The sequence below is a fragment of the Rhinolophus hipposideros genome (assembly GCF_964194185.1).
Source record: "Rhinolophus hipposideros genome assembly, chromosome: 21".
Classification (NCBI taxonomy): Eukaryota; Metazoa; Chordata; class Mammalia; order Chiroptera; family Rhinolophidae; genus Rhinolophus; species Rhinolophus hipposideros.
This window is the reverse complement of record NC_138067.1, coordinates 16705-77547: the sequence shown is the minus strand read 5'-3', so window position 1 is coordinate 77547 and position 60843 is coordinate 16705. Positions and strand designations below refer to the sequence as shown.

General features: G+C 52.1%; 4 protein-coding genes across 7 annotated transcripts; 2 read left to right on the top strand and 2 right to left on the bottom strand.

Annotated features, from left to right (window-relative positions):
- Nucleotides 1-2235: 2235 nt before the first annotated feature.
- LOC308489578 (uncharacterized protein) lies at nucleotides 2236-7935 on the top strand (the record flags this gene model as incomplete). Its single annotated transcript, XM_081030911.1, has 3 exons — nucleotides 2236-2289; nucleotides 3344-3930; nucleotides 4643-7935. The coding sequence occupies 3 exons, from the start codon at nucleotides 2236-2238 to the stop codon at nucleotides 4989-4991; spliced, it is 990 nt and encodes a 329-aa protein (XP_080887037.1). The 3' UTR covers nucleotides 4992-7935.
- An 857-nt stretch (nucleotides 7936-8792) lies between these two features.
- DBNDD1 (dysbindin domain containing 1) lies at nucleotides 8793-21157 on the bottom strand. Of its 2 annotated transcripts, none has more exons than XM_081030340.1 (4): nucleotides 18386-18686; nucleotides 11203-11346; nucleotides 10757-10897; nucleotides 8793-10073 (listed from the first exon to the last, which is right to left on the bottom strand). In XM_081030340.1, exons 1-4 carry the CDS (start codon nucleotides 18576-18578, stop codon nucleotides 9916-9918), a joined length of 636 nt encoding a protein of 211 aa, XP_080886466.1. In that variant the 5' UTR covers nucleotides 18579-18686; the 3' UTR covers nucleotides 8793-9915. The 2 variants fall into 2 exon arrangements, with proteins under 2 accessions (XP_080886466.1, XP_080886467.1); XM_081030341.1 differs by lacking the exon at nucleotides 18386-18686 and adding an exon at nucleotides 20633-21157 and having other exon boundaries at nucleotides 8799-10073.
- On the top strand, nucleotides 21143-34454 carry DRC4 (dynein regulatory complex subunit 4). 2 transcript variants are annotated; one of them, XM_081030339.1, is made up of 11 exons: nucleotides 21143-21286; nucleotides 22912-22998; nucleotides 24131-24328; nucleotides 24436-24642; nucleotides 26126-26180; nucleotides 26824-27029; nucleotides 27470-27637; nucleotides 27944-28030; nucleotides 29186-29395; nucleotides 31446-31511; nucleotides 33060-34454. In XM_081030339.1, exons 1-11 carry the CDS (start codon nucleotides 21284-21286, stop codon nucleotides 33264-33266), a joined length of 1494 nt encoding a protein of 497 aa, XP_080886465.1. In that variant the 5' UTR covers nucleotides 21143-21283; the 3' UTR covers nucleotides 33267-34454. The 2 variants fall into 2 exon arrangements, with proteins under 2 accessions (XP_080886465.1, XP_080886464.1); XM_081030338.1 differs by having other exon boundaries at nucleotides 21167-21286; nucleotides 32838-34454.
- LOC308489360 (5-hydroxyisourate hydrolase-like) lies at nucleotides 33360-36315 on the bottom strand (the record flags this gene model as incomplete). Of its 2 annotated transcripts, none has more annotated exons than XM_081030342.1 (4): nucleotides 33360-33497; nucleotides 34042-34177; nucleotides 35417-35556; nucleotides 36236-36315. In XM_081030342.1, the coding sequence occupies 3 exons, from the start codon at nucleotides 35545-35547 to the stop codon at nucleotides 33408-33410; spliced, it is 357 nt and encodes a 118-aa protein (XP_080886468.1). In that variant the 3' UTR covers nucleotides 33360-33407. The 2 variants fall into 2 exon arrangements, with proteins under 2 accessions (XP_080886468.1, XP_080886469.1); XM_081030343.1 differs by lacking the exon at nucleotides 36236-36315 and adding an exon at nucleotides 35954-36013.
- Nucleotides 36316-60843: the final 24528 nt, after the last annotated feature.

Genomic DNA, 60843 nt, shown 5'->3' with positions numbered 1-60843 from the left:
GAGTGAGGTCAAATTTCTTTTCATGTTTTAAGATCCAATTTATTGATTGATGAGTTATATATTTTGTTCACTTTTCTGTTGGATTTTTGGTCTTTTTTCTTCTCAATTTTTAAGAATTCTTCACATATCAGAGATATGAGCCTATTGATTGGGAGCTACATTGCAAATATTTTCTTCATTTTTCATTTGCCTTTGGCTTTGTAGTTTTCCCCAGGAAAAGGTTTTATTTTGTTTCCATTTTTATATGGCAACATTGGTTAATCTTTTTTTTTTTTTTTTTTTTTTTTTTTGTCACCTGGATTTTGAGTCATAGAAAATCTTTCCCCACACCCAGGTCAAAGAGACATTCATCCATGTGTCTTAGTACTCGTATGGTTTCAATTTTCACTTGTAGGCCCCTGATCTGTTTATCTTCTATATGCTGTGAAGTATGAATCTAATTTTATCTTTTTCCAAATGGTTAACAAGTTGTCCTGCAACCTTCTCAAAAAATTCTATCTACCTATTTCTGGGCTATTTTATTCCACAGGTCTGACTAGCCTATTCTAGTCCCAGTTCTGATTACCACACTACTTTATTACAGATGCTTTACAGTGTATTTTAATGTCTAGAAGAGCTGCTCTTCTCACAGTTCTTCTTTTTTAAAGAAATGCTTTCCTGGGTGTTCTAGCATGCAATCTTTAAAGCACATATTTAAATAAAATTTTAATGACAAAATCTGATACTCTCCAGTGTCAAAATGAAGCTAGCAGAAATGGGTTTTCCTGGGATGTTTAATATCTGGAAGCAGAGGCTTGGCTGGGCCTCTTCCGTTGAGATCCTCTTGTTGCTTTTGGTTTCACTCTGCTTAAGTTTTGCTTATATACACACCATGAAAAACAACCTAAGAGAGTTGTGAGCGCTGCTCTTTTTCTCATTGTACAATTCCCTGTAGCAGTTTATTGCATCATTGATTGCTCTTGAAACTTTCAGTTTCCACTCATCATTGGGGCTGCTATTGCTAAGGAACTGCAAGCCAGCTCAAAGTGTGAGAAGGCCATCTTGAGCTCTCTTGTGGTTAGCTGGCGCAGAGTGGGTGCAGCGTCTTCGCTCCCCTCCTCTCCTTCTGGCTCCCATTCTCGCTGCAGCAGCTCCTCATTTGAGAGCGCTTCCTCATGGGACCTTAGCAACTGGTCCACATCAGCTTCTACAATCTCTTCAAAAGCCACATTCCTGGCAAGGGTGACAATGTTCTGTTGAAGGTGTGCAATGTCATCTGTTTGGGAAACACTGGTACTGAACACACTGGGGCCAGATTTTCTTCCACATACTGTTCATTGTTGCTGGTCTGAGAGTCTCCCAAGCTATTGCAATGTTGTCCACAGCATCCAAGATGCTGTAGCTTCTCTAAAACTCCCTGATCACAGCGGTATCCTCCCCATCTGTCGCTTCTAGAATGTGCTCAAAAGTCCTTCTTAGATAATGAGCTTTAAAGATGGAGGCTATACCTTGGCCCATGGGATGGATGAACTCAGCTATACTGTCATGAAGGTATTCCACTCTTACATTATCAGACAGATTGCTCAAATTTAATGGGTGGCACGGTGCATTGTCTAAAATAAGCAATGCTTAGTTCGTTAGATTATTTTGGGCACAGTATTTTTCAACGGCAGGGCAAAAATAAGTATGTGAACCACTCTTGAAAAATGCTGCTGGTTGCCCAGGACTTTTTGTTTGAGCGCCAAATCACAGGCAAATTGGGCTTGGAGTATCCCTTCAGGGCCCTAGGGTTTTCCGAGTGGTAAACCCGTAAGGGCTTCAACTTAAAGTCCCCAGCTGCGTTGCCACCAAGAAGCAGCATCAAGCGGTCTTTGGATGATTTAAACCCTGGCTCAGCTTTTTCTTCTACAGAAATAAATGTTCCTTCGGGCATTCTCTTCCAATACAGCACTGTCTCATCTACGTTAAAAACTTGCTGGGGGGTGTACTCACCTTCTTCGATTATGCTTTTCAGTACTTCTGGCAAGTGTCCTTGTTGCCAGGAACTGTGTTGTTCATCTTGAAGCGCAGCAAACAATGGCGCTCCTTGAATCTCACAAACCACCCTTTACTTGCACTAAACTTTTCCTTGTGAGAGCTTTCACCTTGTTCACGCTGTAAGTCATCAAACTCTTAGCCTTCTCCTGAATAATGGTGACACTCAGGGGCATGTTTCGCTGGCTTTGGTCTTCAAGCCACACATGCAACAATCGCTCCATGGTCTCCATGACTGCACTTCGATGGCGAGTCAACCGAGAGGCTCTCAAGGGAGTAGCTATTTGTGAACTTGCTTTGATTTTTTTCTTTATTATCTCGAATTGTCGCCACTGTGGAGACAGCAAGGTCTAAGGCCTTTGCGATTTGGCTGAGTTTCTCACCCACTTCAAATCTTCTTAACACTTCTAATTTTATGTCGAGGGTAATTGATTTCTGTTCCCTTTTGGCACTAGGGAAAACCAGTGCATTTAGGCGCCTTTTCCCAGGCATGTTTGCCTCCAAAATGTAATAAAATCACAGCAGTTCCTGGTGCAAGAACGACTGTGGTCACTCTACGCTCCCTTGCAGAACCTGGGAAAGAGAAATTGGGGCAGGGAGGAGGTGCTGGCTGATGTACCTGGAAACGTGGGTCACCACAGGCTTGCCCAGCCCCATTGCCCAGAAACAGGCTGGTTCATTCTCGACTCTCAGGCTGACAGCATGGGCCTCTGGTGTCCATCAGAATGTCCAATTTCCCGGACAGCACAGCTGCAGGCACATACAAACTGGCGCTGGTTTTTTGATCCATAGAACAAAAAATCGTGAAGGGGACTAATGCTGTATAGCATACACTGAATCAGTTCCTTTTCTCACAATGGATATGAGCAGTAGTCCAGCCCCTGTACTGAATAACTAAAGAAGACGCAGCAGCGACCAACCGGGTGAGAAGGGGCAAAGCAGGGACAGAGCAGAGGCCTCGTTTGTGAGCCGCTGCCCATAGAGGGCCCCAGAAATCCGTGTCCTTACAGATGCCCAATTAAAATACCGGAAAGGCTGGGCGGTTGGATGGCTCGGTTGGTTAGAGCACGAGCTCTTAACAAAGTTGCTGGTTGGATTCCTGCATGGGATGGTGGGCAGCGCCCCCGCCACTAAGATGGCAAACAGCGACCGGACTTGGAGCTGGGCTGCGGCCTCCACAACTAGAGTGAAGGACTTGGATCTGCTGGGTCCTGGGAAAAACCACAGTTACCCAGTACCATTTTAAAAAACGGATCAGTGTGAAGGAGCCGGGGATGTCTTAGTACCGGCTAGGCCCGGGCAGCGCTTGAGCGTGTCCCGCCGGAATCAGGCGCAGCGCAGGCGGCTACGGAGACGTCCCCTGGCGGCCCCGCGGCCTCCAGGCGCTTGTGTCGCCGAAGCCCGCGGGGGCGCCGGGTTGTGGCGCCACTGTGGCCGTGTCACTGCGCGCGCGCGGCCTGAGGGCGGTGGCGATGCGACGGTGGCCCGGAGCGGGAAGGACGGCGGCTCGGCCCGAAGGCCCGTGGAAGCGCTGGGCGGGGCAGCCGGAGGCCCGGGAGGCTGGTCGCGCGGGGAAGCCCGGGGCGGCGGGGGCGGCTGCCTCTGCCCGGACCTGCCCCCGCCCTCGGAGCCCTGCTCTTCGCCCCGCGGCCCCTTCCACGCTTTTCTTCAGAAGCTCGCACTGCCGGCCCCCTTCGCGAGGCTGCACGCGTGCCCCGTGCTGCCCTTGCCCCTCCCCAGGGCGCCCCGCGTGGAGCGATTTGCGTGGAAGGCCCGCTCCGCTGCGCACTTGCCGCGCGGCTTCGCGGGCACCTGGCTCCCACGGAGCCCGGTTCTTCCTGGCTCCGCCGTAATATTCGCTCTGCTTTATGGCCGCAGACTTGCTCTCTGCACCCGATGTGATGATGGACGGGAAAGGTTCGTAAATTGTCACGCTCTGAACGTCGGCGTCCATCGCGGAGCCAGCTCCGCCGAGCGGCGCACACCCGCCACCCTGTCGTCGGAGGAGGGGACGGCCGCCGCTCAGGGGCCTCACCTCGCAGGTCACGGCCTCCCTCCAGCGCCTGCACTTGTAAATACTTCGGCCTTGTAATGCCTTCCCTTGGGTTAGAGACTATGAAAAGTTATTCTGTATTTTAAGGGATTTTTGTTGTTGTTTTTTAATTGGGGAATATTGGGGACCAGTATGCTCTCCAGGGCCCATCAGCTCCAAGTCTTCTCCTTCCATCTAGTGGTGGAGGGCGCAGCTCAGCTCCCAGTCCAGTCCCCGTTTTCAGTCTTTAGTTGCGGGGGACACAGCCCACCATCGCATGCGGGATGGAACCGGCACCCTTGTTGTTGAGAGCTCGCGCTCTAACCAGCCGAGCCATCCGGCCGCCCCCGGAGGTTGCTTTATGTTTGTATTCATACATACCAGGCGGCAGTGATCACATTGATTTTTTTTTTCTAATACACTAAATGTGAAGATTTTTCATGTTGATCGAGTGTGTGACCTGAGCCCAGCACTGGGCAGGACACAGGAGACAGCGGCAGCCACAGTGGCTGCAGGGGTGAGACTCCAGTGCCTGCTGGAGGTTCTCCTTGGACAACGCACACCAGGGCACTGATGGCGGCCGTTTCTCCTTTGCAGGTCACGTGCTGATACTTCGCATGCTTGCAACGAAGCAGCCCTGACTGTTGCCCACTCCCTGAGGCTCTCTGTCCAGCACATGCGCTCTGAGCAGGCTATTGATAAGGTCATCGAAGGTGAGCCGGGCGGCCCTAGGGAGGGCACGTTTGCAGCTCTGAGGTGCAGCACCCTCACCCCGGGCCCCACCTCACTTCACATGGGAATTGGGAATCGGAGATGGTTTCCCAAACCAGCATTTGGGACCTGGGCTCTGCCGACAGCCTTGTGCATCTTCCAGAGCTCCACTGAGACACAGAGATGGGACTTCCGCCTGGGGCTTCCTGCCCGGCCTGTGCACTGTCAGTGGTGATGCTGGTGTGTGTGCTTGTGAGGGCTCTGCCCCACGGCTTCAGCTCAGCAGCTCGGAGAGCTGTGGTTAGTTGGGTAGTTGGGTGAGGGTCTCCCGAGTGCCTTCCCAGGGAGAGCAGGCAGGTGTCCACATGGCCAGCAGTTGTCTTTCATGGTCCAGCCCCAGGGCCATGAGAACTGGTAGGCAGCAGGTTGGTGACGCTGCTTTGTCCTTGTTTAACTTGACTGACGTAATATGTTTAGAGAAGCACTCAGAGTACTGAGTAGCCCTAGGCCAGCACCGCAGGCCTGGAGGGGTCCTGGTGGCTCTGACACATAGGCCAGTCATCCAGCCAGCTCAGCACGAGTTCTCTGTCCCTTTCTGTGCCCCGTCACTTATCTGTTAGCTGGGTTATAGGAGGGCTTTGAGAGTCACTCCTTGTCTCCCCATGCTTCTGGCATCGCCTTGTCAGGCCACAGAAAGTAGCAAATCCCGCTGGATTGAAAATGCCTCCTGACGCAGCCCAATGTGTGCAGTGTGTGGGGATGGGCACCAGGCTGGGGATCTGCCTGGCTGAACAGAGGCTCCTGCCAGCCCCCCACATGCCCTGAGTGCCGGGCAGTCACTTGGCACCCACTTCCCAGCTGTCTGTCCCGCCTGTGCCTCTTACCTCACCTGGGATTTGATTTATCTGCCTGGAGAGGAAGACGCAGGTCCAGTAGCCAAGTGAGAAGACAATGGAGGCCTGCCATGAGCCTGACACGCAGTGGTGGGCTGGTTCCTGGAGCACGAGACTGCCTGCTGAAGGTCAGTCTCGTCGGCCAGCCTGTCTGCAGTGCAACTGCCTCTACCCCAGCTCAGCCCTGGGCCTCTGGGCCTGAGTGCTCACCCTGCGGGTGTCTGTGCAGCCTGTGCTCATGTAGGCAGTTACATTCTAGGTGGTGGCCCTTTCATACTGCTTTTCAAGGAATGTAATGGTCTAGAATTTGTCAAAAGATTCCTTAGTGGGTGGGTAGGCAGAAGAGGGGGTGTTGGCTTCATGTGGTGCCTGGGCACCAGCCAGCTGACACCCTAGAGGTTTGATGTTAAACAGCCTTTGCTCCTAGGCTTTGGACCAGGCGGTCAGCTCCTACAGCTTCCTTGGGACAGGTGAGATGGAGGTGGTTTCCATGATGACCCTCAAGGTGACCCCTGGTCAGAGGTGGGGTCCAGCAGTCTCATTTCCTCTCATACTCTTGCAGAAACACCAATGATCAGAGGTTGGTCTGCCATGCTCCAGGGGCGGCACCTGGAGGGGGTGGGGGTCCGCATGGGGCTTGCTGAAGGCACCACCCACCTGTGCCTTGTCGGTGTCTGCTATCCGGGGACTGGACCTGGCTACATGCGTCGCTTGCCCAGAGAGTGGGAATCTGTACATGCAGGAGCAGCTTTTGCCCTTCGCCCATGTGTGTGCCATGCTGGGAGGCACAGTGGCCGAGCAGCTGTTCTTTGGGCAGATCCCCACGGAGGCCAGGACACCTTGAGGACAGTCACCCAGAGCGCCTCTGCCCAGGGAAAGGGCAGTGACCCCAGGCTCACCATTGGCTCCTCGATGGCTACTAGGTGCAGTTTGGGATGAGGGGAAAGCTGGGCTAGGTGTCCTTCGACGTTCCCCGACAAGATGAGATGCTAGTGGAGGGGCCACTGCCCAGCGCGCCCGTGTTTCGTTGGCTGCGCCCACAAGCAGACACTGACCCCAGAAAGTGGACGAGCAAGAGCGGCCGGTCCCTGTGGGGTTTGGGCTCACCTTTGGTGGTGTCTGCCATCTTGGGAGTGGCATCCGAGCTTTGCAGATGGGCAGGCAGCTGCTGGGGAGAGGTCTTGGGGAAGATTGACGTGGTGGAGCTGGGCCTCCGCCCTTCACGGAGGAGTCCACCTTCGCTGAGCTTGTGGGCAGCAGTGGCAGGCGGCCGGGGGGAGGGGCACACAGAGCGGCAGGCAGGACGGCCCAGCTTAGCGGCTCTGCCTGGAAAGCAGCTTCCAGGAATGCGGAGAACTACTGAAAACACGTACAGCTGCAAACAGGCGTTTTACATAAGGGTACTCTGAGCCCTCGGGGGTCCCGCCCCCAGAACTGTGCCCTGCCGCCTGGCAGCCGAGTGAGGGACTTTCATGGCCTCCGATGAGGTGGACAGTGCCTCAGGGAGACGCCCAAGTGCTGGCCACCTTATTGCCCCAAGGAGAACAGGCTTTTCGCTCAGGTGAGAAATCTTCAAGGTTTGGTGAACTGGCAGAATTAAGAAAAAAAAGATACAAGCCAGTTGTCAAGGGAAAGTGTTAGATTTTTAAAGTAGTGTTTGGATTGGTGGAATGCCTGTCAGTCATGGAGGAAACGGCCCCTCCTACAGGCGTGCAGTTGAGGGGAGGATGGTGGAGCCTTGAGGGCCCCCCAGCACCTGGGCACGGGCAGCACTGCTGTTCACCGAGCGGGCGCCTGAAGACCATGGGGCACCTGGCCTTAATTTCCTTCTCCATGACGCTGCATTCCCTGTGGCCCCTTTGGTTAGAATTACCAAGAGGCAGCAGCTGGTCCCCGTGGGCCGCTGTCAGCGCCACTTTATGAACGTTCTTCCTGGTGTCGGGCAGCTGCCAGTTCTGGGGGTGAGCTGCAGGTCCTGGTGGCTTGTCTGGTTGGGCCTGCAGCGCCAGCAGCGTCTTGGGAGCCTGGCACCTCGTGGGAATGTCCCTGAGCATGTGTTCTCCAGCGCACAGGCTGCCTCCCACATTTGTCCCAGCCACAGTAGTAATGGGGTCAGCTGCTGCCTGCAGGTCGCTGGGTCACCCAGACACCCTTTCTCCCCCAGACTGCTGCTGGGGCGTTCACTGACTGCCCCACTGCTATCAGCCAGCCAAGACCAGGCTGGGACTTGGTCTAAAATTTTCCAGACTGTTTGTTATATTTGCCTCAAAAATAGAATTTCCAACTTGGGACAAACACTTCCGACTTCTGTTGTCTGTAAAACATGGATTGTTGTGTTTTTGAAGTATCTAGGGCTCCCCCTGTCACGCTGCCTCCACCAAACTCAGCCTCTACTAGCTGGTCTGTTGCGGTCCTGCCAGGGTCCTGTCTCAGGGCTCCCTCTGTTGGAGGTGGGGTGCTCTCCTCTACCCCAAGAAGGCACACCCATGGTGTCCAGAGCCTGGGGGCCTGTTCCTTCTGAAGTCAAACACAGCTGCTCCCCAAGGTTCAGGGCACAGCCCTGGCCACACCTGGGCGTTCCCACCACCCCTGGTGACATCCCCTGCGTGCAGTACCCTTATGGCCATGCCGCCTTTCCTCCGCTCCTTCACCCTCTCACCCTGTTTGGGCCGTTGCACCTCCTGGGTGCACTCGCCACCAGCTGAGTGGGTTCCTGGGCTCATGGGCAGAGGACACCTGGCCAAGAATCTTCCATGAGGGAAGCTCAGGGTCCCAGAAACCATTGGCTCGGTGCCCTGGGCCTTTCTCTGGGCCCTTCTTTCACAGGGGATTGAAATGGTTGGGGTTTTGGCCTGGAGGTCCTGGAAACCCGCCCCGGTCTGGGAAGAGGCTCATCAGGGAGCACCTGGTGCCTCGCGCTGCCTGGGCTTGTGCGGAGGCAGAGGGTTCACCTAATGACTGCAGATCCAGGACATTTCTCCCTGAAATGTGACCCGAATAAGCAGTGCAGAGTATAGCACAGCGGGGTACCCAGTGGCTTCAGCTGGACAAACAACAGAGCAGGGAGCTGGCTCCTGGAGCAGGCCGCCCGCCCCCTGGCATGCACCCTGGAGCTGTGGTGACAGATACAAAGGAAGCGACTTGGGCCTCACTTAGGACAGGTGACATTTTAATCCCACTTTTTGTAATTGAGCTCTGCGGAAGCTGAAACAGGAAGGATGAAAATTGGGAAGAGGACCCGGTGGGTGGGGTGGGTGGGGCATGCAGCCGCCCTTATGGGGTCAGTTTTAAGTTAAATTCTAAACTTCCTGGTGAACACCGTGTCCCTCCTTGCGTGTGGAGGGAGCCAGCAGTGTCCCTCAGATCCCTGGCATGGCCAGCAAACTCCTACCTTTCTGAGGCCGATGTTCCCCTCGGGGACTGGCCTTAAGCCTGCACGTGGGGCCAGCACATGCCCAGGGCATCTGTGGAAGAGCCAGTTTCCTTCCCCAGACACGTTTCTGGGGAACAGGTCAGGACAGGTTGGCTTGGGGACAACAAGCAAGCTCACACATTTACTTTAAAACTGATCTTGGAGTCGCAGTCGGGCCAGAGCCCAGATCCCCTCACATCCCCAACTCCCCTCGGGCCCTTCCGCCCCAGGCCAGGATGCTGGCTTCGGACACAAACCCATGCATGTGCCTACCAGGCGTGGGGACGTGTCATGGGTGAGGGATGGGGAGAAGGCGAACACGCCTGCCCCCGCCTCCCCCTCAAGCAGCCTGAGGCCATCCTGCCATGTTTGGTGTTCTGAGCTAAGGAGGCTGGGCCTGGCTGTCTCACAGGGTCTTAGGGCCTCGGGAGGGGACCCTGGTGCCGGCAGTGCTCCCTGCGTGGCAGGAAGGGGACAGGGTTGAAACCAAGGTGGCACTTTTCAGGACTGAGTCCCCCAACCACGTACTTGGCTGAACAACAGAGCATCCTCTGGGCTGGAACTTGACATGGCACTCACACCAGAAGCCTGAGACCCCCAGAGCTGTGCAGAGTGGCGGTCCCCTGCTCAGGTCCCCCCTCACCTGGCATCCATTTGGCAATCTTGTGACAGACAAGAGCACCAGTCCTGCAGACAAGTCTCCAGAAGGCCCAGGCCACTCCCGTCTCCTCCCCGGGCACTACCAGCCCTGATTCAGGGCCCGGGAAAAAGTTGGACGTAAGGCCACTGGGCTGTGCTTGTGCTGGAGTGTGGGGGCCACGCTGTCCACTCTCCCCCACCTCTGTGTGGCCGGCCTAGTCCTCCTTGGGCCTCTCCACAGTGAGAACTGTGTCCACAGTCAGTGGCTGCCGCTCAGGGTCGCCGAGGGGCTGCTTCTCGCGGTTCTGCTCAGCCCTTGCACGTGTCCAGGAAGGGGATCGCAGACAGCCAGCCCGGGGCAGTGGGTGCAGGCCTGGGGAACATAGGTGGGTCAGCATGGTCTGGGGTCCTGGTTCTTGGGCTGGAGCAGTGTGTGCCTCCAGCATGGGGTCCAGACACACACTGGGGGTCCCCTGAGTGCCAGGCCACCAGCAGTGTGGATGTGTGGGTCTGGGTGTAACCAAGCAGCCGACCACCCCCTTGCTCCCACAGGGCTGGGGTCTGAGCCCCCTGACCCCATCTGTATGGGGGGTGAGCGGGAGAGGGCCTCGGCCCACCCGTCCACTGGCTACCATTCTGAGTTCTTCAGGGTCTTGGGCCAAGGGTGCCACTTCCTTGGGAACCAAAGGGGAAACTGAGTCAGCCTAAGTTGAGGAGGGGCCAGGGCAGGCAAATGGCACCCCCTGTGTGCTTGGCTTAACTTGTAATTAAATACACATTTCGTAAACTCTTAACGTCAGTGTGTCTATGGCTTTGGCGTTTTGTTGGAGTTTGAAAAGCAAAATTGAGGGTTAGCTGTAATAGGGAAATTCCTTATAAAGCGGCACACAGGTATGTAGAATGCAGAAATGCTGAATAAAACAGTGCAGTGCTGACAAATGCCCATTTAAACATATCGAGATAAAATTATTTTCAAAAATAGGGTTTTGCAGGGAGCAGTGTTTGGTGGTCTCGGGCCCCAGGACCTGCCCCCCAGCGCCCCACCACCAGCCCCACCTGCTGGTGACTCGCTGGTCAGCTGCTCGTCGTCCGAGTCGGCAAAGACCTCGGCCAGCTCCTGGTCGGACATGTCGGTCAGCTCGGTGAGGTCCAGGAGGTCAAAGTGCACCTCCAGGGAGGAGACGCTGCTCAGGGGCTCTGGGGGTAGGGGGCTTGTCATTGGCATGGCCCCCCAAAAGTCCCCCAGGCCCAGGAAAGAACCAGAGTTCTGGGTAAAGCCCAGCCAGGCCCCCAACTCTGCTCCCCACAGTCAAGACAACGCCCTCTGGGGTCCCCCATTTTACAGATGGTACAACCGAGGCCCAGAGAGCCAAAGCTTTAGGAAGAGCTCGGTGCCCACCATGCCTGGGGCCGTATTTGGACAGGATGAGGACCCTGCTCCCCATGTCCTGAGGGGCTTGCAGGTCCCCATGGAGCGTGCCAGGCAGGTAAGCCATACTTACGCCTCCGTTCTGAGACCTGCAGGAGCCCTGGTACCAGTGTTGGGGTGCCCACGTCCTCCACCACAGGCGAGTGGCAGCTGTCCCCCGTCTCATGGGCCGTGGTGCCCAGGGTAGCCTGTGGCACCGCAGCCTCCGTAGCTATTTCTGTAAAAGACAGAATGTGTTACCTGGGAGGACACTCAGGGGCTCCCCATCCAGCAGACACAGGTGGCGAGGACTGGAGAAGTTGACTCATGGACCCTCCTTTGAGGTGCTGGGCAGGACTGGGGTGCTCCAGATGGCCTCGGCCAGGGTCCTGCCCCGAGGGTGGGGCCCACTGTGGAAGAGGAGGCTATGGACGGCCTCCAGACCCTGGCCCTGATCACTTGAGCTAGAATGAACGCAGGCCATGCAGGTGTCACGGGGACTTCCTGGCTGTTCCCATCACCTCAGATCCCCCAGTGACCCGACACTGTCACCTGTCCCCACTTTGGTCCGACCAGGGGCCAGTGGTCACTCCTGCATTTCCTTGCCGTGTTTCCCTTTGAACCCACACAGCCCCACTTGCCTCTCTGTCCTCTGTGGACTGACTGCTTTCAGAGAACCTTCTACATGACCGCTCCTCTGCGAGTTACAGAATGGTGGAGCGGTACCCCCCCCCCCCCCCCGCCACCAACTTCACCTCACAGTTGGGAAAATGTTCCTCCAGGTCTTTTCTGTATAGTTATTTTCCTTGAAAAATGCAATTGCTCATTTTTTTATATCTTACAATTTTTTTGTGCGCGATTAGAGCAGGAGGCCCCTTGGGGATCTCCTTGGTGGCGACTGCCAGAGCTGAGACCACTGTCCCTAGGAGCTCCAACCACGCCTTCTGCTGCTCTCGAGTCCCACCCCTCCGTCCGCACCTGCAGAGCCTGCCTGCACATTACTGACCTCTCCTGGAACCCCCAGCCGAGCGGCTGCGCAGTGAAGACTTGAGTGGACGAGGACCGGGTGCCCCTCAGCCATGCTCTGCACCCATTGTTGTCCGGCAATTGGATGCCGAGAGCTGGGTGTGGATGGAGCTCCAGGAGCAGCTGCCTCGACTGGCTTGCTGAGGGGAGCTCATCTGGGGCCCCCTGTGCCAACAGCTGCCTGTGAGGGGTGGGTCTGTCCTCCCCGACAGTGTGGTCAGCAGCCTGGATGCCGCCATGCCAGACATGTGTGTCTGGAGGGTCCCTAGCTGAGTGGGAACATGACATCGGCTCACAGCTGCAGGGCGGCAGGGCCACGCTGGCCTCTAGGAGGGCACCGCCCTCCCTGGAAGTGTGGCTGAGGGAGGGCGGACCTGCAGACTGGCAGCCGGTGAAGCTTTGCACCATGCTGTGTCACCAAATGGGGCCTGGGCCTGGATCCCGTTCCCACCTCTGCCGCATTTGCAATGTGGCTTCTCAGCTTCCTTGGAGGGTAGAATTACACCCACCCCTGCCCTGGCCCACAGCCCAGCAAAGACACCGTCCTGCCCAGAGGACACAGAGAGATGTGATTCGGACCCTGCTCTGGGCTGAGGAGGTGGGAACCTCTGCCGGGAAGCTCCCACCAGCTGTCTGAGAGTCCCTGCCCAGCGTCCAGGAAGTCTTTGGTGGAAGTGTGTGGGGGTGGGGCTTTACTCGGCAGGACACTTCGCTTTGTCTTCTCCAGGGGGTGGGGGGTGGAACGGTGGTACATGTGTCCCACTGGCCTATGCTGTGGCCCCAGTTCTGAGACGCACCTACACAGGTGGCCTGTGATGGTGGGTGACTGGGCTGGGGCTCAGGGCACGTGGCTCTGGGGTAATGACAACAGTGACAGAGGGTCACGGTGTTCTCATACTTGGTCGCTGCCAGGCACAGTCCAGGCACTTTGGTTTTCAACTAATGTCACAACCAGCTATGAGGGAGGGACACTGAGTTTTGTGTTTTTGAGACGTGGTTCTGAGTGGCCTTGCTCGTCCCAAGCACACAACACAGGATGATGGAGTCTGAGCTCTCAGTCACCACCTGCTGACCTCTGTCCCCAGGTCATGCCACAGGGCTGGAAATGGGCCAGAAGTGGGAGGGGAGAACCCTGGATGTGTGCCCACCAGGAAGCTGGTGTAAGTATCCTGGGCCCCAATCCAGATGGAAGTAGACTTCTGAAAGAAGGTGGGACAGAGGCTCTGTCTGCTCACAATGCTCTGTCTCGGTGTTGCTGGGTGGGGCCTCCATTTAGAGAAGAAGGCACCCATCCATGCTTCCATCCATCCCTCCATCCATCCATCATCCATCCATCATCCATCCATCCATCCATCATCATCCATGCCTCCATCCATCCATCCATCCATCCATCCATCCATCCATCCATCATCCATCCATCATTCATCCATTTAACCATCAGCCAGCCAGCCAGCCCTCAAAGATTTCCTGAGCATCCACTCTGCAACATGGACAAAGTAGGTAATTCCTGCCCTCTTGAGGGTGGGCAGTGCTGGGGAGCAGTGGGGGCTGTTTTCCTGTTTAGGGGAGGGGTCTTAAGGTGGGTGGGAGCTGTTCCATACCTGAGGACAGGAAGGGGCGCACAGTTGGCTGCTACTCTGAGTACACGGGGGGAAGCTGCTGAAGTGCTTTGAGCTGAGTGGGACAGCATCTACTTGCATTTTGTGGGGAACACCGTCCAGGTGGGAAGGATGAGGTCCACAGGTGCTGAGATGAGGGGGGCAAGCAGGACCTTAGCCAAACAGCACACACCTTCCCCATCTTGTGGGGGAGGGGGGCTGGGAGCGTCGATACGCCTCATTACAGATCTTGGGACACAGGGGCTTCGGAAAACCCCTGGAACAGATCCCCACAGGCAGAGTGGCCTGCTTCACTGACTATAAGAAGCAGCTTTTATCAACTTCCAACATGTCTGAAACAGCGAAGCATCTGTGTTGGAGTCAACGCAATAAGATATATGTCTAGTTTTTTATTTTGTTCTCTCTCCCTTTGGCAGTGGCCTCGTCTTTATAAATCCTGGTGCCCTGGCCTGTGTCAAAGCTGTGGGGGGAGGAAAAAGCAGAAGATATAATTTCTGCCGTCAAGAACACGGACCTCTTGGCTAGAAGAAAGTAATGGAAATAGGAGAATAAGAGTCAAAATGTCAGGCCGGCCCGGTGGCTCAGGCAGTTAGAGCTCTGTGCTCCTAACTCTAAAGGCTACCGGTTTGATTCCCACATGGGCCAGTGAGCTCTCAACCACAAGGTTGCCAGTTTAATTCATCAAGTCCCACAAGGGATGGTGGGCAGCGCCGCCTACAACTGAGATTGAACATGGCACCTTGAGCTGAGCTGCCCGGATGGCTCAGGTGGTTGGAGCACATCCTCTCAACCACAAGGTTGCTGGTTCAATTTTTCGAGTCCCACAAGAGATGGTAGGCTGCGCCCCCTGTAACTAGCAACCGCAACTGGACCTGGAGCTGAGCTGCGCCCTCCACAACTAAGACTGAAAGGACAACAACTTGAAGCTGAATGGCACCTTCCACAACTAAGACTGAAAGGACAACAACTTGACTTGGAAAAAAGTCCTGGAAGTACACACTGTTCCCAAATAAAGTCCTGTTCCCCTTCCTCAAGAAAAATATTTAAAAAAATAAAAAAGTCAAAATGCCAGTGCAGGTACCGGGATACAGGAGGGGAGGGGTTGATTTGGCATGCAAATTAGTACGGCCACTGCAGTCCCTCAAGCTATGAAATGTAGAGTTACCACGTGATCCAGCAGTTGCACTCCGACACTAAAACCCAGAAGAACGGAGAACACGTTTCTACACAAGCACCTGTACACGAATGCCCACGCCGCATTATTGACAGAAGGCAAATGTGGAATCAAACCCAAATGACCATCAGTGGGTGATGCGTAAACATGTGGTCCATCCACACAATGAAACACTATCCAGCCCTGAAGAGGATCGCAGCACTGACACAAGACATAAGAGGGTGACCTTGAAAACATGGCGAGTGCAAGACGCCAGTCACAAAAGGCCACGTTATGACTCCATTTATCCAGCTGTCCAGAATGGGCAAGTCTATAGAGAGTAGAGAGTAAATTAGAAAAGACACAGAAAGATGATTGGTGGTGGCCATGGGCTGGGGTGTGTGTGGAATGGGGAGTGACTGTTATTGGTTTCTTTTTGAAGTGATATATTGTAAATGAAGGTGATAGAGAAGGTTGCACAACTTTTTGAAAACACATGCTCCTTGACTTGTGATGGGTTACGTCCCTGATAAACCCAGTGTAATTTGAAAATGTAAGTCACAGAGGCACGTAATACAGCTCACCTACTGAACATCACAACTTAGCCCAGCCCCCCCACGTGCTCATTAGCCTGCAGGTCCTGAGAGAGCATCGTGTAGTGTCCCTCCGGGAAAAGGCCCAAAGTCAACATTCAGAGAACTTTGCGGGTCACTGTGGGCCACTGTAAAGTCGAAACATCACTGAGTGGAACCACCCCAAGTCGTGGACCATGTGTATACTAACAGCACTGAACTGTATACTTCCAAAGGCTGAGTTTGTGACATGTGAATTACATTTCAATTTAAAGAAACCCTCAAATAAAGGTTGATTTGGGCTGGAGATGAAGGGCAAAGTCGGGTGGACTTCGTGCACTGTCATTTGCTGTACACCCACTGCGCACCAGGCACCAGGCTCAGAGGCTAGGATTGGGTGTGAGAAGTGTGAGCACCAGGGCCTAGGCTGGGTCCTAGCACGCAGTAGGTGCACCATAAATGTTTGTTGAATGAATAAGCCCACGACCCCATGGTACAGTTAATAGGCAGCTGTCTGATACCTTGTAGGACAAAGGGACACATTCTCCACAGATGAGACCCACTGACCTTTTTGGGTGTGGAGCAGATACTGGTGTCACAGGCAGGCACAGGTGGCGTGCTTGGCAGGCTCACTAAGCCGCAAGCTGGGTGGGCTCAACAGCCCCCAGGAGGGCCGGCAAGAGGGAAAGAAATGCCCTGGTCTCAGCCCAGTGCAGCCCCCTGTGTGGAGACTGGAGTTGGGGTGCCACCATCTGCCCCTACTCTGGGCGGAGAACTGATGTGAGTGGAGCCGATAGGGTTACCTTGTGTTATGCCGCTGACCTATTTTCCAGCACATTCGTGCCGAGAACTTGTCCCAAATCTCACATTCCCTGCTGTGTGTCCAATGCCTCCAGCAACAAGGAGGCATTCTGCACATACCCACAAGTGAACAAACAAATTAATTAAGTGAATGAATGAATAATAAAAAACAAAATGTCTTCAGGAAGGGAGAAATGGTCACAGAGTTGGGGCTCCTGTACCCCATTTCCCCAAACAGTATCCGTGGATTCTGTGTCCCCCACCCCCCACTCCCAAGCATTTTGAAGCTGCTGGGTAGGCCCAGACCAGGCTCAGGCTTCTCTCGGGGGGGAGAGGGTGGTTCGAACCATGGTTTCCCAGAAGCAACAGTTGGGTCCCTTTAAGAAACACACTGTCCACCACACCCACACTCACTTCTCACCTTTGTGTCTGCACACTTTGGTAATTAAGAAATTGGTAATGTAGGTGCAAAAGTGGGATTTTAAACATGCTCTATAAAAACCTTATCTTTTAGAGATAATTTCAGAAATAATTATGGATGAAATACTATGCCTAGATTTGCTATAAATTGCTCCTGAAGGGAGGAGGCTGGTGGGGGAGTGTTTGATCAGGTGGGAGATCGTGTGTGTGTGGGGGGGGGCGCTCCACAGGCTCCAAAATAAAGTTTTCAAAAGTCAGTGAACTGAGAGAATGTCAGTTCACCCACACGTGACCTCCTGAGGTCCCATGGAGAGGAGATAGCCAGCCTGCTGTGCATGCAGGAAATGGCTACAGGCTAACAGGTGAGTCTAGAGTGTCCACCCCCACTTCCCGCACAGAACAGGCACTTGGCAGATACCTGTGTGCGCACTGAATGAGTCAGTCTGAGGCTGCCCCTGAGATTCAGAAACCGAATTCAGCTCCTCCCCCATGGCCCTTCAGGGCAGGGGGCTGTCTCTACTGACAGAAGTGGACACACAAGCTCAGGGGGCGCCTGCTTTGCCCAAGTCTCACAGCTCTGTGCTTCCAGCCCTTTTCCCCAAATCCTCCCCTTCACATCCCCACAAAGCTGCCGCTGGGCAGCAAGGGGGTGGGGGTGGGTGTTTCTGGAACTGTCAGTTGTGAGAAAAAGCTGGATTCCTCCCACAAATGACAAAACAAAGAAAACCCACACCCACTCGCCCCTGGGTGTGTCTGGTGGTGCTTGCAGGGTGGGCCTTAGGGGCCCCCAGACAGCCGTGTGGGGTGCACCTGTGTCACTCAGGCCACAAACAGCAGCGATGGACCCACTGCGGCCAGACACTTCCCACAAGTAGCCCTTTGGATTCCAGAGGAGGCCTCTGGTGTCACTGGGGGAGCCCTCGCGGGTGCCTTGTGGTCAGGGAATGGCTCGCTGGGACGGGACCTCCAGGAAAGCAAGGCTGCAGCTGGGGCCAGCCCAGGCGGGTGGGTGGCAGAGTCGTGCACTTTGTGTCCAAGTTCCCGGGCGGAACTCCAAACCCTCCCTGACAGGGCCTGAGAGGGGTTCCCACGGTCTCCTCCCACTACGGGAGAAGGTCACCCGCTGGTCCCGGAGAGCTGACGAGTGTGGCGAGGGGTCGCTCGGTGCACACCTGCCCCCCCAGATGTGCGCTCCGCCGGGCCTCGCCCAGGCTGGCAACCGCGCGCGCACGGGAGCCCGCCCCCCACGTCGTGCCACCCCCAGACCCTCCCTCGGCGGGTGCCGCGCGGGGTTCCGGCCGCGGCCCCGACCTCGCTGCGGCCGCCCTCGCCCCTCGGAGCCGCCGCTGGGAGAACAAAGCAGACGCGCGGCCAGGAGAGCAGCGTCGCCCCCCGCGCCCCGTCCGCCGGGCCCCCAACTCAGGCCCCCGCACGCCCATGCCCTGCCTCCCGAATTCACGGCTCGGCGGCCGGGAAGGGTCCAGGAAGAAACTCGGGGCCACCTACCCAGGGGCTCGCCGGGCGCGCGCGGAGGGCGAGGGGGCGGGGACGCGGCGGTGCGCCTCCAGCTCCAGGTGCCCGCAGCCGGCGCGGCGGATGATCTTCGCGGCCCCCGGGCGAAGGGGCTGCGGGTCGCTGCGGGGAAGGCGCAGCGCGGGGACTCCCGGGGGTTGGGGCCGCACTCACCTCCCGGGCCGGCGCCCTCCGGGGCCTCCATGCAGCCCGCGGCGTCACCCGGCCGGGGCGACCCTGCGGCTGCGGCGGCGACTCGGCCCTGGATCCCGGCGCAGCGCATCGGGCAGCAGCCGGGGGGCCGCGGCGGCGGGGAGGAGCCCGCGGGGCGGGGCGCGCAGCTGCTCCGGGGCCCCGGCCGCGCCATCCTCCCCGCAGCCCCGCAGCACAGGTGCGGCCCCGCCCCGGCCCGCGCGCGCCCCCTGTCGTCCCGGGCCCTGCGGACCCCCGTGGCCCGCCCGCGGCGCGGGGACCCGGCCGCAGCCTCCCGCCCCTGTGCGCACTCTCATCCCGCAGCCGCGCTGACTTCCGTCCATTTGTTCAGCCCCAGATATTTATGGGGCGCCAACGAGGAGCCGGCTCTTCACACAGGGAGACGCAAGGGCGGGGCCGACCCTCGAGCGCGCATCAGCGTGGAACTGCACGTTGTAACCAACGTTATGAAGAAACCCGGGGGTGGAGGTGGGGGCGACCGCGTTTAGAGGCGAGGCCGGAAAGTGGGCGACAGGAGATGACGGCGGGCAGGAAGGCTCCCCTAGGAACCAAGGCGGGGTCTGGGCTTGCTGGGAGTACCGAACGGTTTAATCAAGCCCCACCTCCAAACGCGGGGCCGCACACAAGCAATATCGCATTAATTCTCCCAGTGATCCTAAGAGGATATTCTGGTTTTCCAGGTGAAGAAACCGAGCACAGAGACGGTTGGTAACCCGATCAAGATTGCACAGCCAGGCACTGACAGCCAGAAGGCCTGAACCCAAGGTCTGCACTTTGTATCATTTCACACATAGGTAAATACTTCACTGTTTAAGAGAGTCTAGGCGTCCTGACTTCCAGGTCCCCCTAAGCAGATTACCTGGATGACCAAGTAAGTGGGCATTAGGAAGAGCCAAACATTAGACAACATGGTCAGTGGTTTGTATGTATTAACATTTGCTCTGTGATTTTGTACGAAATTCAGATGCCATGTATCTGGGTTTCTGAGCTGCACAGCTTGATGCTGAATAAAAGTACCTTAAGCCACTTATTGAAGAGAAGGCTCTTTTCTAAAAGTCTGAGCTGAGCTCCAGTACGAAAAGCACAGGTCGCTGTGGGCCTTGTTGGGCTCTGCGTTCCATGCTGATGCACCAGGTCACACGACTGGTTTTGTAACCAGGGAACACCCTGTCTGCTTCTCCTGAGCTAACCCGCCTATCCCTTGCCCTTTTCGCTGAAAGGAATTATTGTTAATGCATGTATTTAATTCAGGACTCCCAGCCAGACTTCCAAAGCAAAAGCCAGTCCGCACGAGGCACCTAGCACATGGGGTCTGCAAAGTCACTGTTCAATAGTAAGAATTACCCCACTGTGTTATCCAGCACAGTGCCTGTGAAACCCCCTCTAGGAGGCCCCTGTCTCAAGGGAGTAGGCCCCTATCCGGCCAGTGGTGTCTGGCACCGATGTGCAGGCCCTTGGCTGCCCAGGCATGGTGACAGGACCAGACCCCATAAAGGCCCCAGGGCCTACTGTAAATCAGTCATGCTCTGTGCAACTGGCTGCCCCACTCCAAGAACAATCAGGGCTTGGGTGGGCAAACAGGAAGCCTGTCAGGTCCATCAATGTGGCTCTCAGATCCCTGCCAGTCCCCAAGTGGCTGCCTGCAGCCTGGGCAAGCCCAGCTCATAGGCGTACTCCTTCCCCCGGGGCGGGACAGGCAGACCCAGGCCTTTCTTCATTACTCACATTCTGTCACCAATGCAACTCTCCAGGGGAGGAAGATTCTGGAATCTTCTCCATCTCCAAACAGATGGGGAAACATGACCCACTGCAAAACTAGTAGTTCTGAAGATGCTGGAGTTGAGTGTGTGTGAAGATGGACACCTGCTTGTGACAAGCTGTCAGCCTTCTGGGTGACACAGAGTACTACATGCAAGTAATAGTGTGTTGACAGGGATCCAATTGGCTTTGGAAATTATATATAAATACATATGTATATATAAATATATAAATTTATATTATAAATATAAATTTATATTATAAATATATATATATAAATATATATATATATAAATATATATATATATATAAATATATATTAAATAGTTAAGAAAGGGACCTAACGGACCCGTCAGGCAGAGGTTTCTAGTTTCAATCACCAGGGAGCATGGGGCCACAGAAGGGGCCCCTTCAGGCAGAGCAGTTTATTTTTGTGAAGGGGATACTTACTGACGTCAAAACTTCAGAGCTAGCTGAAACATGTTATTCTTTTTCACTTTTGCTTTCTTCTGACAGTTTGTGGAAACCCGGCTATCCTCCATGCTCAGCAGGCTAGCAGGGTGGAGGTGCGGGGGGTGGGGCGCGGGGGTGCTAATCTTCAAAGGTGGGTAGGGTGGGGTCAGGCTCTGGGGCAGAATCTCAGCCCAAATTGGAATCTAATTTGGGTGATGCCCGGGAGCCAGGGGTCGCAGGGCTTCCGCCCTCCCTCGGTGACGGCGTCTTTCTTGAGCGCCTGCCGCTAGGCCCTGTAGGTAAGAAGTGGACGAGACAGTGCCTGCCTTCCTCATGGAACTTTTGGGGGACACTGGCCATGTACACCTACACCCCGCAAGCGTTTCGGTGCGTCGGCGAGATCAAGGGCGTGGAAGCTGACCGGCTGCGGGCAAGACCCACCCGGCCCCCGCACCCCGGGCCGGGCCAGTGCTGTGGCTCGGGACGCGCCGCCGTCGCCGTCGCCAGGGCCTGCAGAGCCCTGCGGAGTCTCGCGAGGCTCTCCGAGACTCCGCGCGGGACCGCACAGCGGTTGCTGGGCGACGGCGCGGCCCGGCGCGGAGGGCGCTTCGGCGTGGAAGTCGCGGCGGGGCCGGGCGTCTAGAGCCGATGGTGAGCAGGCGCGGCTCGGGCTGTTAGCGGCGCTGCGCGCAGGGACGGGGGAGGCCTGGCTCCGGGTTCCCGACGCTGAGAGCCTGATGCCCGCGTGGGTCGAGCCCAGAGTGCCGTGGCTCCCGGCGCCCGCACGCCCTTGGGGCGGTCCGATCTGGGCTCTCCCGGGTTTTGTGCTCGCAGGGGTGGTTATACCACACCCCCCAACTCCGGGACCCAGCGTCCGATGTGCACGCTGTCCAGGAGGAAACCCGGGTCAAGGGGACGCCCTGCCCGGAACGCAAGGCTCAGTCAGCAGATCCCTGGGCCCAGGGTGTCACTTCAGGGCCTCCAGCGTCTGGGACGGAGAGCCAGGGGCATGCCAGGGCGGCTGGAGGCCCCGCTACATTCAGGGGACCTGGATGGAGGGTCCAGTGCCCATGGGGCACCCAGGGCAGAGCCTCAGGGTGTAGGAACTGCCGTTGCCTGGAAGCCTCCAAGGAGTCGGGCTGGGAGCGCTCTGCCTCACCAGGTCTCCTGGTCTCTCATGTAACAGGGCCCTCAGCTGCCCCCGCCCCGCCAAACAGGAGTTGTTAAGGCAGGTACCAGCTGGTGGGTGGGTGTCTCTGTGGGGCAGCCCCTGCAGTGGCCTGTGTGTCCCAGATGCTAAGTGGTGAGGACCCTGTGAGGAGCACACTTCCTGGAGAGGGATTAGAAAGAGGGCACAGTAGTGAAGACTTCAGCCGTTGGGTGTTTTGAAAAATCAACCAGAAAAAGACCACCAAACTACTTCTGCTTGTTACTAGCTTGTGGGAATATGGATGCTTTTCCTTTTTCCCTTTTGCTTCTCCACATTTTCTTTCTAAGATTTACACATGACCTTTTTTATAATCTTAAAAATGTTACAGAGACATGTGGACGCACACACACACAAATGCATGGGCTGAGGAAAGTTGGGAGAAGTGAAGGCAGAAGGATAAGTATTTGCAAATTCAGTAGCTGCTTGAATGGCTCTTGAGAAGTGACTGGGGGGTGGAAAGTTCTCTCCCTCATCTTTTCAAAGTTGGTAAAAGCAAGTGTGACGCCATGAACTGGCCATGTGGTGGACCACCGTTCTGTGAAGGAGTCTTAGCTGGAAAGGAAGAAAACCGCATATGCTGCCCTCGGTGCTGCCGTGGAGGCGTTAGTCCCAGCACGTGCTGAGCAGCTCTGTGCAGGCTTCTCTCTGCTGCTTCCTAGGCACCATAGCCAGCATGGTGGCACCTGCCACCGTAGATTGGGGTTACCCCTCTTGAGGCCAAGTGGATTTTGCATCCACACCAAGGAGGTCCCTTGTGTACCAAGGAGCAGGTTTGGAACAAGTGCCCCTCCGTTCCTTTCTGAGGGAGAAATGTTCTCTTCAGAAAAGGGAGATTTCTCCTTGCTTCTCCAAAGGTGTCAACAGAGAGTGTGAGTGTGGTCAGGGTGAGAAGACTTAGAGCAGAGGGATGTGCTCCCGGCGGGGCCTGAGACAGAAGTGGTACGTGGTGGTTCCAGACCATGCACTCCTCTTCCAAGTGACCCCAGCGAGGAATCCGAGGCAGCCAGAAAGAGGACATTACACAAAGCTTCCCTTCCTTACCCAGTCACCTTTTCTTTAACCAAAGGCACCCAAAAAGAAAGGCAAGAAAGGGAAAGGCAAAGGTACTCCGATTGTTGACGGGCTCCCCCCGGAGGACATGAGCAAGGAGCAGGTGAGCTTTGCCCAGTCCTGGGCGGGTGGGATGGGGGTGCTGTTCCAGCCCGTCTCTTGTCTGGCCACCTGTCTCCGTGAACCTCTTTGAGACAAGTGCCCCTCGTCTTGCCCTCTGCCTCTTTGCCCCTCTCCCCGCGTCTGGTTTCTGTGGTCCTGACCAAACCATGGTGTGCTGTCCCCATTCCCATAGACCCTTCAGCTCCAAAGCTCTCAAGCGCAGTACATATTTTTTAAAAATTGCAATACAGCTACACTGAACTTTTTTATGCTGTGCTAGGAGTTTGGAAGGAAATGTTTTTCTGATATATAACAGATTTTTAATTTTCTGTATTTCCTTTCAGTCTTATCCTTTTATGCTCTTGATGTTTATAGAGCTATTACCAGTATATGCATGTATAGTGTTCTTGTTTATTTACCATGAAGCAACAGGAATTATTTTTAAGCCACTTGTCCATTTTGATGAAGTTAAGGGCTAGAGAATGTAATTATGTAATTTCAATTTCAAGTAAAAGTCTCCTGAAAACTCATAGAGATAAGATATTGACTGAGGACAGTTGGCTCTGAACCAAACCTCTTGACTGTTAGTGGGTCTGCTGGTTTTGTATACTTTTTGCCTAACATATATCTTTAAATGTGAACTTTTCTTTTATTCAGCATTATTTTGTGAACGTGTTTGCATGATGCTATATTATCTTCATATCTTTGTAACTTTGGGCCATATCATCTTCTAGTTGGTAATACACTAGTTTTTCAACCATTTCCATATTTAAAAGCATCTTAGGTCATTTACTTTTTAATTTTTTTGATCTTTTAATAATGATGTGGCTAATATGTTTGAGCAGAAAGCTCTTATGTTCTTTTGAGAAATTTCTTTAGTATAAATTCCCAGGAGTGGGTGAAAGGATATCATAGGTTTATGGTTACTGGCCAAATTCTGAGATATTTGCTATGTACTGAATGTATCCTGTCTCTGAAGCCTTCCCAGCGTTATATTTTAACTCCCTACTTTTAGCTCTCATGTGTTTTTAGATGAGTGGCCCCACCCTCTTTCTTGCTGGCCTTTTTCCTCCCATACGCCCTTGAGGTGGGGCCATCTGGTCCCCTGGCTGGGATCTGCTCTGCCCCTCCAGGTGGGGGAACATGTCAGCCGTATCCGGGAGGAGCTGGACCGTGAGCGGGAGGAGCGCAACTACTTCCAGCTGGAACGGGACAAGATCCACACCTTCTGGGAGATCACGCGGAGGCAGCTGGAGGAGAAGAAGGCTGAGCTGCGGAACAAAGACCGGGAGATGGAGGAGGCAGAGGAAAGGCACCAGGTGGAGATCAAGGTGAGTGGGGAAGGCTGCCTGTCCCGCTGCAGTCACTGCGGAGAGGCTGGGACGCGTGTGCAGCAGTGTGTGGGCCCGTGAACAGGTGGAGCTCCTCCTGCCCGCAGGTCTATAAGCAGAAGGTGAAGCACCTGCTGTACGACCATCAGAACAACCTGACGGAGGTGAAGGCTGAGGGCACGGTGGCCATGAAGCTGGCCCAGAAGGAGCACCGGGCACAGGAGGGCACCCTGCGCAGGGACACACGGGCGCTGAAGGTGGAGCTCAAGGAGCAGGAGCTGGCTAATGAGGTGGCTGTGAAGAACCTGCGGCTGGTAGGTCATCCGCTGGCTGCCAGGATAGCGAGCTCCTCACTCGTCAACAACAATTGGGAATTCACATTTTTCTTGAAAAACTAGCACATTTTGGCAATTAATTGAAATATTAATTGCATGCAGCCATAGAGACCCAATCTGGGGGCCAAGTGCAGAATTCTCTCAGACTTGAGCCACAAGCTGACAGGAGGAAAACCCAGCTCGGGGTTCCTCTCCACATGCTGCTGACACCTAGCTGCTTTCCCAGGGAGTATGTCAGGGAAGCAAGTAGTAAAGTATCTAGCACGCCAGTCCCTAGGCGGCCACAGCAGTTTGTCATGAGCAGCCAGCTGCCTTTTGAGACCCTTTGGTCTATTCTGAGGGAGGCTGGGAGTTCCAGGTGGAGGTTGGAACTTCTTTGCCGAGTGCCCATAGGTGCCAGGCCTGGTTCTATCTCAGGGGACGTGCAGGAACAGGACTGACAAAGTGCCTTCCCACGTGTACTGATGGCTTGGAAAGGAGGGCTGCACATAGCAAAGACAGGTGTCAGAGGTCCACAGCACCCCCTGGGCATAAGTGCTCTAGGAAGAGCACAGCGGGAGGAGGGGGGGCTTCATTTCTCTCCTGGCTGTCCTGGGAATGCTCCATTGAGAAGGTGACATTTGGGAAAGGTGTTAAGGGCTGAGCCAGGCTGGCAGACTAGGACAGGAGAAGTGCTAGGCGTGGGCCAGCCTGAGGGCCCAGAGCAGCCAGGAGCCAGGCAGTCGGGCAGGACTGGGGCCTTGACCCTGGGTGAGTCGGGGCCTGTGCAAGGATTGTCAGGGCGAGGATGACCCAGCTCTGGTTTTCAAAGGCTCTTGTTGGCCGCAGGTTGAGAAGACTTTGTCAGCACATTTGCCTCATGTGAAGGCAGCCCAGCCCCAACTGGGTCTGCAAAATGTTGGTAACATTGTAGACTTTGCAGCAAAGCCCGAGGGTGCTAAGGTTTGGGACCCTCAAGAACTGTGGTCTTTCCTGACAGAAGTTTAGTGATGTCAGGCTATCTGCTTACCCAAGGCCTGGATAGGGAGTGGTTACGTGATCCGAGTTCCCTTTTGTGTAAAAATACTGCTCTATAAAATAACTAACATTTTTTATTCAGGATTCCTATATATTGTCTATTGTAGTGATTTTTCATGTTGCTCTGAGTCCCAGGTACGGTAGGTTCGCGGGCACCTGGAGAGTCTGCAGGCTTGTGTGGGCGTGGCCACTGCCGTCCTTTTGCAGGCAGGTCAGGGAAAGGGCCGAGCGTGGTCACTGCTCACATCGTGTTAACATTCTGTCACACTCAGAGGTGACTTTTGCCAAGGGAGTTATGACACTTGGGAATTACCACACCATGTTATTCTGGGTGTGTGTATGAGCTCGTAGACGGGGAACCCAGTGCCTGCCCAAAGCAGTATGGGGTTCATTGCGCTGGGCTTTCTGCCTGTCACCTAATAACGGCCGGCTTCTGCCTTTGCAGAAACACACCGAGGAGATCACCAAGATGCGGAATGACTTTGAGAGGCAAGTGCGAGGTCAGTGTCACAGAGACATGCTGTGGGAGATGGTGCCAGCGCCTCTGCCCTCAGAGAGCAGCTTGCCTGCAGGACTTGTTGTCACAGGGCTCCTCAGGCAGCGTAAAGCAGCCCAGCTCTGCAGCCAGGAACGTTGCAGTTTCCAGGGCGATGGACCACTCAGAATCCCAGAATAGCTTCTGCATAAGTTGGGGAGGCTGTGGTGACTGCCTTCGTCCGCACTCCTGGCACCAGGAGCAGATGCTAGTTGCCCAGTCTTGTGGGCAGCGTTCCAAGGGTAGCCTTACTCCATGGCCCCTGACTGGAGGAGGCCCTCATTTCAGAAGTCTGTCTGGTTTACTAATAAAGTCCCATGGTGTGGCTGGATGACCACCCGGACCGTGGCTAGTGCCCACTGGATCCGTAGACGCTCAGCTGTTGGGAGCCCCACACAGGCATCTGATAGCGGTGCCTGCCACAGGCAAAGGGCAGCAGACAGCGACGTGTGTGCTCCGTGTGTCCTGTGAGCAGCAGCCGAGAAAACCCCACCCAAACCCACCCGCTCTTGGGCGCAGCCTTCGTCCCACTGGGCGTGCTTGGGCCCTATGTACAGGGCTACCTATTCCTCCTCTGCTGAGCTGCTCTGTGTGCTGCTGCCTTTCAGAAATCGAGGTCAAGTACGATAAAAAGATTAAGATGCTTAGGGATGAGCTTGACCTGCGGAGAAAGACCGAGATCCACGAAGTGGAGGAGAGGAAGAACGGCCAAATCAACGTGCTGATGAGGCGGCACGAGGAAGCCTTCACAGACATCAAGAACTACTATAACGACATCACCCTCAACAACCTGGCCCTCATCAACTCCCTCAAGGTGCCCTTCCGACCCAGCGCCTGCTGTCCAGTGACCTGATAATGCCCCTCACTCTTTTTCATTGAATCCCACAGGTGATGTAACCTGTCTACACCTGTAGCTGAAAACAGGAATTAGCCCCGGGGGAGTCAGAGGACAGTGCACGTCCTGATAGGGAAAGGCTCAGGCAGAACTGCAGGTGTCATTGTCACCCGAGTGTGTGCAGATGGAGTTCCCACAATGGAGAATGCCCCTCGTGGTATCCTGAACAAAACATAATCTCATGGGGACTATTCCTGGGACATTCAGAATAAGTTAAAATTGTGGAGAATACCGTGTTCACACATGAAACGGGTCTGGGTGGTGTGCGTCCGCGCGGCCCTCAGGTCCGGCTGTGGGCGGGCACTCGCAGACCCCAGTGCTGCCGGCTAAGGCCTCCTACACCCGACTTGTGCCTACAGGAGCAGATGGAGGACATGCGGAAGAAGGAGGACCACCTGGAGAGGGGTGCGGTGGAGCTCTCTGTGCAGAACCGGCGCCTGGCGGAGCTTCTGCAGAAGGCCAGGGACGAGATGGCTGAGACGCAGAAGCAGCTCGCGAACCACGACAGGGACAAGCAGACCTTGGCTGTGAGTCTCCACCTGGATTCATCCCCCTCCTGGACTCCTTCTGGGCTCAGGACAGAAGGAGCGTCAGCAAGATGTCTCCTGAGGCCCAGAGCAGGGCTCGGCCCTTAGGGTGGAGAGAGCCTGACTCTGTTGTGACCGGAGTCCATGTGCTGGGAGACAGACACCCCACCAACCGCCCACTGGGGCTGAGCCTCTTGCACCTTTGAGCCTGTTGATGATTTTTGGCCTTGACATCTTCCAGGGGCCTCTATTACCTGGCAGCCTGAATCCTGAGTGCTTTGTGTCCCCACCTCCATCTCTCTCCAGTGTACAAAAGCACGTTTGAAAGTCACCCAGAAAGAGCTGAAGGCCCTGCAGTGGGAGCATGAGGTGCTGGAGCAGCGGTTCGTCCAGGTGAGCAGCCAGCAGGCCGGGGCCCCAGCTAGGAAGGGACCCTTCCTGGTGTGCACCTGCATGGCTGTGTCCAGGAGGCCCCGACGCTGGGGCTGGGCTTCTGGGTTCATAAGCTGGAGGTCCCACTGCCGGTTCCTCATTCCACACAGCTCTCCAGAGGCAGAAACCTATGGCACGTTTTGTAGAAGGCCTGGGGGAGGAGGGGTCCCACAGAGTAGGTTCCCTGGTAGGGAGCACATCACCCACTTTGTCCCCTCCGCCTCACTTCTGAAGCAGAGGTGGCTGTGTAGCAATGTTTCATTGAATGTGTCTTTCTGATGTCTCCGGGGAGTCTTGGAGACACCCCTCCTTGCCTCCGCAATTTCCATGGTCTGCCTGTGAGTTGCTTGTTAGTACAGCATGTTTTTTCCTCCCTTAATTGAAATGCACTCGCTGACTGATAACGGAATGGACCAGCTTCCATCCTATGCTGTGTAGGAACATTCTGTGAGCACCAGGTCAAGTTCGGCTGCAAGGGGCCTGAAGGCTGACGGACAGCCCACGGGAAGGAGTCACACCAGATGGTCACTTGGTGGCCTGTGGGAGGTGGTGTTAAAGGGGTTCACTTTTTACATTTCTGCCAAGTCTTTTTTTACAGTGGAAAGTAACAGATGAAAAAGCACTTTGATTAACTGACAGGCTGTGCCCTAGATCTCCTGTTTGTGGGGCATATCGGCAGCACCCGGCAGAGGGAGTAGGTCCCTGAGCGGATCTCCACCCTCAAACGCTTCTTGCTACAGTTTGATGCCCTGGATTATACATGGGGACAACCAGGGGGCTCTGCCGAAACCCAGGGCCAGACTGGCCTCACCCCTCTGTGGGGCCTCTCCAGTTCTTACCAGGGTGCCCTGTTGCTTCCTTCCTAGAGGGGGGTCCAACTGGTGTTTCCTCCTCCCTCCCATTGTGTACACACCTTTAATTCTGTCACAGAAAGTGGGGGTGCAGGCATTCTAGACGACACAGACCCACCTGTCCACGGGTGCAGACGGCCCAGTGAAAGGTGTCTGCTCTGCCGATGTGGTGTGTTCTGGCTCCGGCAGAGGTGGGAGGTGCTTCTTGCCAATGAGACACTCCTGGGAGGCCCCGTCGCCCACCACAGCCCGGCCTGCCCCACAGGTGCAGCAGGAGCGGGACGAGCTCTACCGGAAGTTCAGCTCGGCTGTCCTTGAGGTGCAGCAGAAAGCAGGCTTCCGGAGCCTGGTCCTAGAGCGCAAGCTGCAGGCACTGAGTGCTGCCGTGGAGAAGAAGGAGGCGCAGTTCAGTGAGGTGCTGGCGGCCTCCAACTTGGACCCCGCCGCCCTGACCCTGGTGTCCCGCAAGCTGGAGGTATGCCCAGGATGGGCTCCTGGGGGGGGGGCTGGGCCGGCAGCCTGGCTCTGGTTGGGGTCGCTTGTCATGGTGAGACCCCAGCATGTCCTGCCTCCATCACACCAGTGGAGACCCTCACCCTTGGGGAGGGCCTCCCGCCTGTGTGTACCACCAGGCTCCTCACCCTTTCTCACTGGTTTTGCTCTCGAGTGAGGTCTCCCCGGCCCCCTCTTTAACCTCCCGGCACCTTCGATCCCTTGAGCCCCTAGCAGTTCCAGCTTTCACATTGGGTTCAGCTTAGCCCGTTGGGCCTGGGTCTCAAGCCGTTCTCGATCCTATGGGCCTGAGCTCCTTGGGTACCTGGTGGGTGACCAGACCCAGGCATGGGGGACAGCTGACTGTCCTGCACCGTCCATGTGGGACACCGAGATGTGCTGCTTTGGTCGTGGAAATGAGGACAGGGAAAGGCAGGGCCAGGGTGGGCCTTCGCGGTGGGTGCGGGAAATGGCTTTCCAGAGGGACTTACGTCTGGTCAGAGGCTAGAACGCTCATTCCTCTGCGAGTCCAGTTTTTTGGGTGCTCCTCTGTGCTGGGCTGTCCTGGGCACAGGGGATGGCAACAAACCAGAGAAGTGAGGCCTCAGGACAGTGACCGACCTGGCTGGTCATCTCTTACCCGGAGGTGGGCCTCGTCCCTCTGTTCTATGGACCTGGTTGACGGGATGTCACAGAAGGAAAGGGTGAGGTGGGATGAGGGGTCTGTGGTGCTGCTAGGGAAGCGCGGCTGGAGTGCAGATCCTGGCCAGCGGGGCGACTTGTAGCCAGCAGGCCTGATGTGGCCCCAGGCACAGCTCCCTGGGGGACCCGGGCGAGGGACAGGTGTGCAGCTGGCCGTCATGTCTCCACCCGAGGCCTGTCCCAGAGATGGTCTGTCCTGACTGGAGGGTGTCTTCATGGAGAAGCAGGTCTGGGTCATAGTAAGGCCTCCTCACCGTCTGTGTGCACGTCTGTTTGATCCTGAGAAATAGCACCGGCAACATTGAGCTGATTCAGCAACGCGGCCAAACGCAAACCCCGGCTGCTAACACGTTCCCCGGACCAGAGGGTTCACTGACTGGTCACCGAGTCTGTCCGAAGCAGTGCGGGCTAGTTTGCCCACACCAGCCTCTACCTGGGTCTGCAGCGGGCACGCGGTGCTGCGGCCCCTGGGTGGGGGTGATGCCAGCCCGTTAGCTGTGCCCTGAGTTTGGGGATAGTGGGGGCCTGTGGAAGGTTCTGGACAGGGCGGACTGGATCCGAGAGGACTCTGTGCCACAGGCAGGAGCTGCACCCCAGGAATGACTTGTCGCCGATTGCGGAGGGGCCTGAGGGCCAGGTGACCTGGCGCCCGTGTTTCTGGCTCAGTGGGCGGCAGTGCCTGTGTGACCCGTCCCCAGGGACAGGCGCTCAGGGCCTGGGGCACGGCAGCCCCACAGGCGGCCTTGCCTGGGCAGCAGCACCGTGGTCCCGGGTGTGAGCCGCCTCTGCGTCCTTGGCTCTACTTGTGTGTTTGTCACCATGAGTGCAGTGTGGGCAGGCCAGGGAGGGCGCCGGTCGTGGAGCTGGATGGGGCCCTGGCTGCCCGACATGGGGGGCATCCAAATCAGTCCTGTCCACTGGTGTTGCCCCAGCTGCAGTGGCCATGGGCCAGGGTGGCTGTGGGTCAGCTCTCGCCTTTCCTGGTTAGTTACCTGGCCCGTGGGCAGGAACCCTGTGTGGAAGTGACTCCCAGGTGGCAGGTGGGGGTGTGAGGGGATTCCTTGGGCCATGACTGACACCAGAATTGGCTAGGCCTGTCCCTCTCACTTGTCACCAGACGGCTGCCTCCTTTCTCCCTGCTTCTCGTTTTTCCCTGGAGACTTCCGCTGCTCTCAGATGCATCTGCTGCTCCCCGTGTGGGCGCACATGCTGATGAAGCCAGGCCACTGTCCTCTGGCCGTGAGGGGTTCCTGCTGGAGCCCCCAGATGCTGGGCCATCTTCCTTGGCCCAAATATGAGTCTCAAACTCAGATCTTCCTCTCTCCCCTCAGGATGTTCTGGAATCAAAGAATAGGACCATCAGGGACTTACAGTACGAGCTGGCCCGTGTCTGCAAGGTACGAGGAGCCCACCCGCCCGTCTGCATGCGAGGGGGGGCCACACTCGTCCTGGTGGCCCTTACAGGGCCTGCTATGTATGGTTGGTAAATGAGGGCAGTGTGTCCCGTCCAGCAGCTCTGTGCGTCTCCGTCTGACGCTCACCCTCCCAGCATAGCACTGCCCTGGCCTCTGGGGTGATTGCTGCCCCAGGTTAAGGCCCACTGTCCTCCAAGTGGGGAAAGTTAAGTCTGATGAAAGCTGCATACCCTTTCCACGCCCAAAACGTGCATCGGCATGGAAACCTCCTGCCCCGTGGGGAGGGGCACCAAGTACCTTGAACGCTGTTGTCTGTCCCGGGAGTCTGGGTGCTGCACGCAGTGTCCTTGCTCCATGGCCGAGCCCCCAGCTCTGTGCTTTGCCGTGGGATGTAGATGGTGCTGCCTGCCCATGCATTTACGAAGCTCGGCCATCCCGGCAGTGTGACCTGGGTGCACCCGTGATTCTGTGGGGTCACAGGCTGGAGGCTGGGCCTGGTGCTGGGCCTTCCCTCCGCCCTCCCCAGCCTCGCGGCCCCCCTGGACCCCTCCTGTAGATGCCCTGGAACTCTGATACGCAGGCGCACAAAATCAGGGCCATCTTCTGGCCTGTGCAGCTCTCAGGGGAATTTCTGTGAGTTGCTTCAGACTGTCTGGAGGCCCGTACCCCAGCAAAGGGTGGAAGTCAGGCCTAGCCACCAAGTTCTCTCTGTAGCTGGGCCTCAGTGCACCCTCCGACTCTCCACACCAAGCCACTGCACCCTTTTCTTGACAGTGTAGGAGAAAGTACCCTTTGAGCTTGTGCTGAGGCAAGGCAGGCTTCAAGCATTTCTCATGCATCAACACTTCAAACCCTTACAACCATCCAGTGAAATCCATGCTTTTAAAAACATCCGTTTCCCAGAAGAGGGAACAGAAACCATGTCTGTGTTGGCCCTGCCAGTGCTGTTGCCCATTGCTGAGCTTTTCTGTGGTGGCTGGGGGCCACTGGCACTCTCCATGGGGGCAGGAAATACATGCGTCAGAAGATGCCTCGCGCATACACATGGGGCCAAGCCTGGTGGTGCCAGGAGCTGGCTTAGGCCCCAGTTCTGCCCTGAGTCTACCTTCTGCCTCAGTCTCCCCATCTGTGACACAGGGTTGATGGCAGCGTCCCCACTGTGTGCCTGAGTTTAGGAGAAGGTCTGGCCTAGAGTGAGCAGCTGGTAAAGCTTAGCGTGGTGGTTCCCCCGCCCCTCACACCCTCCTCGGGGCTGGGTCGGCCTTGCTGTGTCCCCGGCCCCTGCCCGACACTGCTCTGTCCCCACAGGCCCACAGTGACCTGCTGCGCACCTATGAGGCCAAGCTCCTGGCCTTCGGGATCCCTCTGGACAATGTGGGCTTCAAGCCCCTGGAGACGGCCGTGATCGGGCAGACACTGGGCCAGGGCCCCGCGGGACTCGTGGCCACCCCAACGTAGCCCCCGTCCTGGACTTCTCGCTGGGTGGCACCCCGTTTTACACACCCAGGACAGCAGGTGTTTGGTTCTTAGGTTTGGTCCGCAAATGAAGGCTTTCACGTGTGCAGCGTGTCCTGTCGCCTGCTGTGGGAGGAGTTTCTCCAGGGCTGTGCGCCCGTCTGCTCCCTCCCCTACTGCGCATCCACCCCCCTCCCACCTTGGGTGGGCAGCACCAGCCGAGCTCTGCTCAATGACCCCAGCAGCCTTGCAGATGCCAGCACCGACTTTATTGATGCCTGAGTCACAGCTGTCACCGGGAAATGAGGGGCCAGAGCCCCCCACAGGAAGTGGGACCTGAGGTTCCACGAGGAACATGGAGCCCACAGTGGAGGTGGCTCAGGGGCCGCCGTGGTGGGATCGGTGCTGGAGGCCAGCTGGCGGTCAGCTCCCGCGGTACGTGGTGTAGGACCAGGGGCTCAGCAGCAAGGGCACGTGGAACTTGTGGGTCTCGTTGGTGATGGTGAAAACGACCTGAGGGCAGAGGAGGCACCGAACAGTGGGGGGGCGCTCGCAGCTCACCAGTACCCTGGCCCCACCGCTGCCCAGGAGACTCCAGCAGCCCAGACTGTGGACCGGGGGCGGGCTCCAGGGGAGCAGGGGCTGCAGGGCCAGCTACAGCCCGACAGTGGAGAACTGGAAACCTGGTGAGGGCTGTGGACGGGTGAGTACTCCCCAGAGAAGGCGCTCGGCTTGAGGGGCCCTGGGCCTGCCGGGGTCCCCAAGGGATGCAGCCTGAATAGGGCTGGGTAAAGGGGCAGGCAGAGGTCAGGCCCAGTGAGCTGGACGGGCTTGGTGAACACCTCTGTCCACAGGGGCTGCGTCACCCTTGGCCCTGCTCCCACAGCCTCACCCAGGGTCAGGGCAGGGCCACCTTCCTTCGGGAGGCCCAAGGCAGGTAAAGTCACTGCCTGCCACCTCCCTGGGAGAGGTGGGAGGGGCGCTGGCCACAGCAGGACCTCACCCGGGTCTTGGTGAACCACAGGCCTCCACCCACCGGCCAGTCAGTGGCTCTCACCTCCACATACGGGTAGAAGCTCTCCTGCCCCTTTTTCTTCCAGTAGCCCTCGGTGTCGAAAAACAGCTTGTAGGTGCCTGCCTTCATCTGTCCAGGTGGCAGGAGCCCAGGACAGCGGCCGTCAGGGTCAGTGTAACTGGGGTGGGGGGAGGGGGGAGGGGATGAGGTGCCACGTCTGCCTGGCTGTGCACACCCCGCAGCCTCAGGTGCCCCTGCCGCCTGACTCCGGACCAATGCCAGGGCGTGGGGCTCTGGAGCAGCCCAGGGACCCTACTGCACTGTCATTTTAGGAAATCACAGGAGAAAGGGGGAAAACCATGAGCAGTAATCACTTTTATGTTTTTAGGCCAGATTTTCTCATGCATAAGTATTATTTACAAACTTAAAAAAACATAAAATGGATTATACTCTTCATACTGGTTTATAACATACGTTTTTCATTGAATGTTATGCATGGCTTTGTGGGTCAAGAACTGTCTCCGGACCCCCATCCACATGGCTGCTTATTTCCAGCCGCACTGAGCGCCCCGGTGGAGGGCTCCGAGGGCTGTGGCTTTGCTTGAATCTCACCTGGTTCCCACCAGCTGTGCTTCCAGGGGTCTGCGCTGTGCTTAGAGCGGCACATACCAGCAGTTTATGGAGGGTTGGAAGTGGGTCCAATATGACCCCCATGGGACTCCACGTATTCTTCCAAGACTTCAGCTGACCCTCAAGTGTGACCCCCTCTTTTGTGAAGGGCTGAACGGGGAGGGGACGAGCTCCATACACTCAGGCCCTGAACTTTTGGGGCCCAGACCCCCAACTTCCACTAGCAGAAGCGCCTGCCTCCTTCAAGACCGAGGGTCTGGGGACCCGCCCACAGGGCCCACCCAAGTGCCATGATGCCAACCCAAATCTGGGCTGAGCCTCCCAACAGGGCTTGAGCAAGTGGCAGGGGCTGGACGTGGTGTGGGATCCAGCTTTTACCTTGCCTCTTGCTGCCTCAGTCTCCCCATCTGTAAAAGGGGTAATTATGGTTCCTGCCTACAGGGTGTATTGTGAGAATAAAAATCATAGAAATACTAAAGTGCTCGGAGTGCTGCCTGGTAGACATGGTGACAGTGAGGGCTTTTAGGTTCTACCTCAGGCCTTAAGCAACACAGCCCTCAGGGGTGTGAGGCTGTCCCAGCAGGGACACACAGTCTGAGGAAACAGGTTCCCGAGTCAGCAGGGGTACTGTGGGGCAGTGGTCAGCTCAGCCGTCAGCCCTCAGGCCTGCACTCCTTGGCTGGTTGGGATCCTCACCTTGCTTCTTATACCGTCCAGAACCCAGGACTGGCCCTGGGCTTAGGGGAGCTGGTCTTGACCCGCGTCCTGCCCTAACCCTCCTTCCTACCTTTTACTCAGTTCGGTCCATTGATGGCTGTGGCCCTCGAGCCTGGACAGATGGAGGCAGAGGCCCTGGGCGGGGAGCCCTGAGGCAGTGTCCAGCACGTGTGTGGTCAGCAGGCTGCTGACTGGCTCCATGCCGCTGCCCTGGGCCACGAGAGAGGGGCAGGGATGAGCGTGTGAGCCCAAGCTGTGTCCACACCAGCCTTAAAGTAAACAGCCCCAACAGGGCAGAGTCCCTAACTGTCCTTTTGGGGGGAGGGCTGGAATTAATGACCAGCCATGTGAGGCTGCGGCGTTAGCACACTGAAATACAGTTCATAAACCACAATATGTGTCCCCCGTCTGCCCCCAGTGGGGCCGGTTACCTCTGGCACACGGCCTCCCCTCCCACCACTCTTTGCAGCTGGTCAGTGGATGCCCAGACCGGGTCTCCTTGTTCTCCCAGAACCCAGCTCTCTGTGCCTTGACTCATGGGTCACATCAGAGCTTAGCCCCAGGCAGAGCTGGGGACAGGTACCCCGGGCCGGGCCTGGCCCCCTACCTCCGGGCAGCCCAGGTGCCGCTGGAGGGTGCGCAGCCGCAGGACGGACTCGGAGCTCATGCCTGGCCAATTCGCGACAGATCGAGGCGGCCAGAGTTCACCCCAGGCCGCCACCTCCAGAGGGAGTGGTGGTCCGAGGGAGTAGGCACCTCCCCCGGCCGGCCCGTCTAGCCCGTCACCTCCCAGGACTCGGGGACCAAGTGTCTGACCAAACCGTGTGATTGGGGGGGCGCATTTCAGTGCCCACCACTAGTAGGGCCGCACGGGACTGGGCGAACAGACCTGCGGGGACCGCCGAGGCTCCTACCCGGGCCGGAAATGGAGTCGCGGGACCTGCAGGGAATGTGCTGCGGCTCAGAGGAGGGGCAGTGGAGCGGGTGCTGGGTGGGACCAAGGGGCGTGGCGGTGGGCGTGGCGGGGCAGGGGGCGGGGTCTGGGGCTCAGGAGGGGGGCAGTGGAGCGGGTGCTGGGTGGGACCAAGGGGCGTGGCGGTGGGCGTGGCGGGGCAGGGGCGGGGTCTGGGGCTCAGGAGGGGGGCAGTGGAGCGGGTGCTGGGTGGGACCAAGGGGCGTGGCGGTGGGCGTGGCGGGGCAGGGGGCGGGGTCTGGGGCTCAGGAGGGGGGCAGTGGAGCGGGTGCTGGGTGGGACCAAGGGGCGTGGCGGTGGGCGTGGCGGGGCAGGGGCGGGGTCTGGGGCTCAGGAGGGGGGCAGTGGAGCGGGTGCTGGGTGGGACCAAGGGGCGTGGCGGTGGGCGTGGCGGGGCAGGGGGCGGGGTCTGGGGCTCAGGAGGGGGGCAGTGGAGCAGGTGCTGGGTGGGACCAAGGGGCGTGGCGGTGGGCGTGGCGGGGCACGGGGCGGGGTCTGGGGCTCAGGAGGGGGGCAGTGGAGCGGGTGCTGGGTGGGACCAAGGGGCGTGGCGGTGGGCGTGGCGGGGTCTGGGGCTCAGGAGAGGCCGTGGAGCGAGAGCCGGGCGGGCGCTGGTTGGGACTAGGGGGTGGGGTCTGCGGGTCAAAGACAAGTTCACAAGTTTCATACAAGTTTACCCTCCTCACGCCTGCTCGGGCGCCAGGAGGCTGGTCTGACTCCGGCTGTGGAGGACCCACTGCTGTTCTGGGTTCTTGGCTGACCCTTCTGGGTTCCGGTGACGCCCTCATCTGGCAAGCTACGGTTCTGTAGCAAGCCGGCCGCGTCCTTACCTGGGTGTCAGACAAGCAGAGCAGAAAGCAGGTGAGGCTGACAGTAGTTCCCGTGGCCACTCTGGTCACCGAGTAGAGTGTGTGGTGGAGGCAGCTGGCCACGCCGTCCTGTCGCCTGAGCTTCTGACGTCCTTTTGCCCAAGGACTGTTGACCTGCCCCGTCAGAGCAATCACAGTATCAGGTGGAGGTGCTGGGAAGCTTCAGGTGGTTTCTGGAGTTTCCATCTTCATGTGGCTTAGTTTCTGGTGTGCTGCTGATTTGGAAACAAAGGGTAGGAGGGTTAGGGTTAAGGTTAGGATGAGGGTCAGAGAACAGGTTATTGTCAGTCAGGATTGCAGGATGAGGGTCAGGGACAAGGGCAGGGCTAAGGCAAAGACCAGAGCTGTAAGGGGCTGAGGTTATGGAGGGTCAGGATTCGGTACGTGTCGCACTTTCAGATACTTCCATTAGTGTGTGTTTTTAAACGCTGATTTTCATGCATTATTGTGCCATGAGCACACCCATTCACTACAATAAAGTTTTCAAGTATATTTGAAAGTGGCAATGTCAGAAGTATGGATGTGTATTTAAACCCTGTTTTACATGCATTTGCAGTGTCGTGAATATATCTGCCCACTAAAATAACACTGTTCTCAAATTCACACACAAGCAGCAGTCATAAACGTCTGATACATGTGTCAGACCAATGAGGTTTTACATAGTTTACAGTGTCTTGAACACATTCATTCACTGAAATAACTGTTCTCTCCTTTGCAAGCAAACACCATTATAAATATTGTTTAAACGTGTGCCTTTTAATTCTGTTTACATGCATTATGGTTGTTACAGGAGCCTGGGTTCTTCTTGAGTCCAAGCAGGGTTTATTAGTGATACATTCTCAGGGAAGAGAATGGGCCTAGCCGAGGTGGGGGTGGGAAGAGAGAGAGGGAGAGAGAGAGAGAGGGAGAGGGAGAGAGGGAGAGAGGGAGAGAGGGAGAGAGAGAGAGAGAGAGCGCGCGCCCTGGTCCAGAAGACTTATAGTTTGCTGGGTGGGGTGAGGGAGTTACATATTGATTTGATTTGGCAGGAAAAGGTGTTGCATGCTCTTCCATAGGAGGGCGTGACCTCCTAAGATGGGTGGAGTTCTGTTGACTCAGATCCTTATCTTGCTCCAGACCACCTCTTGTCATCTGTGTGGTAAAAACAGAGCTGTGGCTGGAGGCAGTTTATCAAAGCTACTTATGAGCTTTTTCTGAAGGCACCATGGACCCCCTCCCACCCTTCCTTCTCCAACATTTTCTAATTTCTACCCAACACAGTGATGAAAACTCATCCATTTACTGAGAAACACTGTTCTCAGCATTGTAGGCAAAAAGCATTGCTCTTAGAACATTCCTTCTACATATATCTTTAGACACTGTTGACATGCATTATAGTGTTTTTGATGAAAGAGGAGTTCTACTGCAAGTAACCTCAAAGGGGATCTGATCCTAAATTGGGAACTGGGCTGGTCAGGGTGGGTGGTCACACCATAGATCTTGTTTCCCAGCAATTGTCATTTTTTTTTTTGTCTCAAATAAACTCATAAAAATTCTGCACAGGTTAGGACATTTCTTACATTGACGTTTTGAACACAGTTTTTTGACACTTTTGAACACCATATTACAGTGTGATGACATCATCTATTGAAATAACACCTGTCTGAACTATGCAAGCAAGTAGCACTCTTAGAAACATAGTTATACACTAGCCTTTAGTGAAGCACTCATTCAATAAAATAACATTCTCTTCAAATTACATCAAAGTAACATGTATAGAAACATCTGTAATGTACACTTATCACTTTCATTTGTATTGCACAGTGAACACAAATGTTCATTGAAATAACAGTTTTCAACGTTGCAAGCAAATAGCACTTTTAGAAACAATTATTATACATGTACATTTAAATCATGTTTTACATGTATAAATGGTAGTCACCACATAGTAATGCATGTACAATTGTTTAAATACATATATTACGATGAGAGTAAGGGGAGGAATGAGGGGAGAGGATAATGGCAAGGAGTGAGGGAGAGTGAGAGGGAGGGTTAGCAGTTTAGGAGGCATTAGGCAGTTAGAGGATTCGGAGATTAAGGTTAGGATTGGGGTTGGGGTTGGGTTGGAGTTGGGGTTTAGGGGCCAGGGTGAGGGTCAGATTCAGCATCAGGGATTCGAGACTAGAGTGTCAAGGTCAGCGTCATGGCTGAGGGTCAAGGGTCTGGAGTCTAGAGGCTAGGGATCAAGGGGTTAGGGGTTACACATTAGGGTTGTTATGATTAGGGTTGTTAAAGGTTAGGGTTTTGGCTTAGAAAGTAGGAGGTTAGAGTTAGAGGTTAAGGGGTTACGGTTAGGATATGGTTTAGAGTTTAGGGTTTGTGTTTAAGCACAACTGACCCACCTCCCTCTCTTCCCTTTCCATCTCTCTCAGGCCTCCAGGACACAGAGACACAGCTAGCATCACACACGAGTCAGGGTTTGAACTCTACCATTGGTTCTCTTCCCCTCGTCCTGGTCTCTGACAGAAAATGCAGTATCTGTTCCCAGTGAGTTTAGTCCCAGGGTCTGGATTATCACTTTATTGCGGTTGGACAGGGATACACTCTCTGCTGCCATCTTGTGTGCATCTTGGAAATAACACCATGAGTGCTGCATGTCTTTTTCCTCTATTCTACATGTAGATTGGCAGGAAAAAATGTTTGTGAAGCTAGCTTCTTGGGAGCAGCGACTCACAGGTTTTCTTTATTGATTCTTTCCTCTCAGAAGCGATCATTTTTTTCCTGTGTCTGTGTCTTGTGCCATTTGTAATCAAAAGAAAATACCAAGGGGAGAGGAGGGTGGTAGATGATGATAAAGGGGATCAAACATATGGTGATGGAAGGAGAACTGACTCTGGGTGGTGATCACACAATGTGATTTATAGATGATGTAATACAGAATCGTACACCTGAAATCTACGTAACTTTACTAACAATTGTCACCCCAATAAACTCTAATTTAAAAAAAGAGAGAGAAAATACCAAAGGAACAGAAAGCCTTTGGCTTCCTCAGTTAAGCTAGTAAAAGGGCTTTTTGGTTTGAGGAGCTATTAAAATCCTGTCATCAATGGTCAGACCATGGCTCCTTTGAATTTGAAAAACTTCAAATTTTGAAAATACATTGGAGAACTTTCATGATAAACAGCTGTTTTATTGGAACCTAGAGGAAGAACATGTGTAACACAAACGAATTCAAGGAAATTTAACTTTTGAATTAGTTCTTCAGCTTGTTGGGTCTTAAAAATGCTAATGTCAACATTAGGTTTAAAAAAGGCAGAAGGGAAAATCAAGAGATGTGCAACTTTTTAAAAACTGTATTTCGATCTAATATTATGAGAATTGGTGTGTTGGAACAAGTTTTAAGGAATGTGATAACTGATCAGAAACTTGACCAAAACGGAAGCTGCTTTTTCAGTCTGATAGAAATTAGTCTCAGCATCTCCCCCAGGTCCTCTGCCGAGCAGATCAGAAATGTTAGCACAGCCCACAACTGCCAGAGGCCATAGAGCTGAGCAAAGGAAAAGAAATTGCAAAAGGGACACTTTTAACAATACAAGCCTCCCTCCTGCAGCCTGGCTCCCCTTTCCCAGCCTCCTCAAAGACTGTAAAGCACAAATAAAACCCTGAGCACAATCCCCTTAGCAGAAGACAGGAAGACTCCATGCAGGAGCCTCACAAAACTTTACCTGGCACGGGTGTTCAGCTTTTCCTGAATTACCTGTAAATCTCCCATTTTTACATCTAAAATCTGAGTCCACTCTCACCCTTGTCTAAAATGTCATATTTACCTGATGTCTCCTCACTTTCTTTGGAAATTTCATGGTTATGTGAATTCTAGGTGCGCATGTATTACAATTCCTGGTCTCTGTCTGTGGGGTTGGGTAGAAGTTAGAAGGAGTGCGAGGCTTTTGTCTCTTTTCTGAATTTAGATCGGCAAAAAAATATTTGTGCAGCTAACTTTTTGCACCTACAGACTTCATAGTTTTCTATATTCTTTCCTCCCAGAGATGTTGGTATTTTCCTGTGTCTGTGTCTTGCGTGTCGTTTGTCCTAAGAAGGAACTACCACGGGGACAGAACACAGGCACAGGCTCCCGTAAGCCTGTCGTTGGAGCTGGCCCCACAGGCTGGGAAGTTAAGCGACTCTCTCCAGACCGAAGTCTGCGGAGTCTGTGTCCCCAGAGTTTGGCTTTGTGACCAAGGAATTTAATCCTCTCAGGTCCCTACCATCCGCCAGGTGCACTTACTCCATTGCACCTGGTGGCCAGTTAGATAAGCTGGGTTTCCAGTGCGCTTCTTTCTGGCTGTGCCAGCTCCCAGGGGAGTGTGTCCTGAGGGGCCTCTGCCCATAAGGGGCATATGTCCCCCCAGCCTTCCTTACCCATTAGTGCTGGACAGATCCCGGTCCAGTAGCACTCCCTGGGGCCACAAATTAGTGGGTTTGGGGCTGGAGGTGCCTCACCTTTTGTGGGAGATTTATACATGATGAAATACAGAATTGTACACTTGAAACCTATGTAACTTTACTAACAATTGATGGGGAGACACCCTGTCCACCCCACCATCCCTACTGCCTGTGTGATGAAGGTTTCTGACTGTCTTTGGGGTGACCCTTTGGCTCTGGGAGGGCTGCTTCCTCTGCACTGTGTGGAGGGGCCTCTGTCTTCCTGGCCTGAGCTGTAAAGAGGCTGCTTGGTGTCTCACTATTTAGTCCTCACTGTCCAAGGACAGACAATGAATCCCGGAATGGGAAAAGCATCTCCATTTAAATCGTGTTACAGAGCTCTTGTGACAACCAGTTATTTTCTTGGTAAACTACCTTGTCTACATGTCTTTGGTATGGAAATATTGGAATTTTGGTTCGAGTTCTCTATAGTTATACTAATTCTGTCAATTTGTGATCTCTGTGTGAAACCAGTTTGTGTTTGGTAAGATGTTATGTATCTGTGGATGGTTTTACTAGATTGTAATATTTGATTGGTTTTAACAAATTAAATGCTTATATAAATTATAGTATAAATTAAATTATATTAAATGCGAATCAAATACAAACTAACCTAAATGGTTTTAAGGATCAGATAATGTGGTGAAGTATTTGACAGTAAAGCTGGTTTTAGTTTGGGTTTATCACATAGTCATATCTTTGAAAGTTATTAACAAAAAATATATTTTAACTGGGCTTCTAAAAATAAGTTTGTTACCTGTGTCATAAAGTGTATCAAGAAAATAGCTACGCTAATAATTGATTTTGACATTTCAAATTTTAAGCTGATATATAAAATAGATACAATGAAAATAAAAGATATTTATGTAAACTTTTTAGTGATAATTATATTGTACATAATCATTGAAAAGGTTTTCTACATGTGTTTGGTATGGAAATATTGGATTTTGGTTCGAGTTTGCGTTTGGGTTGTTCGAGTTCGTTTTCGGGTTCAGGAGGTTCGGGTTGGGGTGGGATTAGGGTTCAGGTTGTTCGGGTTCAGGATCGGATTGCTTGGGTACGAGTTCGGGTTTGAATCGTTCGAGTTTGGGTTCGGGTTGTTCAGGTTCGGGTTCGGCTTCGAGTTCGGGTTCGAGTTCGGGTTCGTGTTCGAGTTCGGGTTCGAGTTCGAGTTCAAGTTCGGGTTCGAGTTCAAGTTCGGGTTCGAGTTTGTGTTCGGGTTCGAGTTCGGGTTCGAGTTCGAGTTCGGGTTCGAGTTCGGGTTCGAGTTCGAGTTCGGGTTCGAGTTCGAGTTCGAGTTCGGGTTCGAGTTCGAGTTCGGGTTCGAGTTCGGGTTCGAGTTTGTGTTCGGGTTCGAGTTTGGGTTTGAGTTCGAGTTTGTGTTCGGGTTCGAGTTCGGGTTCGAGTTCGAGTTCGAGTTCGGGTTCGAGTTCGAGTTCGGGTTCGAGTTCGGGTTCGAGTTTGTGTTCGGGTTCGAGTTTGGGTTTGAGTTCGAGTTTGTGTTCGGGTTCGAGTTTGGGTTTGAGTTCGAGTTTGTGTTCGAGTTCGAGTTCGGGTTCGAGTTCGGGTTCGAGTTCGAGTTCGGGTTCGAGTTCAGGTTCGAGTTTGTGTTCGACTTTGAGCTCCGGTTCGAGTTTGTGTTCGAGTTCGGGTTCGAGTTCGGGTTCGGGTTCGGGTTCGGGTTTGAGTTTGTGTTCGTGTTCGAGTTTGAGTTCGGGTTCGAGTTCGGGTTCGAGTTCGGGTGGGGTCATTCGAGTTCCGGTTCGAGTTCGGGTTCGAGTTCGGGTTCGAGTTTGGGTTCGAGTTTGGGTTATGATTGTTCGAGTTGATTATTACATCAGTCAGAAGCCTGGAGGTAGAGGAAAGTCCTTCTCCCCCACATAAGCAGGTAATCAGGTGTTTAATAAAAGGTGAAATATGGGAGTGTATCTACATCAACGGATCCTGAAATAAGATTGGACAATTTAACCAAACTAAGTTATTGTCAGGACTGAACGATTAGAGCAATGAAATATGTGACAATCTATCAATTTAACTTCTGGATGTGAAACTTTTATTAAAATTTCAAAACAGGAATGAAGAGGACCAAAAGTTTTGCCCTTGGGCAAGTTGACTTTAAGCGGGTTGTTGGGGAACAAAAGATTCACAAGAACCTTTGACCCTCCCTCATCCTGCTTAAGAGATTCAGATGGAAAACCTGGTTTAGGGAGGGAAACTTGTCAGAAACTCCTTAGCATAAGGCGGAAGACCCCCAGTGGAGCCTGCTGACCACCCTTCCCCCTTGTCCCATTCTTTTTTGGGTTGCCTAACAACAGTTTACCTTCTGTGAGTGTGCCACTCTTCCTAAATTACTTGCAAAGCACCCAATCTGACCTCACTGTCTTTAGAATTTTCACGTTTGTGAATTTCCCATGTGCATATGTTAAAATTCGATTTAATCTTAGTCTGCTTCTGTTAATTTTACGATTAACTTCGCTAGAAGAAGTTGTTATTACAGGCAGAACAGGGCCAAGGGGAGAGCAGGGAGGAAAGGAAGGAAGATGTGAGGTGAAACAAAGAAAAGAGATGAGATCATTCCTAAGAAATGGTGCAGCTACAGCTATTTGTAATGGGTTATAACACCATTAGCATTGCAGGCAGGGAAAAATCTCCATCCTCTGTGTCATCAAGGCTGTTCCTACATGGGAATCCGTCCTCCAGGTGGGACGAGTCATCCTCCAGGTGGACAGGACTCTCAGCAAAGACACACGCTGGGAACGCCCTGGGAGCACCTATGACTCCACCCCTGAATATTTCGCGCCCTCATTCAAATATAATCCTAAATTTTCGCACATTTGCTCTCCTCCGGGGCCTGCCCACTCTTGCGTTTTGTGGACATGTTTTCTTTCTTTTAATACTTCCTCGGCCTGCTTGCCCTTGTTCATGAGGCGTTGTTACAACCTACATCCTGGAATGCCTTCCTGTGATGACTCTGACCTGCTCTCCGATAACACACTTACTAGGTTAGAGCAAAAGAATTAATTTTTAAGCCCCCACAGTATTGGGGAGCCTGCGAGGAGAATTACTGGCCGGGGCACTGCTAGATCCTGGAAACCGCTGCTGCTGAGAGCTCGGGGATGTCTGCCGGCATAGTAAGCGATGTGTTTGTTCACCCTGTCAGCCTTCCTGGTCTATTTCTGCCGGGTTTGGGAGGGTTTAGAAGTGCTGCATGTCCTTTTCCCCTCTTCTACATGTAGATTGGCAGGAAAATATGTTTGTGAAGCTAGCTTCTTGGGAGTAGCGACTAACACGTTTTCTTTATTGAATCTCTCCTCCCAGAGGTGTTCATTTTTTGTGTCTATGTCTCTTGTGTCGTTTGTTGTAACAAGGAAATACCACAGGGACAGAAAGCATTTGGCGTCCTTGGTTAAGCTGTGAAAAGGCTTATCGGTTCGAGTAACTATTAAAATCCTATCTTCAGTGGTCAGACTATGGATGCTTTGAATTGGAAAAACTTCTAAATTGGAAGATGTGTCAGAGAACTCTTATGACAAACAGCTGTTTGATTGGTCCCTAGAGAAAGACCCCATTTTCAATACAAATGAATACAAGGAAATTTAACTATTGTTAATGTTTTCAATGAGTATTTAGCTTCTTGAGTTACATCAGATGCTAATATCAATATTAGGTTTAAAAAAGGCAGAAGGGAAAAACAAGAGATGTGCAAATGTTAAAAACTTTTTTGGAGATTTAAGATTTAGAGAACTGTTATGTTGAAACACGTTTTAAAGAATTTAATAACCAATCAGAAACTTCACAAAAAATGGAAGCTGATTTCTCAGTCTGATAGAAATGATAAAGTCTCACCATCTCCCCCGGGCGCTCTGCGGAGTACATCTGAAATGTAAACAGAGCTCACAACTGCCCCAGGCCTGCTGAGGTAAAACAAAAGCGGCAGTTTTAACAATACAAGCCTCCCTCATCCAGCCTGGCTCCCCTTTTCCTGCCTCATTAAAGACTATGAAGCATGAATAAAAGCCTGAGCGCAATCCCCTTAGGAGACAGGAAGACTCCATGCTGGAGCCTCACCAAATTTACCTGCCACGTGTGTTCAGCTTTTCCTGAATTACCTGTAAATCTCCCATTCTTCATCAAAAATCTAAGAGCCCACTCCCACCCTTGTCTAAAATGTCATATTTACCTGATTTCTTCTTACTGTCTTTGGAAATGTCATGCTTATGTGAATTCTACGTGCATATGTATTACAATTCCTGGTGTCTGTCTGCAGTAGGGTAGAAGTTTTAAGGGGTGCGAGGCTTTTCTCTCTTCTGATTTTAGGTTGGCAGAAACAAAATACCTGTGAACTTCTTTCACCTAGAGACTCTAGGGTTTTATTCTTTCCTCCCACAGATGTTCACGTTTTCCTGTGTCTGTGTCTTGCGTGTCGTTTGCCCTAAGAAGGAACTACCACGGGGACATAACACAGGCACAGGCTCCCGTAAGCCTGTCATTGGAGCCGGCCCCAAAGGCTGGGGAGTTAAACAGTTCTCTCCCAACTGGAGTCTGCGGAGACAAACTTTGCTCTGGGTCCCTGTCTAGAAACTGCTTGAGGTTTTCCTTTCCTTCTCATTCTGTGTCCCAGGAGCTTGGCTTTGTGACCAAGGAAGCTAATCCTCTCTGGTCCCCACCATCGGCCAGGTGCACTTACTCCATTGTACCTGGTGGTCAGTGGGATAAGCTGGGGTTCCCAGTGCGCCTCTGCCTGGCTGTGCCAGCTCCCAGGGGAGTGTGTCCTGAGGGGCCTCTGCCCATAAGGGGCATCTGTCCCCCTAACCTTCCTCACCTGTTAGTGCTGGGCAGATCCCAGTCCAGTAGCACCTCCCGGGGGCCACGAATTAGTGGGTTTTGGGCTGGAAGTTCCTCACATTTTGCGGGAGACCTGAGACACCCTGTCCACTCCACCATCCCTACTGCCTGTGTGAGGAAAGTCTGTGCTTTCTCTCATTGTCTTTGTTTACCTTCTCCTGGGGGGCTGCCTCTTCTGCACTCTGTATAGACGGGCCTCTGGCCTCCTGACCTGACCATGGAAAACTTTTTGTATAAAACTAGAAACTTTTGGTATAAAGCTAAATGCTTTCTCAAGTCACACCTTTTGGTCAAGTAGCTCAACTGAGAATACAGGTAGGGAGTTATTTAAATATGAAACACAACAAAAGAAGTCTGAATACTCAGAATCTTTGCTTATGTCTTAAAGTATCTAATAATACGTAGATGACAAAATATTGCTATTAAGTGTTTTTGTCATTTATTTCATTTGTGTAGTAACCATATTGAGAAAAATCTCCAATTATTGGATTGTAATTTATATAGTTATACTTAAAAAACTAACATTTCTAGTGTTTAAATTCTGGTGATAGAGCATTCTTAAAAGTGTCTTTCTGGGGGTGCACGGTTAGCTCACTTGGTTAGAGCGTGGGGCTGAGAACACCAAGGTGGTCTGTTCAGTCCCCACACGGGCCACCATGAGCTGCACCCTCCTTAAAAAACAAAAATAAAGAAAAAGTAAAAATAGAAAGAAATGTCCTTCTGTGTTTTATAAAATAAAGCTGTAAATGACAATGATAAAGAAGTTAAATATGTATGTTAAAAAAATCACCTGACTTGGACGGACGGGTTTATTTCTGGGCCCTCAATACTATTCTGTTGATCTCTACGTATATTTCTATGCCGGTGTCACCATGTTTTCCTCACTGTGACTGTGTACTAAGAATCACGTTTTGGAAGGGTGAGCCTCAACTTGATTTGGTTTTTAAAGATTGTTATGGCTCTTTTTTCCCCTGGAGATTTGCTGTGAATATTAGGATCACCTTGTGCATTTTCCCACAAAGGCCTTGGGGCCTTTTCACAGGAATGACACTGAATCCATACATTGCACAGTCTGTTCTGCTGCCTCCGAACAATTTCCATCACCAGGGGATGGCTCCGTTTATTTATGTAGGTTTTCTTTAATTTTAATTTCTTTCAGCAAAGAAAGACATTGTTTTGTAATTTTCAGTGTAGAAGTCTTGCACTTTGATTAAAAGTATTCCTGAGTATTTTATCAACATTCATGTTATTTAAAATGGACTAGTTTTCTTAAACTCCTTTTGAGATTATTCCCTGGTAGTGTATACAAATAAAACAGATTTCTGTGTATTGATATTTTGTCATTTAACTATGATATGGAACATAATTACATCTCTATAAGGGATATAGATTCTGTTTTTGTGACCTACTTCTGATTTGACTGGTTGGGGGCTATTAGTGTCCTGCGGGGCTAGGGTTGGGGCTGAGGTGGAGTGTGGTGCTGAGTCAGGGGTTAAGGCTAAGATTGTGGGTTACAGTTTGGTTATGGTTTATGTTTATTGTTTATGGCTACATATGTGTTATATGGTTTATGGGATTGATTATGGATCCTGTTTATGGTTTATGGCTGTGCTCTTGGTTATGGTTTATGGATTAAGGTTTATGGTTATAGTCATGGTTTACGGATATGGTTCATAGTCTGTAGTATGTGGTTTCTGGTTATAGTTTAGTATTGTGGTGAGGGTTTAGGTTATGCTTTATAGAGATGGTTATGGTTTGTGGTTGTAAGGTTTTCAGAGTTTATGTTAAGGTTTATATTTACGCTTAGGGCTAAGGGTTTAGTGTTTATGTTTTAAGGGTTAGGTTTTATGTTTGAGGTTAGGGTTAGGGCTCAGCGATGTGGAATCTGTTGCTTTCCTGACCCAGCATCTGTTCTCTGGCCCAAGTCCAGAACCTCAGCTTCCAGGGAACTCGTCTCACCTTCCAGTTCTACCTGACATATCAGAATCAAGACTCCTGCGTGGGGGAGATTTTAGGGGAACTTCTGAGCTGCTCTGTCCCCGTTCCTTCCCTGTCCCAGGAGAGGGAATCCCAGAGCAATGCAACAACACTAAGCAGGAGGAAGAGGTCCTGGATGACTAATTTTGTAGTATTTTCCTTATTTGAGGGTCCATTTTGTTAATGGCAATCACCCATTTTGATGCAATAGGTGTATTTTAGTTTTACTTTCTCCTCTCTTCCAGAATTGTTAGAAACAATGAACAAATGTTGATGCATCATTATTCACTAAAGTCTGTATTTTATTCAGGTTCCTGCACGGAGGTTGAGTCTCATTGCTGGCACCTCTGTGTTAAAGCCGACACCAAACAGGTTAGCTGACAGCTGGGGTACCTGGTGAGTGAACTGGGGTGTTATGATAGGAAATGAGACCAGGAGAGGAACATGAGGCCTGATAAAGTCTCAACACTGTGCTGATGATAGAGACTTTATTCTCTGGCCCACGTGAAGCTGTAGGTAGTTGTAGTCACAGGAAATGACAGGATTAGAACTCTACCTTAGTTAGAAAGATGGAGCTGGTTACAGTGTGGAGATTGCACTGGATGAGAGGGACTGGAAGCAGGGAGACCAGTGAGAAGAGTGGTGAGAGGCGCTCTGGCCTGAGCTGAGGCCGGGACCCTGAATTTGGAGATGAGCAGGATTTGAAGACCCGGGAGCGGCTGTGGTGAGCGCTGCCCTGAGGATGAAGCTGGCACAGGTGCCAGAGTCAGCACTCAGAGGACTGTGGCTGTGTGGACACCAACAGGAGAGCTCATTCTGCCACCAGGAGGCTGTTTGCTAAAGGATCCTTCCATCCCATGGAAGTAGAGAAAGGACTGAGAAGGGAAGAGGGAGGGGAGTGAGGGCCCCTCACATGTGGGGCAGGAGCCAACCTCCATCACCTCACTGACCTCTCAGCCTCCCTGAGAGGGAGCGGTTGTCCCCACCTGCCAGGGAAGGAGACTGACTTTCCATGTCTTTGCCTGAAGTCGCACAGGTAGTACTTGGAGGGGACAGTCATCAGCTCTGCACCATCTGAGGCTCAGTGACCCCCCCCATAAGGCAAGTGCCACCGCAAGTCCCTTCTGGGCAGCCAGTTGTGACCTCAGAGGAAGGGAGCCTGGGCAGAAGAAGAGCCCTGTTCTGGGCTGAGGACAAAGATTTTAAAAGGCCCCAGCACAGACATCACATAGCTGTGGGGGAGTCCTTGTCACAGGGCCCTGGTGCTGCTTGTCCTCCTATGAAGGGCCAGGCCACCACCTCCCTTCCCCCCTGTCCCTGTCCCCAGCAGCCGGCCCCGGTCCCACCACAAAAGCAGCCCGGGGAGCGCCTGGCCCAATGCACCATTATCTCATGTGCAGCTTTTCCTCAGTGGAATGACCAGGATTCCACCCAACGCTGCCAGGACTGTTTGGGTCACTCTTGTGTGTCCAGCATGTCCTGTGTGCAGGCCCTAAGGGCCCATTTCGGCCTCTGTCCTGGACTCAGGACTGCGTGAGAATCAGTCTCCCGTTCAAGTCCCATGTGAAACGGAGATAAGAACCGTCTCTGCCTCATCTGGACAGGGGGAGCGGTGGGTGAGAGGAGGCCTTCGAAGGGCCCGGAACAGGGTTTATCTCTCAGCGATGGCGCTTCTTCCCAGGTGTCCAGTTTGTCATCCACACGCGGAGCGAGGAAGCGGTGTCTGCTGCCATCTCGTGGGCATTTTGGAATTCGCACCCTGTGCTGGTCGCCGGGGAAAGTGATTCTGTGCTGCCGCCTCGCGGACAACGTTGGGAACGACACCCGTCTGGGTGTCACCTGGAAATGCTCTTCTTCTCTGCTCCCAGCTCGACAAGTTAGGCTCCAGTTTGTTTCTTTAAACATTTGAAATGCCCACAACGTCACCAATATGAACTTCAATTAAAGGGGGGCAACGCTGTGTAAGAGATACATAAACGTGTCTTACTGGACGTTCATTCTCTTTAGATAACAAGGAAAGAAAGAATGAGAAAAGAGAAGGATGCTTCTTGTGAAGTTGATGTTTTGTCTGTTAGAATTTACTAAGACCCTTGTTGAGAGGTATTGGGAACTCAGTAGACTGTGACATGGGATACCGAGTGTGATTTCTCCTGTTTGTTGTAACATAACCTAGAGAGGGTTCAGCAGTTGGATTGCAACTCAGTTGAGGGTTCGTCTTTTTTTCTTTAATGTGTCTCTGACTACATTCAGAAGACAACCTGATCACTCTTATATTGAAAAATGTGTTTTAATTTTAATTTAGTTAAGCGTTTTTATCCAGAGTATTACTGGGCGTTTCTCATCTGAAGGGAAACTCAATAACTTTTCTGTTTCTTTTGAAGTACCCCACCTCGTATCTATTCCCAGTGGAGTGTGTTAACAGTACCCCGATAGGAAGGACTGCATGCCGGTTGGGGAGAGGGTTGATTTATGGTTGTTTTTCTCTTGTGTGTGGGGTTCCCATACAGATGTAGGGGATTTGACAATTAAATGCGAGAACTTGTCACTCTTTTGATATCTGATGCATTACTCACCTTGAATTGTACCAACTAGACAGAGTTGGCCATGTTCACTACGTGGAAGTGCTGTAAAGGCTGTACAAAAAGGACGACACTAACTTTGCGCCAACAGTTCGGGTCTTGTATCCCGAGAGTGTACCAACTCACAGGGCACTGTCTGTGAGGGAGTTTCAGTTGCAAAAAACAGTACAGACAGGATCACCTAAGGTAAAGATTGACCTTTGTCAAGGAAGCTGCAGGCCAAGGATGTGACTTGCCGCCATGGCCCACCCTAGTTAGGAATTCTTATGTTCACACCATCCTACGTGGTTATTTTCAGTCTCCTGTGGTTGTCAGGTTTAACCTGTGGCCCCTTTTCTGTCCTCATGCTCTGGTCGTCACCTTGCAGCGACCCTTTCCAGTCCCAAGAGACCTTACTTCATCCCTAGCTCAGGATGCCTTATCTACCCCTGTTCCCTTTCTATCTCCCTACCTCTCTTGTATGTGGGGTCCCTTACTCTGCCCTCTGTGCATGGATTCCCATGTGTCTGCGTTAGATCTGCTTTTTTCTCTTGCTTATCAATTTCATATGTATTTGATTATTACAGCAGTCAGAAGACTGGAGGTAGAAGAAAGTCTGTGAGTGTCCCACATAAGGAAGTAGTCAGATATTTAATAAAAGGTGAAAGATGGGAGTGTATCTACATCACCGGGTCCTGAAATAAGATTCCACAATGTAACTAAGCTAAGTTATTCTCAGAACTGAATGATTAGATCAATGAAAAAGGTGAACTTGAACCTATGGGACTGCTGGAAAGTTTCAAAGGTGGGAATGAAGGGGATCAAAAGTTTTCCCTTGGGCAAGTTTGACTTTAAGCTGGTTGTTGGGAAAGGAATGACTCAGAAAGAAGGTTTGACCCTCCCTCTGTCCTAATCAGGTTTAGGGAAAGCCCTGTTTAGGGGAGGAACCTTGGCATAAACTCCTTAGCATAAGGTGGGAACACACCCAGCGGAGCCTGCTGACCACCCTTCCCCCATGTCCCATAATGTTCTGGGTTGCCATCCAACAATGTACCTGCCACGTGTATTGAGCTTTTCCAAATGTCCTGCAGAGTGCCCATTCTGTCAATAAAATCTAGAAGTACATCCCAGACCTTTCCAAAATGTCCTCTATGCCATGTGTCGTTTCACCGTCTGTAGAACGTTCCTGCCTCTGTGAATTCCTCCTGCACATGTATCAACTTTTCTGTGGGGTTTGGTAAGGGTGAGATGTGATGGGCCCATGCACAGGCATCGCTTAGATATGGGGTGGAAGGAGTCGTTGTCACAGGGACCTGGTGCTGCTTGTCCTCCTGTGAAGGGCCAGGCCACCACCTCCCTTCCCCCTTGTTCCTGTCCCCAGCAGCCGGCCCCGGTCCCACCACAAAACCAGCCCGGGGAGCGCCTGGCCCAATGCACCATTATCTCATGTGCAGCTTTTCCTCAGTGGAATGACCAGGATTCCACCCAACGCTGCCAGGACTGTTTGGGTCACTCTTGTGTGTCCAGCATGTCCTGTGTGCAGGCCCTAAGGGCCCATTTCGGCCTCTGTCCTGGACTCAGGACTGCGTGAGAATCAGTCTCCCGTTCAAGTCCCATGTGAAACGGAGATAAGAACCGTCTCTGCCTTATCTGGAAAGGGGGAGCAGTGGGTGAGAGGAGGCCTGCGAAGGGCCCGAAACAGGATTTATCTCTCAGTGAGGGAGCTTCTTCCCAGGTGTCCAGTTTGTCATCCAAACTCAGAGCGAGGAAGCGGTGTCTGCTGCCATCTCGCGGGCATTTTGGAATTCGCACCCTTTGCTGGTCACCGGGGAAAGTGATTCTGTGCTGCCGCCTCGTGGACAACGTTGGGAACGACACCCGTCTGGGTGTCACCTGGAAATGCTCTTCTTCTCTGCTCCCAGCTCGACAAGTTAGGCTCCAGCTTGTTTCTTTAAACACTTGAAATGCCCACAACGTCACCGATATTGACTTCAACTAAAAGGGGGGCAACGGTGTGTAAGAGATACATAGACGTGTGTTACTGGAGGGTCATTCTCTTTAGATCACAGGGAAATAAAGAATGAGCAAAGACAAGGATGCTTCTTGTGAAGTTGATGTTTTGTCTAAGAATTTCCTAAGGTCCTTGTGGAGAGTTGCTGGGATCTCAGTAGACGGTGACATGGGATACCGAGTGTGATTTCTCCTGTTTGTTGTAACATAACCTAGAGAGGGTTCAGCAGTTGGATTGTAACTAGGTTGTGAGGCTTCGTCTTTTTTTTTTAATGTGTCTCTGACTTAATTACTACAGTCAGAAGACAACCTGCTCACTCTTATATTGCAAAATGTGTTTTAATTTTAATTTAGTGAAGCGTTTTTATGCAGAGTATTACTGGGCATTTCTCATCTGAAAGGGAACTCAATAACTTTTCTGTTTCTTTTGAAGTACCCCACCTCGTGTCTATTCCCAGTGGAGTGTGTTAACAGTACCCCGATAGGAAGGACTTCATGCCGGTGGGGGAGACGGCTGTTTTATGGTTGCTTTTCTTTTGTTAGAAGATAAACTGAACTCATACTGTATGCCACCATTTTCTCTTTGGAGTGAATCCAGTTTTAGGTTTGGCTCTGAGTCCTCTCCATCCACAAGTCCCTCAGCTGGTCGATCATCTTCTCTCCACTGCTGTTTCTTTCCCTTGCGTTTGCACCTCTCACTAACCGACGCAGCATCTTCTCTTGACAGTCTTCAGCTAGTGTCCGGCTATTTTTTCTCACCCTGAGATTTCCCTCTTTGGAAATGGCCCTACTCTCAGCATCATTCTCTTGTTCACCAGCTCTTTGTATTAATTCCAGGAGAGCCATCGTCTACAAGTGTCACTCAACTAAAACCACACTGTGGCTGAAACTCCAGAGTCTAGTTGTATTAGTAGAAAGTGTTAAAGTTGTTCATGAATGTCAATCTAAAGAATACTCATGTAATAGTCACGGGTCTTTTTTTTAGTATTCAATGGAAATGAAGGGATTTTTTTAAAAGCCGAGACTTCTAGTAGGTAATGAACTTCACAGAAATGAAAATTAATAGTAAAATGAGTTGTATGTATAAGAAAAACTGGACATATCTTGTGTGTAGAAGAAAGGTGTGAGATTTGGAGATGTGTTTTTGAAGGAAAGGCAGTTAAAGTGAAGCTGTTAAGGCAGTTAAGTGAAGCTGATTGTTTTAGAATGGGAAACATGGACACGGGTCCCGAATATGAAGTTAGACTAAACAGAGAAATCCTGAGAGGATAAGTGTTATGTATGGTCAAGCCAGATAAGGATGGAATACGTTCAATGAATAAGTGAAGTTACATGTAAACGTTAAGGTGACCTAGCAGCGGACTTTGGTTCTTTCTGACTTTGTTAAAGAAGAAAGTTTTCCTTCATCGTCCCGCTCCAAAGAAGATGTTATAAAAAGTTTTCTGTCTGCAAGGCAAAGATACTATGTTCTCCTAAAACAGTTTTCTGTTTTATTTCTGGTCCTGGATTACTAAGAAAACAATCCTGTCAACCTTGAGTACCAAAGTTATGTTAATCATATATCGATTGTCACGTTGGATAAATGAATAATTTATGTTGCTTCATAATGACATAGGGATGGGAAACATGGGGGACTAGTGTTTCTGAAGCACAGACTCCAAGCCTCCACGGCCCCCTTGCCAAGGACGAATGAATACAAACCTGAAGTGCTTTTCACACAAATACTATTAAGAGCCAACTTTGGCTGTCTATAACAGTGCAGCTTATTTTATTGCATCTTCCAGCAATATGTTTTGGGTCTATTTCTTCTTTTGCATTATCTTATCCATGCTGTGGCTGTAATTTTCAAAAAAAGCTGAGGGAGTTCAGTACAGGTCACTCCTAGATGTGTGATTGTGGTGGGTGGTTTGTTAGAGCTAAGGGTAATTTTCTCCTCAGGCTGATGATAAACTTCTGGCCCTCCCTTTATGCAGAGTAATGGGAAATAGGGGCTTTGCCCATAATGAGATCATCAGCCACCATCTCTGTGTGACCCACCTAGAGGGCAGGGCAACCTGATAGTCACTGATCATGTGCTCTAATCTTTCTGCCCTGGCTCTTTGAGGCCCCAAGGTCACCTGAGCTCAGCCCTAGGTCAGGATGCATTCAATCCGCACTTCCCCTTCCATCACTGTACCTCTCCTGCTTGTGGGGTCTCTGACTCTTGTGTGTGGGGTTCCCATACAGATGTAGGGCGTCTGACAATTAAGTTCGGGAACTTCTCACTCACTTCTTTTGATATCCGAGGCATTACTCAATGTGAACATGTACCAACTAGACAAAGAGTTGGTCACGTTCACTACGTGGAAGTGCTGTAAAGGCTGTACAAAAAGGAGGACCCTATCTTTGCGCCAACAGTTCGGCCTCTTGTATGACGACAGTGTACCAGCTCACAGGGCACTGTCTGTTAGGGAGTTTCAGTTGCAAAAAACAGAACAGTCAGGACCACCTAAGGTAAAGATTGACCTTTGTCAAGGAAGCTGCAGGCCAAGGATGTGACTTCCCGCCATGGCCCACCCTAGTTACTAATTGTTATGTTCACACCATCCTATGTGGTTATTTTCAGTCTCCTGAGGTTGTCAGGTTTAACCTGTGGCCCCTTTTCTGACCTCATGCTCTTGTCGTCACCTTGCAGCGACCCTTTCCAGTCCCAAGAGACCTTACTTCATCCCTAGCTCAGGATGCCTTATCTACCCCTGTTCCCTTCTATCTCCCTACCTCTCTTGTATGTGGGGTCCCTTACTCTGTCCTCTGTGCATGGATTCCCATGTGTCTGCGATAGATCTGCTTTTTTTCTCTCGGTCATCAATTTCATATGTATTTCATTATTACAGCAGTCAGAAGCCTGGGGTTAGAAAAAAGTCTGTTAGTGTCCTACATAAGGAAGTAGTCAGATATTTAATAAAAGGTGAAATATGGGAGTGTATCTACATCACCGGGTCCTGAAATAAGATTCGACAATGTAACTAAACTAAGTTATTCTCAGGACTGAATGATTAGATCAATGAAAAAGGTGAACTTGAACCTATGGAACTGCTGGATGCAAAACTTTTATTAAGGTTTCAAAGGTGGGAATGAATGGGACCAAAAGTTTTCCCTTGGGCAAGTTGGACTTTAATCTGGTTGTTGGGAAAGGAATGACTCAGAAAGAAGCTTTGACCCTCCCTCTGTCCTAATCAGGTTTAGGGAAAGCCCTGTTTAGGGAAGGAACCTTGGCATAAACTCCTTAGCATAAGGTGGGAACACACCCAGTGGAGCCTGCTGACCACCTTTCCCCATGTCCCATAATGTTCTGGGTTGCCTTCCAACAATGTACCTGCCACGTGTATTGAGCTTTTCCAAATGTCCTGCAGAGTGCCCATTCTGTCAATAAAATCTAGAAGTACATCCCAGACCTTTCCAAAATGTCCTCTATGCCATGTGTCGTTTCACTGTCTGTAGAACATTCCTGCCTCTGTGAATTCCTCCTGCACATGTATCAACTTTCCAGTGGGGTTTGGTAAGGGTGAGATGTGATGGGTTCCACACAGGCATCGCTTAGATATGGGGTGGGAGGAGTCGTTGTCACAGGGACCTGGTGCTGCTTGTCCTCCTGTGAAGGGCCAGGCCACCACCTCCCTTCCCCCCTGTCCCTGTCCCCAGCAGCTGCCCCGGTCCCACCACAAAACCAGCCCGGGGAGCGCCTGGCCCAATGCACCCTGATCTCCTGTGCAGATTTTCCTCAGTGGAATGATCAGGATTCCACCCAACGCTGCCAGGACTGTTTGGGTCACTCTTGTGTGTCCAGCATGTCCTGTGTGCCCGCCCTAAGGGCCCATTTCGGCCTCTGTCCTGGACTCAGGACTGTGTGAGAATCAGTCTCCCGTTCAAGTCCCATGTGAAACGGAGATAAGAACCGTCTCTGCCTTATCTGGAAAGGGGGAGCAGTGGGTGAGAGGAGGCCTGCGAAGGGCCCGAAACGGGGTTTATCTCTCAGCGATGGAGCTTCTTCCCAGGTGTCCAGTTTGTCATCCAAACGCGGAGCGAGGAAGCGGTGTCTGCTGCCATCTCGTGGGCATTTTGGAATTCGCACCCTGTGCTGGTCGCCGGGGAAAGTGATTCTGTGCTGCCGCCTCGTGGACAACGTTGGGAACGACACCCGTCTGGGTGTCACCTGGAAATGCTCTTCTTCTCTGCTCCCAGCTCGACAAGTTAGGCTCCAGTTTGTTTCTTTAAACACTTGAAATGCCCACAACGTCACCAATATCAACTTCAATTAAAGGGGGGCAACGCTGTGTAAGAGATACACAAACGTGTCTTACTGGACGTTCATTCTCTTAGATAACAAGGAAACAAAGAATGAGAAACGACAAGGATGCTTCTTGTGAAGTTGATGTTTTGTCTGTAAGAATTTCCTAAGGCCCTTGTTGAGAGTTGCTGGGATCTCAGTAGACGGTGACATGGGATACCGAGTGTGATTTCTCCTGTTTGTTGTAACATTCTAGAGAGGGTTCAGCAGTTGGATTGCAACTCAACTGTGAGGGTTCGTCTTTTTTTTTTTTTTAACGTGTCTCTGACTTAATTACATTTAGAAGACAACCTGATCACTCTTATATTGTAAAATGTGTTTTAATTTTAATTTAGTTAAGCGTTTTTATCCAGAGTATCACTGGGCATTTCTCATCTTTAAGGGAACTCAATAACTTTTCTGTTTCTTTTGAAGTACCCCACCTCGTGTCTATTCCCAGTGGAGTGTGTTAACAGTACCCCAATAGGAAGGACTGCATTCCGGTTGAGGAGACGGTTGATTTATGGTTGTTTTTCTCTTGTTAAAAGATAAAGTGAACTCATAATGTATGCCACAATTTCCCCTTTGGAGTAAGTCGTCCAGTTTTAGGTTTGGCTCTGAGTCCTCTCAGTCCACAAGTCCCTCAGCCAGTCAATCATCTTCTCTCCACTGCTGTTTCTTTCCCTTGCGTTTGCACCTCTCACTAACCGATGTAGCATCTTCTCTTGACAGTCTTTTCAGCTAGTGGCCATGCTTTTGTATCACTGTGAGATTTCCTTATCTCAGCATCATTCTCTTGTTCACCCGCTCTTTGTATTAATTCCAGGAGAGCCATCGTCTGCAACTGTCACTCAACTAAAACCACACTTTGGCGTAACTTGCAGAGGCTTGTTGGATTTGTAGAAAGTGATAAATTTGTTCATGAATGTCATTGTAAAGAATACTCGTGTAATAGTCAAAGTGCTTAATTTTTAGTATTCACTGGAAATGAAGGCTTTTTTTAAAGTTAAGACTTCTGGTATGTAATGAAAGTCACAGAAATAAAAATTAATAGGAAAATGAATGGTGTATATAAGAAACACAGGATATGTCTTGGGTCTAGAAAAAAGGTGTGAGATGTTCAGATGTGTTTTGGAAGAAAAGGCAATCAACTTTGAAGCTGGTCATTTCAGAATGGGAAACAGGTTATACTGGACCCGAATCTGAAGGTAGACTGGACAGAGAAATCTTGAGAAAAGAAGTGTTATGTCTGGTCAAGCCAGATAAGGGTGGATTACTTTCAATGAAGTAAATGAACTTCAATATGAAAACTAAGATGCCATAGCAGCGGAGTTTCGTGGTTTCTGACTTTGTTAAAGGCCAAATTTTCCCGCTCATCGTCCCGCTCCAGAGATGTTATGAAAAGTTTTCTGTCTACAAAGCAAACATCCTATGTTGTCTTAAAAGAGTTTTTTGTTTTAATCTCATCCTGGATTGGGAAGAAAACAATCCCGTCAACCTTGAGTACCAAAGTTGTGTTAATCATATATTGAGTGTCACGTTGAAGAAATGAATAATTTATGTTGCTGCATAATGACATAGGGATGGGAAACATGGGGGACTAGTGTGTTTTGGAAGCAGAGACTCCTTCCATGGCTCCATGGCTCCCTTCCCAAGGATGAATTCATACAAACCTGAAGTGCTTTTCACACAAATATTATTAATAGCCAACTTTGGCTGTCTATACAGGGCAGCTTATTTTATTGCATCTTCCTGCAATATGTTTTGGGTCTATTTCTTTTTTTTGCATTATCTTATCCATCCTATGGCTGTAATTTTCAAGAAAAGCTGGAGGAGTTCAGATTGTTTTGAGCTAAGGGTAATTTTCTCCTCAGGCTGATGTTAAACTTCTGGCCCTCCCTTAACTATCCAGAATAATGGGAAATAAGGGCTTTGCCCATATGAGATCATCAGCCACCATCTCTGTTACCCGCCTAGAGGGCAGGGCAACGTGATAGTCACTGATCATCTGCTCTAATCTTTGTGCCCTTGCTCTTTGAGGCCCCAAGGTTACCTTAGCTCAGCTGTAGGTCAGGATGTGTTCAATACGCACTTCCCCTTCCATCTCTCTACCTCTCCTGCTTGTGGGGTCTCTGACTCCTGTGTAGAGGGTCTGACAATTAAGTTCGGGAACTTGTTGCTCACCTCTTTTGATATCTGAGGCATTACTCACTGTGAACATGTACCAACTAGACAAAGAGTTGGCCACGTTCACTACGTGGAAGTGCTGAAAATCCTGTACAAAAAGGAGGACCCGAACTTTGCGCCAACAGTTCGGGCTCTTGTATCACGACAGTGTACCAGCTCACAGGGCACTGTCTGTGAGGGAGTTTCAGTTGCAAAAAACACAACAGATAGGCTCAATTTTTGTAAAGATTGACCTTTGTCCAGGAAGCTGGGGACATGGATGTGACTTCCCTCCATGGCCCACCCTAGTTAGGAATTCTTATGTCCACAGCATCCTATGTGGTTATTTTCAGTCTCCTGAGCTCATCAGGTTTAACCTTGGCCCCTTTTCTGTCCTCATGCTCTTGTCTTCACCTTGCAGCGACCCTTTCCAGTCTCCAAGAGACCTTACTTCATCCCTGGTTTAGGGAAACAATTTAGGCATAAACTCCTTAGGATAAGGTGTGAACAGGCCCTGTGGAGCCTGCTGACAACCCTTGCCCCATGTCCAGTTATGTTCTGGTTGCCTAACAACAATTTACCTTTGTGAGTGTGCCACACTTTCTAAATTAACTCCAAATTACCCAATCTGACCTGTCTGCCTTTTGAATTTTTACATGTATGTGAATTCTTCATTCGCATATGTTAAAATTCGATGTTATCTTCTGATTCTGTTAATTTATGATCAGCTCAGCTAGAAGTTGTTATTATAGGCAGAGAGAACAGGGCCAAGGTGAGAGGGGGGAGGAAAGGAAGGAAGATGTGAGGGGAAACAAAGAAAAGGAGAGATGAAATCAGTTCTAAGAAAAGGTGCAGCTACAGCTAATTGTAATGGGTTATTCCAGTATTAGCATTATAGGCAGGGAAATATCTACACCCCTGGTGTCCCAGGACAGTTCCTACAAGGCAATCCCTACTCTAATGGGAAGACTTTGGCTTCAAAGGCATACCCTGGGAGGTTTGGAAACTCCCTGGATCACCTTGGGACTCCACCCCTGAACATTTCCCGCCCTGTTTCCAATATAAACCTAAATTTTCTTTGTTGCAGCACAGTTGCTTTTACTTTTGGGTTGGTCCATGCTTGCGTTTTGTGGATATATTTTCTGTCTTTTAATATTTCCTCTGCTTGCTTGCCTTTGTTTATGAGGCGTTGTTCCTACATCCTGGAATGCCTTCTTATGATGGGTCTGCCTTGCTCGCCGATAACACAGTTACCGGTTCGAGCAAAAGAAATAATTTTTTAAGGCTCCCACAGTATTGGGCAAGCCTGCGATAAAAATTACTGGCCGGGGC

What these genes read in the sequence shown, in the direction of transcription:
- DBNDD1 (XM_081030340.1), bottom strand. Translation starts at nt 18,578, where the DNA reads ATGGCGCGGCCGGGGCCCCGGAGCAGCTGCGCGCCCCGCCCCGCGGGC. An exon ending in GGAGGGCGCCGGCCCGGGAG is followed by an intron (nt 11,347 to 18,385) that starts GTGAGTGCGGCC and finishes TGTCTTTTACAG; the next exon opens with AAATAGCTACGGAGGCTGCG. An exon ending in GCAGGTCTCAGAACGGAGGC is followed by an intron (nt 10,898 to 11,202) that starts GTAAGTATGGCT and finishes CCCTACCCCCAG; the next exon opens with AGCCCCTGAGCAGCGTCTCC.
- DRC4 (XM_081030339.1), top strand. An exon ending in GGCACCAGGTGGAGATCAAG is followed by an intron (nt 24,329 to 24,435) that starts GTGAGTGGGGAA and finishes TCCTGCCCGCAG; the next exon opens with GTCTATAAGCAGAAGGTGAA. An exon ending in AGCTGGCCCGTGTCTGCAAG is followed by an intron (nt 31,512 to 33,059) that starts GTACGAGGAGCC and finishes TTTGGTTCTTAG; the next exon opens with GTTTGGTCCGCAAATGAAGG.